Source organism: Anabrus simplex, chromosome X (genome assembly GCF_040414725.1).
Source record: "Anabrus simplex isolate iqAnaSimp1 chromosome X, ASM4041472v1, whole genome shotgun sequence".
Lineage (NCBI taxonomy): Eukaryota > Metazoa > Arthropoda > Insecta > Orthoptera > Tettigoniidae > Anabrus > Anabrus simplex.
Window position 1 is genome coordinate 72,219,145 of NC_090279.1, and position 72,089 is coordinate 72,291,233.

Below are 72,089 nucleotides of genomic sequence, written 5' to 3' on the forward strand. Positions count from 1 at the left end.
CAATTATTCTCTCTTCAGAATATCGCAGTTGTTTCTGGGGTCGCTAGAGATCCCAAGGAAAGTTTTGCTTTTGGCCGGAGATTTACGGTCGGATGCCCTTCCAGACTCCACGTGCATTTCGAGATTAAAATATCAACCGAGAGTACACCGGGATTCGAACTTCACCTTTCGGGAACCCTCGTGGATGTGGGCCGTAGAATGATTGAATAGGCAGGGAAGAAGTTGAACTTGATCCTGGTGCTGGGCAAAGCAAGATCATCTCCGTGTCTTCCAGTACGAGGCGTGTCAAGACCTACAATATTCTAGACGATCCCGCTAGGAAACAGCTGGGTAGCACGCGGCCATGCTGTATTCCACTGAGAGTAACAAGAGTCCTTGGTTTCTAAGAGACTAATGGTTCACGGATATTTCTCACAAGCTTTTGAACCCAGGACCTCATAGTTAATATTTTGTTTAATTGTAAGTATTCCTGTGTGTGTAACTATTCCCATCCATCTCCATGATCCCGATATGACCGATCTGTCATCTGTAGTGCACATGTTATAGCCGATAATAAGATACCGTTATGTTCTCGCGACTACTGTAAGCACAAAACAGCGAAACATGAGCGAGCAAGAGGCCATGAGCATCCCAGTTGTGATGAAGGCGGAGCGCTAATATCACCACCTGTGTTAGACAGTGATGTGATGTGTCACCAACACACAGCCGTGTCGTCTTTGCTGGGAATGCTGAAAACGGCAGACTCGGACAAAATCGGATATTCCAGTAGGTACAGTGAAGAAACTGAGAAGGCAACAGAGTGAGATTCGCGACGTGACTGTAAATAAATTAGAAACTGCTTCCGAAAACAATGATGAGAAGGTGATGTCTTTCAGATAGAAGTCACTGCCTTCGGACAGAAGTTAAAGTGAAATATCCGTCAGATACCGAGTTTAGTAGCTTTTTAAACCTCTGTCCGAAATGTGTCTCTGATCACAGTTCCCCGCAAAACAACCCTAAAGCTCTACATTGGAATCTGCTCAAGGGAAACCATTGTGGTGGTGGTGGTGGTGGAGGTGGTGGTGGTGGTGGTTATAATTTAACCACCCTATATTAACACTAAACAGAGGTTAAAATGATAACGTCGAAAAATGAAGGCATCAGCCAAAGAAAGACACGGGCCACGAAGACCTTGAAAATGAAAGACCCCCAGGGCAAGTTACCTAATACCTAAGGGGTCAGAAACGAAGTAGTGTTGGCCAAGGAAGGTCGGGTAAGACAGATGAAAAAGAGGAGCGTTCCTCAAGTAAGTTGAAGCTAAGTGTGCAGTGGTCGTCAAATAGCGATCCCAAATCAAGAACCTCTAGGGCTCCTTTTAGTCGCCTCTTGCGAAAGGTAGGAATAATTTGGTTGTTATCAATCGCCTCCACCCACAGTGGGTGTGACCCAACCAGGCCGTTAATTCTGCCATTTGACTATTGCTATGCCAATAAAAATTTAAGCGTGTCCTTTTAGTGTCAGACGTACATTGCCCCGCAGAAGCTCAAGAGGCTGTAGGAAAGCTGCAGAGTGGAAGTCTGTCAGCTTAATGATAGAGAACCATCCTAAACCCAGCAATGTTCAATGTCAAAAAGACGGTACAAAATTCCTCTAACGAGAACATTACGAGAGTTCAGTCAGCGGAACTGTGAATCTCAGCACCTGTTTACTCAAGCCTAACACGATCAATCCAAAGAGGAAACATAATTATCCCGCATGACCACTGTCTACCTGAAGGTCAAGGAAAGGCTTCTTCCGGTTCCTCAAGGCTCCATGGAACCAACTGAGTCAGTAAGTGGCAGGAAAACGGAACAAGACCAACAGTTCTAACTTCGTTTTAAGTAGAAAAGTAGAATTATTTCATCTCTTTCATCATTGAACAGCACCAGCCTTCACTTTGGGAGTCCTGCAGATTTCAGTGATGCATGCAAATGATTAGGCAATTTGCTGAATTTAGGTTGTGCTACTTTTGACTTGAAACCTGAAGTACGTAAGTCTTCTTGGATCCCCCGTAGTTACACTGGAGTACCTTCCAGTTGCGTTCCTTCCCTAGCTCTTCAATGTAACGCAAACTCAGATAACATCACCATAGCAAATGGATGGCGATAACAAAGACAGTCCGAAGTGCCGAAACACTGCCTACCTCATGGGAAAACTGGCCGTAATTTTCCAAACGCCAAGTGACTGCGGGTCTGTTGAAAACCACGCTGGGAATTGCGACTGCGGCAGAACAAACAAGTGTGTCCTCCTCCGGCATCTCTCGCAATTAGTCAGATGACCAAACATATAGTACTTAAACACCTACGGCCTAAAGGATTCGAGATGGCAGGTATAGTATGTGTCTTCCGTGACGGCCCATACTCCATCATCGCAAGTGTGGGCAGAACTCCCGCGTATCGTCGGAATACACAATTCACCTACTCATCTCCACCTCCCGTCACTTTCGGCAGGTATGTTCAGTTTTGGCCATAAAGCGCGAGGTTGTGGCACACCATCTCAGGCGCCCTTCATGGAGGTGGACTTGAGGGGTGCAGCAAAGCGTCTCCTGGGCCGTACAAAATCCTTAACCATTTGAGTGACTGATCAACAGCATATGGCGTAAGGGCACTGGAATTCCAGTTCCCAAGCCAGGTAAAGATTATGCCTCTGAAAGCTGCCTGTAGGGATGGATAATGGAAGACTTTTGCGGGCCTTCGATGAGCGAGGTTTCTTGACGTGTGTGACGGTCTGCCGTGGATCACAATTCAGGAGGCTGCTCCTCGGCAGTAGCACTTAGTCGCCGTGTTTTATTTTTACCTGGGAATGTCTTAGAACGGTACCTGGTGGTATTTTCACCATAAAACAGGGGGGATTGCGGGGACTTCATGTCCCTCATGCGTTTTCCGGTTCGTGTATTACGTTCAAAATCATGTAGATCTTTACTGAATGCCGCTCTGTTCGCAGTCGTTCCATCGCTGTGCGTAGACTATCAGCTCTACATTTGAGCTCCAGAATGATGACGGTCCCTGAGTAAAGTGTCGAACGAGTCGAGAGACAGTAGAGAAAACCACAGTTGCACACTTCTATCAACAATAGCGTGAAACCTCAATGCCCACTACATATGTCAGATGGCCTTGTATTTTATAAAAGAAGGTAACCCATTACATGTCTCATAGCTTTGTTGTTTTTAAGGGAAAGCTGAACTTTACGTGTCTGATGACCTTGCTGATTTTAAGGGAACGTAGAACATTACGTCATGTCCTATAACTTTGTCGTTTTTAAGGGAAGGCTGAACTTTACGTGTCTATGACCTTGCTGATTTTCAGGGAAGGTAGAACATTACATGTCCCATAACTTTGTAGTTTTTAAGGGAAGGCTGAACTTTACTTGCCTGATGACCTTGCTGATTTTCAGGGAAGGTAGAACATTACATGTCTCATAACTTTGTCGTTTTTAAGGGAAGGCTGAAAATTACGTGTCTAGTGACCTTGTTGTTTTAAAGGAAGGAAGAACATTATGTGTGTGATGACCTTGTTGTTTTTAAGGGACGTAGATAATTGCATGCCTGATGACATTGTTGTATTTAAGGGATAGTAGAACATTAGATGTCCATGACCTTGTTGTTTCTAACAGAATATAGAATGTCACATGTCTGATGACCTTGTTGTTTTAGGGAATGTAGAACATTACATGTCTGATGGCCTTTTTGTTTTTAAGGGAAGGTAGAACACAACATGTCTCATGACATTGTTGTTTCTGAGGGAAGGTAGAACATTATATGTCTGATGACTTCGTTACTTTTGACAGAAGGTAGAATATTACATACCCGGTGACCTTGTTGTTTTTAAAGGAAGGCAGAATATTACATGTCTGATGACCTTGCTGTTTTAAAGGAATGTAGAACATTATATATCTGTTGACCTTGATGTTTTGGGGGGAAGGTAGAATATTATATATCTGATGACCTTGTTGTTTCTGAGGGAGGGTTGAACATTACATGACTGGTGACCTTGTTTTTTAAAGGAATGTAGAACATTACATGTCCGATGACCATGTTGTTTTTGAGGGAAGGTAAAACATTACATGTCTGATGAAGTTGTTGTTTTTAAAGGAAGGTAAAACATTACATGTCTGATGACCTTGTTGTTTCTAACGGAACATAAAACATGACATGTCTGAGGACCTTGTTGTTTTAAAAGTAGGTAGAACATTATATGTCTGCTGACCTTGTTACTTTTGAGGGAATGTAGAACATTACATGTCCGATGACCTTGATGTTTTAAGGAAAGGTAGAATATTGGATGTCTGATTACCTTGTTGTTTTTAAGGGAACGTAGAACATACACGACTGATGACCTCGCTGTTCTGAAAAGTTTCCCTGTAGTTAGTGTTGAAACAGGAGAAAGAACGCCACGACTTATTTACAAGTACCTTTATTATATATCAACACTGTACATGAGATCTGTTCACAGCGGGATCTCGCAGATGAAGAAAAAGCGATCTGCACAATCGAAGTTCACCAGCAGACCTCTCCCGTCAGCAAAGGCGCACTTCCTACCAGCACTGTTATCCGGTTCACCAAGATACCACCAACTGCTGAGAGCAGGCTCACCTGAAACACAGGACATAAGTGTCGTACACTCGATCCATAACACTTTATCATTCTTCAGATTATCCCAGTTATTTCCGATGTTACTGGAACACCCCAGGCTCATTTTGGTTTTCGCCTCAGATTTACGGCCACAAGGACTTCCTGAAAATACGCGCATTTCTGGATGAAAATATCAACCCAGTATAGAGCGGGATTCGAACCTCAGCCTTCAGGACCCCCAGTGGATTTGGGAGTTAGAAGAGCATCCACGGTATCCCCTGTTTGTCGTAAGAAGACACTAAAAGGTCAACCACTGGATCTCACTTGAGACCGTGGTTTGACGACCACGGGTCCTCTAGCTGAGCCTGGCATTTTCCCCACTAAATTCTTGTCAGGCTCCTCTCTCTTATCTTTCTTGTGCGACCTCTCTGGGTCAACACTTGTTCTAGTCCGACACCGACAGCCTTGGGAGTCTTTCATAATCACGACCGTCGTGGGGATTCTCTATCTTTCCGGCACCTTCAATTTTTAGAAGTGCCGGACCGCTTCTGATTGGTGTTAATAGAGGATGGTCTCCCAGTGGTATTCCTATTAAAACAATATTCTCTTATGTTCTACTTGACTGCACTGTTAAGCCACCAGTAATCTTATTCTAATAATAATTTCTATTGATGGCAACAACTTACCACGTGAGTGGTTCGTCAAACTGGTATTACATATTGCTATCATGAAGTCAACCAGGTCCGTGTAAATGAGATCGGAATATGTTCACAGATCCACGAATTGGAGCGATGTCAATTTTATCTACGCTTTTCACAGGCAGCTGAAGCACTTTGTGGAAATTTATAAAGAAGTCTTGGATGTTATCTCGTGCTCCAGTTTTCAATCCGATAACTTTGATGTTACGAAGCTGGTACTTCATGTCGATACGCCGTGTGCTGCCAGTCAACTTCTTCCTGCACCTGTACTCTATTACGTGCATTTCCACATTCTGTTCCACTCTTCCATATTGAATTGTATTCCCTATCATTACGCACCGCGGAATTTCTATTCTGATTTCATGTACTTATTCTTACAATTCTATTAATAAATAGTCTGTCCCTTAAAAGACACAGTCATCGCTTTCGGTATATTTTCAACATTTTCAAGTTTCGTAATTCTTATCCGTGTGTTTTGAGGTTGCGACAACATTGTTGTTTTATTTTCCCGATAAGTACGACCCCGTGGGTAGGGACCATAGAATACATCCATGGTATTCCCTGCCAATCGTAAGAGGATAACAAAATGCGCCCCAGGAGCTCTTCATTTTGAAGCGTGACTTAGTGACCGTGGGGAAGTTAGCTGAGTCCTGGCATTACTTCCACATAATTTTGTCAGGCTCCTCACTTTCATCTATCCTTGGTTAACTCTCGTTCTTGTCCGACCACGGCGATATTACATTTTCGATACCTGAGGAGACTTTCATCTCCCCCTTCCCTTTCTTTAGCCGACACCTTCATCTCTCGAAGTGTCGACCCTTTTCATTCTTTTGCTCCATTAGTGGATGGCTGCCCAATTTTAGTTCCTCATAAAATACAAATACCACCATACCACCACCCGATAATTGAAAATAGTAATAAGTAACAAACGTCATAAAATATTGACCGAGCTGCCTCAGAGACGATGAAGTCTTGTCGCTATAACGTACCACAGTGGTTCGAGTGATTGAATAGGCCAGAGAAGAAGTTGAAGTACATGCTGATGCTCCTCAAACCAAGATCAAATCCACTATGCCTGGAGCACTGTCGTCTGAAGAAATTGTGGCAGTGCCTTATTATACATCTGTTCACCTAAAATGTCCACTTAGTAAGAATCGCGCCGTGCTGTCCGAAACTCACAACAATATATACGACTAGTGCTGTACGACAAGTAATTGGAAATAAGAACCACACTTGTTAATGAAACAAAAGACAGATAGTCGTTATCCCTGGATGTTCTGAACGCTGAAAGGCATAACAGTCTATAATGATAATGTATGTATGTATGTTAATAGTCTTTAATACATACTATGGAGATAACATGGTTTGCATAGTGCAAATGATCCATTCACTGAGAGATAGTATTTAACACTTAACAGTTCGAGATCTTGTAATGTGTAACTGGTGCTAATGATTCCCGTTTCCTCAGTAACTTTGTGTAAGGCAACAGAAGTGCCGTTGTAGCTATGTACATCATCACACGAGGTAATCACTTCGCAGAAATGAGCGTCTGTCTATAACTGTGGAAACATTCTCATTATTTCAATATCGTCCTGAATGACAAACAAAATAGGGATTTAATACATGAAAGATGTGGTCAAGGTTCCTCACAGCCACCGATCTCTAGCACTCGGCGTGCTGGTAGCACCTGCATATCGTAACGTGCCATCCTGTGTTCCACTGAGTAACATCAGAGATAAACAAGACTTCTTCAGGCGATGGTTTTCTAAAAGGTTCCTTCCCATCTGTAATTTTTCTTCTTTCATTGAGCACGCCCACTGACGAAACTATGCCCATCCCGATCTGTCACCCGTAGTGCACATTTTATAACAGACACAACGATATCTAAAGTCAATACAAACCAGTGAACCACCCAAAAGTCAGCCAAAGTGAAGCGATGAGAATCATAATTGCGATGAACGAAATACACAAAGGCACAGTGCAAATATCACCCCCAGTGGAGTGATAGTGTCAGACTGTACTTGTTGGGAATACAGTGATGCGAAACGTGCAAGTCGCAGACTCAAAGAGAAGCGGAAATTGTAGTAGCTGCAATAAGGAAGCTGAAAAGAGAGCACAGTGAGATTCACAACAAATTCGAGCACTTTCTTTTATTATAAGTGAGAAGAAACGGGAAGGAGATATCTTCAAATATCACAATAAATATGAAAATTCAAGCGCACCAGAAAGTAGAAACTGCTTCGGGAGTCGATGATGTGAAGGTGAAGAGAGCAAGCACATATGTATCGATTAGTTAACCTGAGGTCAAGTGAAGACACCGCGGTTCACGTCTAGACGTCATCTGTTCAGAAGAAAACATTTCCGGGATCAAATCACAGAGACTATTAGAACAGCGAAGTTGGCTTTGGTCGTCTAACTATCGACGATGTCACTACTTGGTCTGAGGTTCAGGAGGTTCCGTAGTCGTTACCAGGGATATGGATGATATTGCCACACAACTTTCATTCTATGTCTCTGAAGTGTTAGCATCTCAATTTGTAAATTACTGTTCACGTTCGAGTACAGAGAGACACCATTGAGTTCTTGGCGATTACAACGAAGTGAGGAACACTACGTATCTATTATACTTTCACGACGAGACATGTGGGCACTTTTAATTAATTAATTAGTAAGAGCATACAAATGCACATAGGGAAGTGTGGATGTTTATTCTCTGGTATAATGTAGTAGTGTTCTCTTGCGATTCTTGCAACAGGAGGAGTTTTATTTGTCACACAAACTACACGAAGAGTCCTTGTTGGGTTCATGGTACTTCGTATTCTTGCATATTCTGTGGTGGTATCCACGTATCGCCAGGCTTGTCAGTGCAGAACGCACGTCGTGGTTTCCTTTTGTCTATCCTCTATCAATCATGGCATCTGTAGAGTAGAAATTCTCTTCTACATTCGTCCGCTTGTCTCGTCGGAGGGTCAATAATTATTTTCTTGGCTGGTTAAGTGACATCTCAAGTCCTCATTAATGGAGGTTTATTTGGCAGGTTCATACGCAAGCCTTGAGGGCGCTTTTTTGCAATTCCGAGGGCTCATTTTAGGAAGCGGACTTTTACTTTTTCTATTGTCTCTAGAAATTCCCAGATCAGTTCCAAGTCGTACGTGATAATTGGTACTATTTTAGCGCTGAACAGAGTCATAGCTCTTATCGCTCTTTCCCTGATGTGGATCCTGTATGACGTTCCTGATGTCTCTAGAGTTAGTCCTAAGTACTTGTTCCTAGTAACATCTTGTCTTCGGTCGGTAACCTGCCCCTCTTCGGAAAACCATATGTATACTTTTTTCTGGTTTATGACGAATTTGTTGTTTTCAGCTCAAATGTTCAGTTTGTTTAAGGCTTCTTTAAGGTCATTATCGGTCTGCGAACCTAGGACATTGTCATGAGGATACATATAGAGCGACACCGATTTCATATTTTCAATGGATTTTCTGCGTCAGATGTGGCAATATTAAACAGGAGGGGCTAACAGGGTCACCTTGAATTACTCAATTTGTTTGAAGGATTTCTTTTGATATACTTATCCCGTCATTTATCGCTACATTGCTTTGTGATAGGAGTTTCCTATGAGTTTTACAATTGCCGTGTCTTCTGTCATGGGGTCCATAATGTTCCTGTCCAACATGTCGAATGTGAAGACTTTACAGTATTTGCCTTTTGGGTGTCTTAAGCCGCCCAGATGTGAAGGTGATCGTTTCCTTCTTAATCTGAATTGATACTCCTATATTTGATGGCCAGTGAAGTTCGTTTGTCCTTCTGATATTATACTCCAGAGCAATCCCTCGTTATGAGATTAGTTTGTCGGCTTGTCCTTTCCTTTATATCATGTCTTTATTCTAAATTTCCTCCAGTCCTCTGAGATTTTTCCGCTTTGTAGACATATGCTGAACAAAAAGATCCATATATTTGCAAGGTGTTGTGCACTTCTTGAGACCGAGGAATCCTAATTCCGATGGTCCTAAGATATGAATGCCTTATTTAAAACAGTAATTTAAAAAACTCAAGTACAAAACACACCAAGGAGTTTCTCAGCGGAGGTTTACGAACACTTGGTCTTTGTCCACTGTGAGATGCATTCGGTACTTCTCAAAATCTGGTTTCCGTTTTGTCCTCACAAGAAAGTTTTCAGCTCACACAATAGAGAACACCTCTCCCACATCAGGGAGGCCATCCGGCTGTAAAATTGTGTGGCCCCACCAGAGAGTAGAGATGACCTCCTATGTGTCTCAGGAGGATGTGATGACCAAACAAGTGCTGTTTCATCCCCACCGGAATTGTTCATCGTCTCTGAGCGCAAACGGTAAAGACAAGGCCACACATTCTACCAATCAGAAATGAGAAAATCTGCGACAAAACACGGAACTGCGTTTCTGCATTTGAGACTGAGGTAAATCAGCATCTTGGAGGAATATAAAGTTCTGGCTATGATGTAAATGAGATCTGGTAATCTGGAAATCTGAAAGTTGTAGCTTGCTTCTTGTGAGAACTGTAAAAGTCTACGAGGGCTCCTCAAACATGTTCACGTGTCAAAGTAGTGACATTCCTGCTCTGGCTCTGCTCAGTAATATCAATCACGGTGATAACGGTGATACGCGTATCCTTCTAGGTAATTCACGGCGATATATCCTGAAACAGAGACAGCATTTACGTACGGTCTCCATCATCCAAAACCGTTCGTTATAATTATATAAAAATATTGTCTTCGAGATCATCTGAGCGAGTACCGAAAAGTACATTCTAGCCGTGAAAATGGAAATATGGACATTCTAAGCAAGTTTCTGGGCCCTGCCTCACGAATTACTTCAAGTGATTCAGAGAAAATAAGGAAATGTTTAGTAAGAAATCGGTAAAACACAACGTCAACTATAAATAGAGATCGGAGTAACAGACAGCTGCTGGTGATTGGTAGTGTGTATGAAAAAGAGAATAATAAAATATGACGACAGGCGGTACATTTAAACAGGAAGCGACACATTCTTATTCACTCGGGCTGTTTGTCTACGAGCTTTACCTGTAATACTTATCGTCGCACATGAGTGTGTTGATGATCAAGAAACACCCTGTACCTGCTAGTTGGTAGTAACATTTCTCACAACGAGAACTCCATGACGAGGAATTTTTATTAAATAGGATGTGCATCACTAAATGCAATTCACTTCTTCTGCGCGATGCAGGAGCATTCGCACCCGTTTCCCAGGTGATAGACCGTCTGATGGTGAGAGATATTTCGAAGGCGTTTTTGACGGCTGCTTCGTTGTTGAACCTCTTTCGTGTCCAACATGAGCCCAGAGTACTGTTGTCGTGTGAGTGACTGCAGTCACGTCCGAGTACTTGAAATATGGGCAACGACTGAGGGGACGAGTAAGTGGTACTGAGAGTCGGGAGTAGTATTGGGCACCTCGGACATATTCTGAGTCATGGCCCTACTTGAGTCGGGAGTAGTATTGGGCACTTCGGACATATTCTGAGTCATGGCCCTCCTTGAGTCGGGAGTAGTATTGGGGACCTCGGACATATTCTGAGTCATGGCCCTCCTTGAGCCGGGAGTAGTATTGGGCACCTCGGACATATTCTGAGTCATGGCCCTCCTTGAGTCGGGAGTAGTATTGGGCACCTCGGACATATTCTGAGTCATGGCCCTACTTGAGTCGGGAGTAGTATTGGGCACCTCGGACATATTCTGAGTCATGGCCCTCCTTGAGTCGGGAGTATTACTGGGTACCTCGGACATATTCTGAGTGATGGCCCTCCTTGAGTCGGGAGTAGTATTGAGCACCTCGGACATATTCTGAGTCATGGCCCTCCTTGAGTCGGGAGTAGTATTGGGCACCTCGGACATATTCTGTGTCATGGTCCTCCTTGAGTCGGGAGTAGTATTGGGCACCTCGGACATATTCTGAGTCATGGCCCTCCTTGAGTCGGGAGTAGTATTGAGCACCTCGGACATATTCTGAGTCATGGCCCTCCTTGAGTCGGGAGTAGTATTGGGCACCTCGGACATACCCTGAGTCATGGTCCTCCTTGAGTCGGGAGTAGTATTGAGCACCTCGGACATATTCTGAGTCATGGTCCTCCTTGAGTCGGGAGTAGTATTGGGCACCTCGGACATATTCTGAGTCATGGTCCTCCTTGAGTCGGGAGTAGTATTGAGCACCTCGGACATATTCTGAGTCATGGTCCTCCTTGAGTCGGGAGTAGTATTGGGCACCTCGGACATATTCTGAGTCATGGTCCTCCTTGAGTTGGGAGTAGTATTGGGCACCTCAGACATATTCTGAGTCATGGCCCTCCTTGTGCTCAAGAGGCGAGGACTATACAATCAACCGTAGGTCGCTAACTTGTCAGAGGAGAGACTCTCACTTGGACTATGTGTAAGTAGATGAACAGCCTGCTTCACATAATTTACCGAGCCGAGATTATTTTAATCAAGCCTCCGGGATTAAAGGATTTCCAATTAGTTTTGACAGTGCAGGATTCTTTGGAAGCAAAGAGGTGAAGGAAATGGTATTCGATATTAATCTATCAACCCACAGTAATGGGGAAAACATAACAAATAAAGTAGAAATGGGCGAGTTAGGAAGAGTTAGGAAATAATGATATTTCGGCAAGCGGTGATAACGATTAAGGGACAGGAGGAAATCAAATGCATTTAACAAGTGTTGAAAAAGGATGGGCAGTTTGTGATGTACGGAGGGAAAAAGGAAAAAAAATATATTTTGGATTAATCTGGTAAACTCATAGTACTTCCGAACAGATAATGGTACAGGTGGATGGAATATAAGAGGAAATATTCATCTTGACGTCGCGAACCACCAAGCCGACAGAGTAATAAAATGAGCCTGGAAAGTTAGTAAAGGTCCTTCTGATTTGACGAAAGCAGTAATTGTACCTATTTATAAGCAAGACGACTGCTAGAACCATCAAGGTATTTCAACGACACTGATGATGGTGATTCCTTCGTGCACCGGGCAAGGTATTCACTAGTATTTTTGGAGGGAGAAACCAATTAATGTCTTATACTGTGTTGGATGAGAGCAGTGTGGTTTCAGACCTCAGAGGGGTTTTCATGGTCAGGTCTTCAGTATTCGTCACATAAGTAAAAAGTGCTATGATATGAATAGCAAGTTTTGTTTTTGTTTCGTAGATCTAGAGAAGGCATATGACAGAGTACTTCAGGGAAGGATGTCAGCCACACTGGGAGAATATGGGATTAAGCCTAGATTATTGGGAGCAATAAAACTCACTTATGTTGACATTGAAATTTGATGGTAGAACGAGTTCTTGATTCAAGGTACTTACAGGGGTGGGATATGGCTGCAATCTTCAATGTTGTTGTTCATAGTTTACAAGGATCATCTACTGGAAGGTATAAAGCGCCAGGGATGCGGAAATGTCGTAAGCATTTTGGTGTTAATGGCAGACAGAGCTGAAATCCTGCAGTCTAATTTCTTGGAAAATAAAAGAGGTGCAGTGAGTCCGACATTAATATTGGCATTACCAAGAATAAAGGGGCTCCCTGGCCGAGGCGGTAAAGGCGTACTCGGTTCACCCGGAAGGACGTGGGTTCGAATCCACGTCAGAAAGTCGTAAAATTTAGGAAATTAGATTTCCACTTCCGGAGGTGCATATGGCCCTGAGGTTCACTCATCCTACATCAAAAATGAGTACCAGGTTAATTATTGTGGTCAAAGGCGGCCGGGCGTAGAGCTAACAACTCTACCCCATCAAGTGCCGATTTTACGAATAGTGGAAGTCTTCACCTGCCACCACTCCCAGGGCCTTCGTGGCCTGTACGGAGATGTCTTTGCTTTTTTTTATTGCCAAGAATAAAGTCATGTCTGTTAGTTAGGAAAGTTCCGAGAACTGAATGTCAGGTCGGAGATACAAAACTGGAACTTCTGCCAGGAAGCAAGGTGCAGCAAAATTAATGCAGTGAGCTCTGGGATGGAACGGTCTGTTTTCGGGAAAACTTCGCTGTGTGGGAGTGCAAGCTGGGAGGACTCTGGATATATCGTCCATACGTTAGTTGTAATATACATTGCAATAACGAGAATGAAGTCTAGAAAGAACGGGTGGGAACAACGACAGGAAGGTACCCAGAATGAGAAGATAAATGCTTATTGATGCATAAGCTCCATTGATGAAGCGGTACTCCGGTGTTGGGGTCGCGTGAGGTGAATGGAGGATGATGGGTTACCTGCGAGAATAACGTAGTCAGCCATCGAGGGTAAGAGCAGTAGAGGAGATCAGGACTCAGTTTCTAATTATTTAAAGACAAGAGGTGTGGAACTAAACGAGGGTACAGCAGTCTATAATGATGAAGTCCCTACCACGACCCCAGTGTGTCCTACTCTCTTGTTGACGTCCGTGATAAACCTGCACGCCTTGATGCAGCACATAGCCTATTCCTGTCAAAGAGCACCGAGTGGTCTGCTCAAGGATTAACGTCCCCATCCGACAGATGAATGCCCTCATACGCTCACTTTACGACTCTTTACCTTCATTTAGAAATAAGTAATATTATTCACTTTATGTTCCAGTAACTACATTCGTATGGTTTGGGAGACGCCAACGTGCCGGAATTTTATCCATCAGGTTTTATTTTATGTGCCAGTAAATCTACCGTCACAAGACTGACATACCACCGAACTGAGCGAGGATCGAACCTGCCAAGTTGGGCTCAGAACGCCAACGGCCTACCGCTTGGGCTACTGAGGGCAAGACTTCTTCATTCCTCCCCTGATTATAGGCAATACGGTGTGGTCATCAGCCAGTGACATCGCTAACTACAGCTAAATGTCGGCTTCTGTTGTTTAATATGACAAATGTCTTCCGTGCGACATTCGGTAATTCATGAGGAGAAGAGAGCTAGAGAGAACTCACCTTTCACAGAGACCCAACGACCTTCACCTTCGGGCTTGTAAACTCCCATCCAGGGGTCCCAGAACTCACTCTCGTACATTGTAGGGAACACCTCGCTTCTCTCCCGTTCACTTTCCAATACCATGAGATCGCCTCCGTCTCTCTTGCACTGCTCCCTGGCGTTACTCCATATCTTATAGTCACGGTATCCCTTATAACAGTTGAAACCTTCAAACAGTCGGTAACCTGTGGGCAGATAGAACATCACATTTAAATAGTTAGTTCACACTTTTAGATTTTAGACCATCCTACGGGTGAAAATGACGATCCTTCATTATTTGTCCTACTCTTTGTTGCATGACATGATCAGGAGACACCATAGCGTAGAGAAGAGGAGATAATGAGATGAAGTGAAGGACGTGAGGTACGATAGCGGAAAAGGAGAAGGTGAAACGCGGTACCGACATGCAGCCTACTTCGGTCATAAAGCAGCAAGCGATTTGCTCATGGCTCAACGTCGCCACCCGTCATAAATGCGACCTATGCCCTCACTCTAAATGAGCAATGTGGTGAGGTTTGTAATGAATCCAGGCTTTTGTACGCAATCTACCAGCACCTCTCCCACCCGGCTGGCCAACATTGTGATGGTGAAAATTGTTTCGACCAACGGGACGCCTTAAGCATCTTGCCCAGCAGGCGGACCAGTGCTTCTATCTACGTGATAAACTGATTTGTGCAGCTTATTTCCGGAGCTGGAGCGTTCGGAGTATTTTCGAGATGATTTAGCTGTCTTGGAAACAGCCAGCTCTCTTCGTATTCCGGAGATGTGAAAAATGAATAATCAACAAGATCACCGTCGTATTTCCTGTACTTCGTCATGGATACTTAAATATGTGTGGCGCGTCTGAAAGTGCCCAGTTTTCAGCTGAGTAACTTGGATTGGAAATTGGGCATATTAGATTCTATATGTTGCCGGATATTCCTAACGATATCCATAACGTTTTATTCTACTGGCTACCATGTGACTTGAAACCAATGATTCCTACACACGCCTGCTCTAATTGTATGATGATATGAATTAGAATGTTTGCAATTATATCACCAGGGGTGACGTTCATTCCAGGATGCATTGCTTTGGGCACTTTCAGACGCGCCACACATATTTAAGTATTCATGACCAAGTACAGAAAATACGACGGTGATGTTCTTGATTATTCATATTTCACATCTCCGGAATACGAAGAGAGATGGCTGTTTCCAAGACAGCTAAATCATCTCGAAAATACTCCAAACGATCCAGCTGCTGAAATGATTCAGAGTTAAACATACTTCCTTCTGTAACCTTTAGCTCGTGTAATATCAACGTCCATGCTCCTTCTTCCACTCAAACATTGCACTATGGCAGCAGTAGCACGATCATTTAAGGCCCTTCACTCAAATGAGAGGCAAAGTGGCGGTAAGTCGTGATGATTAAGCGGTGCCGAAAACCACTGGGAGATTTGGTTTAAAAAGAAGAGAATCCGAGGCAATGCATTCCATTCTTAACTTTCAGTTGATATTTGTTTAACATTGTATAGAATATAATTATTTCCTATTCTTGTTGATTTATGTTCAGATTCGGGATTTTCATAGTGACATCTGTCCGCGTGAATTGCCCCTTCTCTGGAGAGTTACGTTTCCTAACTGTCCTCGGGAGAAATTTCATCGATCTCCGTAAATTACTTTACGTTTATCAAGAAGTAATGCTAAAAATTGATATCACACAGAAAAACAAATTATGAGTCGGATTTGTGTCCGTTCCTCGGACAGCCTTTTCCCACTGCTCTAAATGGCTACCTGAAGATGATCGGTTATGTGTACGAAACATGCGGCACTGTCTTCAAGCGCAGTAAGACATAACGCAAGACGCACTATGTATTAATGACTTCCTCTTGAATTTACTTGCATTTCCCCTGTTTTGTTGCCACCTCCATTTGCTCACTATTAATAACTCTGGAGCAGCCTAAATCTACATTAATCACTCATTAGAGGGGGCTTTTATCCAACTGCAAAGTTTCTACTATGTACAGTATTTCCAATAGTTGCGAGCAATAGAACCACTAGAATGTGGTCCACATTGGATTTCTTAAAAGTGAACGACGTATTACTAACTTCATCATTTGTAAAACTTTTGGTTAAATTACATGAGACATTATTTTGCAATATTTTAAAAGTTAAATCTCAGCGGTGGCAACACTGCATTTATGAGTATTTCTACCTCATTACGCCTTGATTAGTCACAAAATGCAGCTGTTTTGTGTTGGCCTGCGAGGCCCATGTTATACATTAGTGTAGAATAAACGAGCACTTACACAAAACAGGAGCACACATGACAGTCAGTAAAACTGAGAACATCAGCACTGATCAACGGCATCCACACTTGGGAAGAACCGTCGTTCTCAGACCGAATTACAATAATACTGTGATAGAAAACAAAGGCCAGGTCATGTCGTCTTCGAATGCCCTAAACCCGCACATATTGTGCCACTCATCGGAAAGGCATCTGCAGTTGTACCAAGTAAAGTAATGAGAGTTACCGAGCGGAAGAGATAAATGGAGAACTTCTGCTTGACCACTGTCTGCCTCAAGGTCTATAAAGTGCTCCCACATGTTCTCCACGTGCCCAGGGAACCGCGAGTGAAGAATGGAATAACTGGCAGAGGGATGACCTATAATTCAAACATCAGCAAGTTTTATAAATAAAAAAATTCACATGATTCACGTGTCTCTTGATTTAATATTTCAGAAAAATGTCTTGATAATTATTCTTTTCATACGTAATATTGATCATCTTTATGTTTGTGTCCTTCAGATTGGAAGATGGTGGGACATACTTCACTGGTGTGTAACCATTCAGGGTTCTGTGAGAGGGTACATGTGACTTTAGGGTCTTCAAAAGGACTAATTCTCTTTAGGGAGACATAAACAGTTATCCGCGTTAAAGTTATGTCCACTGAAAAGTATGATGAAAGAGAAGTTGTAGCAATTACAGGTTTCGATCGAATCGTTCACATACGACTTAAGTCAGAAAATGATGATCTCAGAAAAACAAGATCAAAGTTTTAGAATCTCTGCCAAACGAACACGCATATATACCGGCTATCATTTCGAAGTTATATGACTAATATAATTCTTTCCTAGGGTTAGTATGTATTTAATTTAACTCGAAATATTGTTTATTTAGTACATATGTTTAATCACGAAAGCAATCAATAAAGTAACTCTTATGGCACCTCGCCCAATTACTCTGTCATTTTGATGAAGAGTTTTTCTTAATGTTATTATTATTTAGTCAGCGAATCTACCAAAAGGGCCCTTTGCTACCTCCTGCCTTTGGTGTATTTATCAATGTTAAACTTTTTCTCTAATTAACTGCTGTTGGCATTTTACCAGTTTTTCTCTCTCGTTATAACGAAGGCTGTGCCTCCAACTAAAATTATCAAATGTAAAATTTATGCAGTGCAGGTTTTGACAAATTGCAAGTCATTAAATTAATCTTAACCTGGCAACGTTTCATGTAAAAATATTATCCTCTGTTTTTTGTCAGACGTATAAGACGACTTGTTTTCAGATGGTGTTGTAAGGCTTTCGACTTATTTGCTATTCAATTATTCATGTGAAAAATATCAATTATAAAACAGTTTTTGTAAACTAAGTGATAATGTTAAATCTGTGGTTCTGACATCCATTCTCTCCAGTGGATCCCCCAGGGGTTTTGTTTCCTATTTCCCCTACAAGTGGAATTCTCCATTCGAGGAACGGTTACAATCCTAATGTGTACTGTTCGCAGCTCTCAAGAGCGCCCCGAACAAGTTGAGGAGGGAGACGAGCCTTTCTCTGAGAGTCCTGCGGAGTTCAGCAAGAACTGATAAGGATGGTTGCTAAATTTTGTACGTATTGCAATTCACCTGGAAACAAAAGGTAAGTATGGATTCCTGGTAGTTTTATTGAAGTAGTTTCCAGTTGCTTTCCTGCCCAAAATCATGAATCAATCTTAGATAATAATATTATGACTGCGTGCCGTAGGAAAGAGCCATAAACGGGAAGGTGCCTTACTAAATGTGCACATCCAGATATTTGTCTCATGCAAAACTGAGAAGCCACGGAATCACCTTGAGGGATGTCGAACCCACAACCTCTACAATGGTTTGCACGTGATAGTATCATCGGCTCGCGTGTGGGGCCGCTGTGCCGTGCGCTGCGATATGTGGAACACTCACCGGGTCCCGCCTTCACTTCGGACCCAAGACGCTCTCATTTCTCCTCCTACAACAAGTTTATCATATTCTCTCTACTCGTGCACTCGTTCTGCAGACTGCTGCTCCAAGCAAACACCTACACAGTAACTGCAGGGTGAGTACTTTATCTGTGGAACGTGGAATACAACGATTAAGAGCTTTACTTTTCTATCTGAACAAACTAGATCCAAATCTCCAAGAAACACATGCACGTTCGTCTCTCGTACACCACTCATAGATAATCTGATTAAATTCTTGAGAGTTTATCACTCACCTGAATGAGGACAGGACCTTGGTTTCGTAGTAGTAGTACTAGCTGGTGTAGTAGTAGTTGGAGCAGTGGTAATAGTAGTAGTCGGTGGAGTAGTAGCAGTCGGTGCAGTAGTGTAAGCTGGTGTAGTAGTTGCAGGTGTGACTGGCTTCATATATTGAGACGTCGAAGTAACTGGAACAAAAATACGCATGAAATATGCAATTTCTGATAAATAATAATCCTGAAAATCTATCGCAAACTGTGCAAATAAAATCCGTATGGAATCATTTTACGGTCTGCGACAAGGCCTACTTCAGATTATGGTTATGTTCAAGAAATCGCCTGTACCAAGATTATTAAAATAGTGCGTGTGTCTCTTACTTGTAATGATTCTATTTTGTCCAGTTGAAACACTACTCATCATGATAATGCCGCTCCAGAAAGGTGTATATGGTTTGTTGTATCATTCATAAAAGTGAAGAAAGGTTAGATTCCTTACTTAGGTCCTTTTGAACACAATCACGAGTTTAAGAAGGAGGAGGTTAATTTTGATTTTATGGCAAATAAAGATAAGTTGTTTACACTTTATATTACTACTGTATTTTCAAAGCAGATTCATATAGCAACGGACTTGATATAATTTAGATCTCCTACACACATCGCATTCATTCCAGAAGAAAACTCAGTTTGACAGCCAGATCTAAATTGCCTAGTGATGCCACGCTCCCCACCTCGCTGATTACCTAGTGAAATATTTCCGCGTCTGCATCAATTCATCCGTATCTGTACACCGCAAAGAGATGAGCCCTATACCTAGAACTTAATGTTTCTCATCTTTAACTTTTCCATACCATAAACATACTTCTTCCGCCGGTATAAATACTCCCCCAGCTATCGATTTGATCCCATCTCTACAAAAACACTCCAGTTTTGGAAGACATCCATTACGTCACTTCTCAACCATGAAACAATTCCTTATACAATATCTAGTAAATATGTATCTTATAACCACCATATCCACGTACTTTCACTTCCGCTGCCTAGTCCGCCACGTATCCTTTCTAAACAACACACGCACTCCCAGTCCCCCCCACATAAATACCCCTTAGTTTCATTTATATTACCCTCTCATAGAAAGTGTCCCACTGATAATAACCTCCTCTCCATTCAACTTCATAACAGATCCCACACTATGTCGTACGTTGTTCGTACCAACATAGAAAACTACCACACCCTCTCCCCATCGTCTGTCTTAACGTAATTCCTCTACCTTGGTTCCCTTTCCTCCGTGCACTTTCTCCCCGAGCCTAACTATGGAGTCCTCGATGACCAGAGTCTCGACCTCACTTATTTCATTATATCCGCTTCCCTAATAGTTTCAACAGTCTTCCCTGATGTTTGCAGACCATACCTTCTCCTCCTCCATGTTCCACCCCCTCTGCCCCTCCACCTACTGTACCTTTTCTCTTACCCCCACATTCCTGAAACAAGTTCATTTCCCCCTATATCCCTCTGTGTTTACCAGCGGTTACTCACGGATACCCTACTGATAACTGCCCTTGACTTTATCCCGTTGCCCTCAGTTTCCTCCCCCTTAAACTATTAGCATATCTGTCTTTCAGAACTTCTCCTCCCACCGCACCCTGTACATTGTTCCTGTTCTCCGTCAGCAGCGTAAACACTTTTTCATACTTATCCCATATCTCCCTCCCGTCACCTGCTCTTTATTTGGGCTATGATCGTCCAATCTCACCTTAAACCCCGTAGAGTAACGGTAAACACAATTACTTGCAAAGCTCGTGGTCTACGCTTTTTCCCACTACTTTGAGAAATGTAATGTTGGCAGGACTGCAGGTAGGTAGTTAAATATGATCACCTCGATTAGGAGTGCTGCTGGAAAGAACTGCATAACCTCGGAAAAGGACACGAGTTCCCATTATTACCAAAAGAATTCTTCTGTAACACCACATTTCAAAGGCCTCTACTCTATTTCTCTACTTAGCATGACTCTAACGTTACAGACAAATACTTCGGCAAACGACGGCCTGAATTTTATATTTATGGTGAGTAGAATGTTTCATTTACAAGATGGCTTCCTTTAGCAAATATTCTTCTTCGGTAATGAACGGATAGTTTCTCCTTTCATTCGTTATGTTACTTCCTAGCCACCCAAATTCCTCCACTTCCTTTATGAGTACATTTCCTAGTCTTATATCACGTGCTTCACCTGACCTTATCTATTACATTCAACTGCCCTTGACATCCTCCAACAATGACGTTCCTCCATATCCAATACTGCCTGCTCTATACACATTTAACTGAAGGAGAGGCAGACCACGCACCTGCCTCGCTCGCTGATCACTGCAGTTTGTGGTACTCTTCGTTACCTGTAATTCCAATCCTCTCAAGCATTTCAGAACGCCTAGTCCCATCCACAATATCGAATAGGGAGGAGACTGACGCAGGCACGTTCCCTAGCTGATTGCCCCTGAACACGGAGTAGATACCGCCCACAAACACTGCAGTCCTACTTCTTTGGGGTAAGGAACACCGAGTGTGAATGAGAGTTCTATGACAACGATCAGGTCTTACCGTATACTGGTGGATGTACAGAAGTCACCGAAACAAGCTGCTCAACTTCACTGCTATCACATGATCTTCTTTCTTGGTGGACATTCACAGCTAATTCCCATTGGTTCTCCGTCGATGTCAATCGCCGCGTATCAACCTGTAAAGAATATTGAACTCTTAAGATATAGAAAATTATAGCCCACATTCAGTTCACAATCCACTATAATTCCAAGGTGAGTATGAAGCACCCATTTGAAACAACCCTTCCTACTCACATTCCTGTTTCCTTCCTCGCACGTCACATGAGATGCCATTATGCCCAACTACCACACCACACAACCACAATTGGTGTTTTACTCGGAGTTTCGCCGCACCATATAGTGGCAATCGGAGCCGTAACTTACGGAAAACCTATAACGTACTCCCAGAGATGCTGTTTGTTCGTTATTCTTAGATATTACTAAAACATCCCAGTTTCATTTAATTCGGTACAATTGATCGTGTGTCTTAGAACTGAATGTTTAAAGCACGGAATTTCGGTATTTCTTGACATCATTCTCCAGCTGTAAAAAGAGACAATATGTCCAAAAAGAAATTTATTTTTCAAACGAGACTTCCGATGTCTCCAAGCTCGGCTTCAGTGACCATAGTTTCGAGATAAAGGAAGTGGAGTGGACGAAATCACAATCACATATCAGAGTGAATATAACGGAGAGATTCAGGGATCGGTCCGGGAATACGGTACCGAAGACGTAGATACGTTTCCAGACAGTGCAGCAGTAGATATGACCTGGCTCGACTACTTCTTACGGCTCCAGGCAGTGTAGCAGTAGATATGACCTGGCTCGACTACTTCTTACGGCTCCAGGCAGTGTAGCAGTAGATATGACCTGGCTCGACTACTTCTTACGGCTCCAGGCAGTGTAGCAGTAGATATGACCTGGCTCGACTACTTCTTACGGCTCCAGGCAGTGTAGCAGAAGATATGACCTGGCTCGACTACTTCTTACGGCTCCAGGCAGTGTAGCAGTAGATATGACCTGGCTCGACTACTTCCTACGGCTCCAGGCAGTGTAGCGGTAGATATGAACTGGCTCGACTACTTCTTACGGTTCCAGGCATTGTAGCAGTAGATATGACCTGGCTCGACTACTTCCTATGGCTCCAGGCAGTGTAGCAGTAGATATGACCTGGCTGGACTACTTCTTACGGCTCCAGGCAGTGTAGCAGTAGATATGACCTGGCTCGACTACTTCTTACGGCTCCAGGCAGTGTAGCAGTAGATATGACGTGGCTCGACTACTTCTTACGGCTCCAGGCAGTGTAGCGGTAGATATTACCTGGCTCGACTACTTCTTACGGCTCCAGACAGTGTAGCAGTAGATATGACCTGGCTCGACTACTTCTTACGCCTCCAGGCAGTGTAGCAGTAGATATGACCTGACTGGACTACTTCTTACGGCTCCAGGCAGTGTAGCAGTAGATATGACCTGGCTCGACTACTTCTTACGGCTCCAGGCAGTGTAGCAGTAGATATGACCTGGCTGGACTACTTCCTATGGCTCCAGGCATTGTAGCAGTAGATATGACCTGGCTGGACTACTTCTTACTGCTCCAGGCAGTGTAGCAGTATATGACCTGGCTCGACTACTTCTTACGGCTCCAGGCAGTGTAGCAGTAGATATGACCAGGCTCGACTACTTATTACGGCTCCAGGCAGTGTAGCAGTAGATATGACCTGGCTCGACTACTTCTTACGGCTCCAAGCAGTGTAGCAGTAGATATGACCTGGCTCGACTACTTCTTACGGCTCGAGGCAGTGTAGCAGTAGATATGACCTGGCTGGACTACTTCTTACGGCTCCAGGCAGTGTAGCAGTAGATATGACCTGGCTGGACTACTTCCTATGGCTCCAGGCAGTGTAGCAGTAGATATGACCTGGCTGGACTACTTCCTATGGCTCCAGGCAGTGTAGCAGTAGATATGACCTGGCTGGACTACTTCCTATGGCTCGAGGCAGTGTAGCAGTAGATATGACCTGGCTGGACTACTTCGTATGGCTCCAGGCGTTGTAGCAGTAGACATGATTTGGCTGGACTACTTCCTATGGCTCCAGGCATTGTAGCAGTAGACATGACCTGGCTGGGCTACTTCCTATGGCTCCAGGCAGTGTAGCAGTAGACATGACCTGGCTGGACTACTTTCTATGGCTCCAGGCAGTGTAGCAGTAGATATGACCTGGCTTGACTACTTCCTATGGCTCCAGGCAATGTAGCAGTAGATATGACCTGGCTGGACTACTTCGTATGGCTCCAGGCATTGTAGCAGTAGATATGACCTGGCTGGACTACTTCCTATGGCTCCAGGCAGTGTAGCAGTAGATATGACCTGGCTGGACTACTTCCCATGGCTCCAGGCATTGTAGCAGTAGATATGACCTGGCTGGACTACTTTCTATGGCTCCAGGCAGTGAAGCAGTAGACATGACCTGGTTGGACTACTTCGTACGGCTCCAGGCAGTGTAGCAGTACAGATGACCTGGCTGGACTACTTCCTATGGCTCCAGGCAGTGTAGCAGTAGATATGACCTGGCTGGACTACTTCGTACGGCTCCAGGCAGTGTAGCAGTAGATATGACCTGGCTGGACTACTTCCTATGGCTCCAGGCATTGTAGCAGTAGATATGACCTGGCTGGACTACTTCTTACGGCTCCAGGCAGTGTAGCAGTATATGACCTGGCTCGACTACTTCTTACGGCTCCAGGCAGTGTAGCAGTAGATATGACCAGGCTCGACTACTTATTACGGCTCCAGGCAGTGCAGCAGTAGATATGACCTGGCTCGACTACTTCTTACGGCTCCAGGCAGTGTAGCAGTAGATATGACCTGGCTGGACTACTTCTTACGGCTCCAGGCAGTGTAGCAGTAGATATGACCTGGCTCGACTACTTCTTACGGCTCCAGGCAGAGTAGCAGTAGATATGACCTGGCTGGACTACTTCCTATGGCTCCAGGCAGTGTAGCAGTAGATATGACCTGGCTGGACTACTTCCTATGGCTCCAGGCAGTGTAGCAGTAGATATGACCTGGCTCGACTACTTCTTACGGCTCGAGGCAGTGTAGCAGTAGATATGACCTGGCTGGACTACTTCTTACGGCTCCAGGCAGTGTAGCAGTAGATATGACCTGACTGGACTACTTCTTACGGCTCCAGGCAGTGTAGCAGTAGATATGACCTGGCTGGACTACTTCTTACGGCTCCAGGCAGTGTAGCAGTAGATATGACCTGGCTCGACTACTTCTTACGGCTCCAGGCAGTGTAGCAGTAGATATGACCTGACTGGACTACTTCTTACGGCTCCAGGCAGTGTAGCAGTAGAGATGACCTGGCTGGACTACTTCGTATGGCTCCAGGCGTTGTAGCAGTAGACATGATTTGGCTGGTCTACTTCCTATGGCTCCAGGCATTGTAGCAGTAGACATGACCTGGCTGGACTACTTCCTATGGCTCCAGGCAGTGTAGCAGTAGACACGGCCCGGCTGGACTACTTTCTATGGCTCCAGGCAGTGTAGCAGTAGATATGACCTGGCTTGACTACTTCCTATGGCTCCAGGCAATGTAGCAGTAGATATGACCTGGCTGGACTACTTCGTATGGCTCCAGGCATTGTAGCAGTAGATATGACCTGGCTGGACTACTTCCTATGGCTCCAGGCAGTGTAGCAGTAGATATGACCTGGCTGGACTACTTCCCATGGCTCCAGGCATTGTAGCAGTAGATATGACCTGGCTGGACTACTTCGTACGACTCCAGGCAGTGTAGCAGTAGATATGACCTGGCTCGACTACTTTTTACGGCTCCAGGCAGTGTAGCAGTAGATATGACCTGGCTGGACTACTTCGTACGGCTCCAGCCAGTGTAGCAGTAGATATGACCTGGCTCGTCTACTTTTTACGGCTCCAGGCAGTGTAGCAGTATATGACCTGGCTGGGCTTATTCTTACTGCTCAAGGCAATATTGCACTAGATATCGATTGGCAGGACTTCTTCATTAAACCCAAGACTGCGGCAGTCTCCACATCCACGGAGCTCTTTTTTTTTCCTCAGGGTCTCCATCTGGGCCGGACAAACCTTTCAGACTTCATCGTAAATCAGGGGGCACCATTACGAGATATTTCCAGCCAGATCGATGTTCCTGGAATGATTTCTTAAAGGAAAGTTCTAGTTTCTACTTTATTTATTTTCCATAAACCCACAACCTGTGTGTTACCGTTATTATATTATTTAACAAGTTCAGTGCGGGATTATCATAGGCTGTTGTCACAAAGACAAACTGTGTGAAATGTCTGTGAAATATAAATTCAGTTAACTACTAAGTTCTAGCGTTTCCTGTGACGATCTCTCGAACTAGCTGGCTGCTTGTCTTGGGTCAAGCGTATTAGCAACATGCAGATATTATTTTAAACACGGGACTTTTTTCCCAGCAATAACAACACAATCGTGAGTAATTACGTCTGCTACGAGTTACTCCACTTTCTTAAGCCGTTAGTGGTTAGCACATGCAAAGCAGGTTAGTGTTTGATGCACTATGATATCAAGGACATATTAGATTACTTCCGCAAACTGTACTGTGGTTTGAAATTTGGTTGAAATTTGAATGATGCATGCAAATATTTATTATACACAGCAATAAGTTACGTGTATTAATCACATACAATATTATCCATCCAACACGGAAACACAACTCTGAATTTGATAATTCACGGTACCGTTATTATCCAGTGTCCACTGGCGTTCCTGCGGCTATGCACAGACAGGTCCAACTTCGAGCCCACAGACGATGCACAGTGGTCTGTGCTCGCCAGTGAAACTGCTAGCGTCAGGGGCAAGAGAACCTGGAACAAGTACAGAGTTCAACAGTTAACTGTGACTAAAATTACAGCCTAAAGGAGGTTATGACATAAAATATGGCACTTCAATGCAGAGTACTAATTTCAGCTTCATTCGCTATCCATCCTCAGTCAAACAAATACATTACCTTAGATCGTCAGCCCCGCTTGAAAACTTTGATGGTCAGTTAAGAAAACAGCCCGCAATATTTTACTGTGTAAATTAATCGTCCGCTTCCCTTTACAATTTTAAGTATTCTGACAGGATTTATTAACATGTTCCTAAGTATTTGTTAATTATTGTGACGAGAGCTTCATGAACTTGGTTCTAAGTACATGCTAAATGATCTGACATTCCACAGCCCTTGATACATTTTCCTCTGTCGTGGCCAATATTCCTATAACGGAGCCTTGAAAACTACAGCCCCGACTAGTCCAAGTAACGAGTGCCTTGTGCAGAGACTCACTGTAGTTAGGGACAATGGCTGGAACGTGAACCATGAGCCACACCCTCCCCATCTATCACTTCATAAATCAGCGATTCAAGCAATAACTTAGTGAAATATTCACGGGGAACAATATTTGAGGCCCGGATCGTGTCGACTGGGCAAGGCGCATACATAACCCTGAGCTGGAAACCCCCCCTTGTAATCAGGCAACAAGGGCAAGACTACATCTAATTGAAATAAAAGAAGAAATGGTTTAAACCAGGGGATTTATTAAATAAATATGAGAGAAAAATTAAAGCAAGAAAAGAAAATCACACAAAATAAATAGGGAAATTCATCGTAATACTGATGGACATACCTTATTCTTTCTCACATAGTTGAAACATGGCGTGAAAACTCACTAATACTCTAAAAAAAAATGATACGTAATTTAAAATGCTCACTGCTCCTCGACACATCGCTATTACAATACCAGCAGCTTCCTTTCATCATAAACTATTCAACTAGGTCGCCCGTTTTACCAAGATTCAAATATCCAAGGCACTGCATCATGTATTCATTAGGCAACTAACAATGCGAAAAGTTCGCATAACAATAAGCCGTGCCGGGGAACAAAAGGCAGATAAGAATAACGACAGATGAGACTGGGCACAGCCTCCATGGACCAATCAAAGCCAAGACAAGACCCAAAGAATACAATAGGTACGCCCATGCGCAAATATGAAACCAACATGGCGGGTACTCAAGCTGAGCATCAGCCATGGATAATAAATAAATATAGCTCTGCGCTGAAAACCAAACAAGGCGCAGAATTTGAAAGACAAATACGACAGGTCAACCGGCATATCAACCTTTCCTCTCCCACACATTCGAACTCACATGCATACCACATTCACGCACACACAATGAGGGTATCGGGAAAATAAAACACGAACGGCCGTTCAGATTTCGTGGTCAAATACAAACCATAAATTATGACTCCACGGTCATTATCAGTGGGTCTCAATTACTCAAATGTTTGCGTGCGGCGTGCAATTACACATAAGGTCAGAATTGGACATTACTTTATTCACATCACTGGCATGTTGCGCCTTGTACAACCTGGATTGGTCTCTCCTGCGGTCGAGACAAGGGGCACATCATGAGGATCACGCAGTATTAAAGCACGCAGCGCACCAAATCATAACCACAGAGACCCTTTTTCAATCATAACAACAAGACCACAAATACATTCATTCAAAGCAAATCGGATGACGGAGCGGAAGGATGTATGCCATCGACCGTAACATACGGGAATAAATCGTCACCAAATTTAAATATAAACCAACTATCACGTACCTGTGATTATCAATGGTAAAATCAAATAGCAGTTAGCGTGAAAGGTCCAGGCTTGAACACATTAAATGAATATTTGAGGCATAAAAATGCCACACCAAACATAGCGGCAGCCATTGTTAGTATCTGCCCCACATAGAACAGCAAAAGAACTCCACAGAGTAAAAATTATCGCTCAGCAAAACGAACGACCTCACAGATAAAAACATAGCGTGTGCTGCTCCCTACTGGACGTCATTAGACTGACACACAAAACTGAAGGAAGCTATTTACATAATTAAATGTCAAATCGTGGAACATGCGATAAGCATGGTTCAAATATCCAGCGGCACCGCCTTTTAAAATGCTCCGAAACTCGTTGATCAGACGAGTGGACGCATTTTAAAAGAGGTCCATAACTTAAAACTACGAGCGCGCGCCCACTTAACCTAGGTACTTATGAACTACTTATATCTACAATTATTTACAGACACATGAAATTTACAAGAACAGTCACCACATTATACATTTTAAATGAGAAAGTCTGCCTCATGGGAGGTCTGTATTAGCTTGTCACGTGCAACGCTGATTTACATCAGTCCATTATTACACTGTTTCATTCGCGCACTCAGGTTGAAATCTAGGCATTCAAAAGTCAAGGCGGTTGGGTATAATATTTCCATGCACTCAGGGATCTGGATGTGAATTCAGTTCAACTCCAGCAATTCGAACCACTTCCCTTTTTTTTCTATTTCCTTTCTTTCCTTTCTTTCATTTCCGTTCTCATTCATGAAACACGAATTTTTACCTGAAAGAAAAGGCATGTTAGAAAACTGGGAATTCATTAAGGACAAGGTTAATATACACCACTACAGATACGTAAGATATGGAAATATACGAGGTTTACTGGCTTCTTTGATGGTAAGCCTTTACCATCGAGACGTGAGCTTTGCTCACCCTCTTACTTACTACGTCTTCCAGTTCTACTGTCACAGGTCCCAGGAATCTGGTTACCTTTTTAGGCTGAGACCATTTATAACATAATTTGGCCGTGACTTGATTTGCCGTTGAGCTCAATGGAAAAACTTTCACTACGACCAAGTCTCCAACTTCAAGCTTTACTCTCTTTCTGTTCCGATTGTACCTCTCAGCCACACGGTCTCGAGCCCTGGTTAACTGAGTCACTGCTTCCTTCCATTTGGCCTCTACGTCCATCGTCCTGGACGGTTTGGACAGATACCCGATATTCCACTTCAACTGCAGTGGGTCGACAAGATCCCTGCCTAGAAATAGAGCAGCCGGGGCTTGCCGGTGCGACTCATGTACACTGCTGTTGAATGCTAAAACAAAGAAATCAAGATTACAGTCCCAGCTGCGCTGGTCAGCGTTGTGAAATGCCGTCAAGCAAGCTTTGAGATTTCGATGGAACCTTTCAACGTGCGAGGGTTTGGGATAGTGAGGGCTTAAAAACACATGCTTTATTCCCCACCCAAAGCATAAGTGTCGGAGCTTACGACAGTTAAAGGTGGACGCATTGTCGGTCACTATCGTCTTAGGGGGTCCGTAAATTCCAAAAATGTGCCGGGATAAGAAATACACAACGTTGTTCGAATTTATCTTGCGCACGGGAAATAGCCAAACAAATTTTGAAAATGCATCAACGACGGACAAGATCCCAACGTTGCCACTCTTGGACTTGGTGAGGGGGCCAAAATAGTCAATGAATAACCTTTCTCCGGGGCATGTCGCTATGTCAGCAGAATGGGGTCCAACGAGAGAAGACTGCGCGGGTTTAGCCCTCTGGCAAACATCGCAACTTCTTACATACTCCAAAACATCACTTTTCAAGTTAGGCCAGAAGTAGTCGCGAGAGATTCGATTTAAAGTTTTATATTGACCTAAATGAGCGCCCAGATAAGAGTCGTGATAAAACTGAAGTAGCATGGGCCTCAATTTCAAGGGTACGTAAATTCTGTCACTACCACTTTTCCGACATCGACGGGACAACAATCCACTCTTAACACTATACGACTCGTCTTCAAGAGAGCCATCCGCGATTCGTTTCAACAACTCGCGACACTCGGAGTCGTCCTTCTGGTGTTCGGAGATATCCGTGAAGGACCATGGGAAATTTTGCAAAATACTAATGGTGTTATCTTCTTCGGTTGGGACACGGTCTTCCTCAGGTTCGACCGCACTCTCCTTCACTCCCTCGAACATGCGCGACAAGCAGTCGGCTACAACATTGTCCTTTCTACGGACATGTACGACAGTAAATTTGTACGCAGATAATCGGAGAATCCATCTGGCGGTTCGACCAAGTCTTTTCACACTAGCGCTCATCCACGAGAGAGCTTGATTGTCCGTGTGGATGTAAAAATGGCGGTGCTAAAGATACGAGCGAAACTTTTCGACACCCAAAACTACTGCTAGGCATTCTTTTTCGTAAATGGAATACCTCAGTTCAGCTCCATGTAGTAGTTTACTGAAGTACGCGACGGGGACTAGCTTACCCTGCTCATCGGCTTGATTGAGCACCGCGGACACAGCGAGCTCGCTGGAGTCGCATTGCAAGATGAAATCGCGGGAAAAATCCGGACTATGTAATACAGGGGCTTCACAGAGTGCCTGTTTCAATCGTTCGAAGGCCTGGGTTTGATCATGGCTCCAGACAAAGCGACAACCTTTCCTTTTCAGCAGGTTTAAAGGGGCCGAAATCTGAGAGAAATTTTTGATGAACCGGCTGTAAAATCCTACCATACCAAGAAATCTTCGCACACCGCGAACGTTTTTGGGCGGGGGAAAATCTTTGATGCACTTAACCCGATCAGGGTTTACAGCGATTCCAGAGTCAGATACAACGTGGCCTAGAAAATTTAGCCGTTTGGTACAAAGAGAGACCTTCTTTGGGTTGATCGTGAAGCCGTGCTTGCGCAACCGACTGAGAACTTCGCGAAGATGGGCCAGGTGCTCGTCAAAGCTGTGCGAAAAGATCAGAAGATCGTCCAAAAAATTAAATACACAGGAAAATTTGAGGTCACCGAAAATTGAGTCCATCACGCGGCTAAGCGCTTGTCCTCCCACAGAAATGCCCATCGGGACTTTATTGAATTCGAACAATCCAAACGGAGTGGCGAAGGCAGTACAGGGGCGACTTTTAAGGTCCAAGGGGATCTGATAATATGCGGAATTGAAGTCAAATACAGTGAAGTACTTGGCGCCATGAAAATGCTGGAAGGCACTTTCGATGGTGGGTAATGGGAAGCTGTCGAAGACAATGTTCTTGTTGACCTTTATGTAGTCTATCACGAATCTCAGTTTGCCGTCCTTTTTAGGGATTAGGAAGGCGGGACTACTAAAAGGGGACTTGGAGTGACTGATGACCTTCTTATCTAGCAGGTCGTTGACATATTCCCTCATAGCGGACAACTTCGGGGGCGAACAACTGAACGGAGGGGACCTCACAGGAGTGTCATCTTTGAGTTCGATGCAGTATGAAAAATTCTTAGCACACCCAAGCTTATCGGTCAAGACGTCGGAAAACTCCTCTAACAGGCAGTTCAACATGAGATTTTGGTTTTCGCTGAGCTCACATGAGGCATTGATAAGAGGAGGTTCCGTCAGAGCGAACACAGTGGGACGCTGAAATGGTGTCTCAAAGGGGTAACTGACATCAGATTTAAAGCGAAAGGCAAAGGATCGATTAATGAAATCGAGGGACAAGCCGGTAGCCAACATAAAATCGGTGCCTAGTATGATCGGCGCGGACAGGTTGGGCACAACATGAAACGTCCAATCCCACGACAAACCATGTATCTTGATATGGCACTTGGTTCTACCAACGGGACACACCTCACGACCATCGACAGACACGTACTTTCTCGGGTTCTCACTTTCAGGAAGATACTCTAATTTCATAGAAAGCACTAGGGATTTGTCTACAAGAGAAATACATGAGCCGGTATCCAACAAGCCATACAATACACGAGACCCAATATAAACTTTGGCCCATGGGGTAGATGACGGAAGGCCCCAGATCCTTTTATTGAGACCGACCTTAGGCGCCAACGGCGGGCCATCACGCCGGCGCGCCTCTAGTTTCCCTGCTGAGGGTTACAACGAGGACATACGCGCGCTGTGACACCAACAAGACCACACTGAGAACACTTTGCAGGAGGCCTGGACCAACAGTTCTTTGAGACGTGGCCTAATTTACCACAATTCCAACATGACTTGACTCTACCACCCTTTACAGGAGCTGTGTTGGATGGTTGGGTTGCATTGACATAAAGCGGGGGCGGAGTTTGAGGGCTGGGCCTGCGTTCGGGGCTACGGACGAGACGAGACGGAGGAGGGGAGGTACCAAAACTAACAGATTTGATGGGCGTACGACAAGCGACGTCAGGAAAAGAGCACTCGGATGGGATGGGAGGCGGACGGTATTGTTTGTTTTGGCTGACTACCCCCTCGAATTCGCGACCCAGGTTGATGACGTCGTCGACGGTCTGAACTAGAGACCGTTTAATGTGTAGCTTGTAGTCGGGGGCAAGATTTCTATAGAATTGGTCGAAAATCTCGTCTTCGGGCACCTTAACATTCATGCGGTTAAATAACGTCAAAATCCCAGTGGCATAGTCGTCGATGCTTTCACCTACTCCTTGCGTTCTACGGAAGATTTCCTGCTTCAGACAGTAGTCCATATCAGATACCCCGAATCGCTCCTTTATGCGGCTGGCGAATTCACTCCACGTTATGATACTCCCTTTAATAAGCCTATACCATTTTAGAGCCGGCCCTTCAAGCATTCCCGGGATGACGGGCACAAACAAATCGAGAGGTAACGAGCTACACTCAGCTATGTCCTCAACTCGCTCCAAAAATTCAATTACACTGGATGTTTTCCCTTCACCAGAGAAATTTAACCTCCATTTTCTCACAATTTCAAACACGGGGTTCACTTCAGCATGCCGGTCGGAACTGGGCCTAGGAGATGGGGAAGTTAATCGCTTACGATTTTCGTCAGGAATACGATTACGAAAGGTAATGACATTGTTATCGTCAGGGCATGAATTACAGCGGTTGCTTCCCGCGGACGAAACATGGACTTCATTCGTCCCTTGCTCCATTTCGCTTTCCGGGTTAGGCATGTCGCTAGTAATACTATCGTTACGATTATTTATTTCTACAGCCTTCTGATTATCCATATCGCAACCCAAGTTTCAAAGGTTTGAACACGAGACACATACACAATATAACAACAATGGATTTGAATTCAACAATGGACATAAATTATAGATCACACTTAAAATTAGGGACAGAGACTAACTGAATCATGAGATTAAATTAAAGCGACCAGAACTGACTTCGAATGGGTTTCCAGCTCTACCTCGTCCGCTTTCCTTTCAGAGGAGGTATCCCAGTCGAGCACGCTCTGCTACCATTTACTGAGCCACACCCTCCCCATCTATCACTTCATAAATCAGCGATTCAAGCAATAACTTAGTGAAATATTCACGGGGAACAATATTTGAGGCCCGGATCGTGTCGACTGGGCAAGGCGCATACATAACCCTGAGCTGAAAACCCCCCCTTGTAATCAGGCAACAAGGGCAAGACTACATCTAATTGAAATAAAAGAAGAAATGGTTTAAACCAGGGGATTTATTAAATAAATATGAGAGAAAAATTAAAGCAAGAAAAGAAAATCACACAAAATAAATAGGGAAATTCATCGTAATACTGATGGACATACCTTATTCTTTCTCACATAGTTGAAACATGGCGTGAAAACTCACTAATACTCTAAAAAAAAATGATACGTAATTTAAAATGCTCACTGCTCCTCGACACATCGCTATTACAATACCAGCAGCTTCCTTTCATCATAAACTATTCAACTAGGTCGCCCGTTTTACCAAGATTCAAATATCCAAGGCACTGCATCATGTATTCATTAGGCAACTAACAATGCGAAAAGTTCGCATAACAATAAGCCGTGCCGGGGAACAAAAGGCAGATAAGAATAACGACAGATGAGACTGGGCACAGCCTCCATGGACCAATCAAAGCCAAGACAAGACCCAAAGAATACAATAGGTACGCCCATGCGCAAATATGAAACCAACATGGCGGGTACTCAAGCTGAGCATCAGCCATGGATAATAAATAAATATAGCTCTGCGCTGAAAACCAAACAAGGCGCAGAATTTGAAAGACAAATACGACAGGTCAACCGGCATATCAACCTTTCCTCTCCCACACATTCGAACTCACATGCATACCACATTCACGCACACACAATGAGGGTATCGGGAAAATAAAACACGAACGGCCGTTCAGATTTCGTGGTCAAATACAAACCATAAATTATGACTCCACGGTCATTATCAGTGGGTCTCAATTACTCAAATGTTTGCGTGCGGCGTGCAATTACACATAAGGTCAGAATTGGACATTACTTTATTCACATCACTGGCATGTTGCGCCTTGTACAACCTGGATTGGTCTCTCCTGCGGTCGAGACAAGGGGCACATCATGAGGATCACGCAGTATTAAAGCACGCAGCGCACCAAATCATAACCACAGAGACCCTTTTTCAATCATAACAACAAGACCACAAATACATTCATTCAAAGCAAATCGGATGACGGAGCGGAAGGATGTATGCCATCGACCGTAACATACGGGAATAAATCGTCACCAAATTTAAATATAAACCAACTATCACGTACCTGTGATTATCAATGGTAAAATCAAATAGCAGTTAGCGTGAAAGGTCCAGGCTTGAACACATTAAATGAATATTTGAGGCATAAAAATGCCACACCAAACATAGCGGCAGCCATTGTTAGTATCTGCCCCACATAGAACAGCAAAAGAACTCCACAGAGTAAAAATTATCGCTCAGCAAAACGAACGACCTCACAGATAAAAACATAGCGTGTGCTGCTCCCTACTGGACGTCATTAGACTGACACACAAAACTGAAGGAAGCTATTTACATAATTAAATGTCAAATCGTGGAACATGCGATAAGCATGGTTCAACCATCAAGTTGAAATGTAGAATGAGGAGCTCGAAATCTCTGATACTTTACAACATATCTGCGTCTATCACAGTCTGATGACCCGCAGGCTTGCCTTTACAAATTGGAAAGACATAATTCACAAAAAGAAGCCGTAGCTTCCAAAGCACATTACCTAGGTCGGGTCTCGAATCGAGAAGTTCACTTAACATTTGGGTTTAAAAAAGGTACTCAGAATCGGTAGGAGCAGTTGCTCCTAGTTTTACATTAGACGGGGCTTGAACCTCCAATTTTAGTTCACAATGATTTTACAATACGCCCGTTGTCGGGGCTGTAAAGTACGTTACACAGACCCTTAAAGCAGAAGGGGTGTATTACATAATTAGTTATACCTGGTTATCCTCTCGGTATTAGTGGAACCAAACAACAGAGGATGGGACCTTCATGAATTTTAGGGAAATGCGGACACACTAACTGTTACAAGCTTACTAAAATTTCTAAATCCTCCCGAGTTTCACACGCATAATTTTCACATAATTACATTTCTGCAATACCTTGTTAAATACCTGCTCCCCCGTCTCCTCTCCCTTATTACACACACAAGTCAATCAGTACCAGACACATTTAAATATAGTATTAGCCGATGTTTCCTGAAGGATTTACTTTCATACATTTTGAGTGAATAATCAATTTAATATTATATAATTTGATGGGCTGATTGAATTTGTTACGGAGATTTCCGTGGTAGTTAGAGGTGAAAGAAAGTGCTGGGATGAATAGGTCTCAACTTACGAAATTAAAGTTAATTTAAATTTAACAAGGTTATATTTTCTTTTCAAGATCAAGAAATAACAAGTATAACAGGTATTCAGTAGCATATCTACCAATTAAGAATGTACAATTACAGTTTGCTACAGGATTTGGGCTTCGAGCCCCAGGCTCACAATTCTTGAGCAATTAGCCCAACTTTACCCAAATACAAGGTTTGACAAAGGGGCGGAAAACCCCAATCATGCCCAGGAGCACTTGCTCCCAATTACCCAGTAAAGCCTGCTCGAGGCACACAGAAACCAAATTTAAGAAAGAGCAACCCGCTCTCAAAGTTCAAGCCCATCAACGGCCACACCAAACTCCACCTTCAAGCTGTCCTCCGGACACATAAAAACAGGGGTAAAAATACCCAACCTACTGAGGCCTATTCAGTAAAGAAACAGGACAATGACATGGCCCCAAAATACCAACTTGAGTGGAGGCGTACTCAGCACTCCTAATACACTTTATTAAAACCTAATTTGGCCCTAGGCCGCTTATGCAAGGGCTAATCCCATACTACGGAGGTGACACGAAATAAAACTTTATTTCATTACGAAGAGCTGGGAAACTGTTATAAAAATGTAGTCACCTCAAAACAATATGAGTGGGAGCTCGAGAGGGTTAGGCACTCTCTATCCCAATTTGTAGTTAAAGAGACAGAATTTATATCAAGTGTCTTTTACATTTTAAAGGAAGGTTACATGATAAAAGTTTCGAACCTGCCCCGAGGGTTAAACTGCTGAGCTAGCAAGAAAAGAAGTTATTAAAAGGCCATTACCTTATGGATGAACGGCTACCCGAAGAAAGAGGCGCTTCCCGCCCCCTGCTACATAATCACACTAGGATAGATGTTACTGAAGTGGCAACGAGACCAGAAAATCAGCAGTTTATATATCCTCGTGGAAGATTCGAGACGTTTCATGAATGATTACAACCCGCCCACAAAGTTGTATTGGTTACCGAACACAGTTACAGAGCAGGTTGGGAAAGAAAGCCCCGATTGGTCGAAAATTAATTTAAGAAATTCGGGATTGGCTAATTTCAAAACCGGCGGAACGAACGGATTAACATTGCCAACACAAACAATGACAGAAAGAAATTTAACAAAGAACAAACTTATGACTACAAAATTTCTTCAAAAGAAAAGTTCCTTCACTTCGCACTAGGGTGCACAATTGTAGTTCTTAAGTGGTGCCATCTAGAAGAGAATGTTCACACTTCTTGCTACAGAGAAAACAAAAACGAATCGAAACTGACCTAGTTCAGAACACTTCTAAATTTACAGTAGGGACATCTTCTGAGAAATCTTAGAATTAATGTGGTTGTTAAAGTTCAGGCTTCCTCCAGTAGAGGAGTTTCAACTGGCGCAATGTTTGAATTAGCGGCGTGGAGGTGTACCGCCCGGTACAGAATTGATCACAGTTTTGATAACTTCTGAATGATTAAAAGAATAACTTACTGCCGATAGGTTACTCAACTTCAAAATACGACTTCTCTCCCAGGCTGATAAAGTGCTTTTAACGCCAGGGAGCAGTCCAAAATCGATGCTAGGGACATATTGTCACGGAAGTCAAACTACTAGAATATCTGACGGTTTAAGGCACTTCACACAGGTAACAGCATAGTCAACTTCACGAGGCCGCAATATCGAAGCAGTGAACGTAAATGCCGGCAATGCCTACAAGTTTTCCTGTAGGATTCCACCATACACCTCTCTAAATGTGTCATAATTGGGCATAACTACTTATTTACCTTGGAGCACCTCCCCATTTACTGTACTTCACTGTTTGCGTGAAGGAGCTATACGAAATTAGCTCAGAGTTTCTATAGTATACCCAGTTTACAAGTGACTAAGTGACAAACATATAAAGGGGATAGTTATAGTCCAGATAGCTTGACATGTGATGCACGTAAGATAAGGAAAGCATTCCTTCTTGTTACATTGCACACAATGTTTCAAACTGCTCTGATAGAAGGAAATTTGTGTTTAGGAAAAGTCATTCCACTAAGGAAGGGTTCAAGCAAGATATGGCAGATATTTTATACTCAGGAGGCCAAATGGACTGCATCGGTATTGACCTAATCAAAGTCTATCGAGAGAGCAGAACAAGGAAGAGACGGCCTTTGGACCGGACAAGGTGTAACTGAATATGTGGCGACATTTCCAGAAAGCAAACTCAATGTCTTAGAATAGGTGGAACGCTGTCGGGTTATACTCTGATTAAGAGTGGATCCCGCAAGGCAATGTTACTGTTTTCTTGCATGTTAATTACTGCCTCGATGCTGTGAAAGCAGCACATGGGGATCACTGCAAGTACCTAGGTGATCTTTACAGATCTCTTCATATGGTTATGGGTGTATTTAGGAGTTGTAGTAAGAATGTAAGACAGAGGCGTATAAGTCACTGGCAAGACCCGTTCAGCGTACGAGAGACTCGACAGATTATTTGACTCAAGAACAACATGAAAAGATCCAGATGAGAACAGCGCAATTTGCTCTGGGTGGCGTCCGACAAAGAGCAGTGTTACGTTGGAAACTTCGTGCTGGGAAGACTTGTGAGTAAGGAGACGAACATTTTCAACATTATTTTGATTAGCAATACATCACCACACTTAACTCTATACAAGGAAATTGTCAGGGATAGAGTTTCATGTGTTTTGCCTGAATGACCTAAGCGTCATCTTAGACACTTTATACGCATATTCTTTGAGGAAAGAATGCTGTGGAAACAGACTGATGACTTGCATCAGATCTTCGTGAAAGTTGTGGAGACATGTGAAAACCTTGGTCTACACCTGAACTTAAAGAAGACCCAATACATTATTGTGAGCAAGGCCCTGTGGGTCAACGGAGCTCCGATACTGAGAATATCGCCGTCAACGAGCGCCGCAGTTTCGTCTTAGGATAGCGCGGGGCTGTGTGTATGGAGTAGAGTCCTGGACTATGATGAAAGATTAGGAGCAATTGAAATGTGGGTCTACTGTATTGACCAGGAGGTGTAAAACTGCGCTGGGCTGCTAAGGTCATGAAGCTGGTCATATCATGAGGCGCCCTACTCCAAATAAATATACAAGGGAACATCGAGAGAAGAGGGGTCCTGGGAGAGCCCGCACGTCTTGACTGGGGAACCTGCGACTGTGGTTCAGCCAACAACAAAACTAAAATCGCCAACGTTCGATGACGGATACGGCACTAGGACTCTATCCAGTGTGATGCTATTTATTCCGGTAGACTGAGCGTCCAAAGGGACGGGAGGATGAAAGTAGAATTGACAATTTCTGCAAGCACAGAATTATGTACTCTTAATAACAAATTGTCCCTCTATTGCTCATGTGAAGAGACCGCACTTTACTGTATAGCTTGGTGCCTGCTGAGAGCATCTCTTTGCTCTCCTCCGACTTATCTCCACCACTGACAGCGCACTCTTGTGTTATATCACTTTCCCTTTGAACATTCAACAACCATAAAATATCCCACCGAAATTCTATGAAAATTCCATTAATCTATAGAGATATTCCATACTTAAATTACCCAGCTCCGTGGCGAAATGATTTGGTACAACGGGTATCGGGTTTGATTAGCTGCCCTATCCAGATTTAAACCTTATTTTCTTAATCGGGGGCCGTGTATTTGTCATGCCTTCTGAAGAAGGAGCCGCATCCCCAGAGACATGCAGGTCGCCTATAAGACCTGCACCATGCGTGTTCGGAGGTTATTCGCCATTATTATTATTATTATTATTATTATTATTATTATTATTATTATTATTATTATTATTATTATTATTATTTTTTCGAATGGGCCACCAGAGGACCACGTGCCAATTTCAATTCCTTCTTCTTTGTTCTTTCCTTTTCTTCCAGTACGCTTTCATCTGTTCACTATGTTTCTTCTTTCTGTCTTCAGACCACTTTGAACCAGTCTTTTTTACTTTCCTACCTTGGAATCCTTCTATTTTCAATACTTTTTCCCGAAAGCCTTCTCTATTATTTATTTCTTCCGTTGTTATATTGTTTTTTTCTAAATCCATTCTTACTTCATTGACCCAGCTTGTCGATGATTCCTTACCCCACAAATATCTGAATATCTTACTGGTTAATCTACTATCCTGCATTCGATATAAATGTCAAAAAACATAAGTCTCCTTTTCCTCATTACATCTGATATATTTTCTATTTTTTTAATATATTTCAGCATTACTTCGTAATTTCCAACCTTCTGCTGTGTTTTGTGGGCCTAATATTTTCCTTATGATTCGCCTTTCTAGTATTTCTAGTTTATCTAAATTCTAGTTTAATGCCAGACATTCGCTTGCATATAGGCATTCTGGCTTCACTACAGTGTTGTAATGCCTTATTTTGGCATTTTTGGATAGGCATCTTTTATTGTAGATATCTTTTGTGACACCATAAGCTCTCTCCATTTTATGTACCCTCTCCTCTACTGCAGATTTTTCTAAACCATTTTCATGGATTATTTCCCCTAGATATTAGAATTTTTTACCCTCTCTATTTGGCCAATATGTGTTTTCAGAAATTTTGGTGCATCCCAAATATTTGTTAAAAATTTTGTTTTTTCTGCAGAAATTCTTAAGCCAGTTCTGCTGGCGATTCTTTCCAAGACATTTACTTGGATTATTATTATTATTATTATTATTATTATTATTATTATTATTATTATTTGTCCAACACTTGTCCCGTTTCACTACGAGGTCGGGTATGAGGTGAGATGAACCTGTCGTGGCGGGTTCTTTTTTCTTTTGACCGGATATCCTCTGACGTCAAACTTATCAGAGACGTTAATGAGATGAAATGAATTACCTGACATATGATAGTAAGAAAGGAGAGGGTGGAACCTGGTGCCGGCACATAGCCTTCTCCTGTTAAATAGCACCAAGGTGGCTGCTTATGGTCGAAACAAAGGCAACAGCGTCATATGGCCTCACTCCGTATGAGCACTGCGGAGACGTTTACAATTTAATCCAGGCATTGAACATGTAATCTAGTGATTAGAAATTGCATCCCGCCAACACCTCTACCCTGCCAGCCAACATTCGAGCAATGGGACTCGAACCGAATAACCGCGGTGTCACAGCGTTTATACCTCAAAGCCTTAACGATCAAGACTAAGAGGCGGGTTGTTATTATTATTAGTAGTAGTATTAAATTTCCAATCCAAGACTGAAATCACTTCTCCCTTGACACCTTGTTATCAGCTACAGAGAAATAAACAAACACTCACCAAGAGAAGCGACATCCTTACGAGTTCTGGTAGTGGTATCTTTAGCTCTGGCTTGCTATTTATTTCATTGACTTGAGTGTTAAGAAAGCCCCGCATGCTCAATGCTGCCAGCTCGCTGGCCGACTGGATGACCTCTGAGAATCTTCGACGTCATATTCTGATAACCGAGCGGAGGTTTACCACGCAAAAAAACTCAATGTGCGAGCCTGTAACAAGAAACTATGAATAAAGAGCAGATTTTAACAAAACTCTTTCATTTTGTGACTAGAAAAGTTACATTTATTCCATACTAAGGTAATAATTAGTTTAACATTAGTTAAACTGTGTAGGCCTCCCGTGAGCTGAACACACAGTGTCGGCATTCTTCCCTAAATTTACAACTTTGTGGCTTTTGTTAACGAGTTCTCGAGCGTCTTTCTCTGTGAAGTTTGATTTATTGACAGGAAGAGGTGCAAGTGTAATTTAGTAGCGAATATTCCACGAAAAACCTTTGATTACCGCTGCCATTTTTACCACGTATATTTACCTCAAAACCAACTGAACAAATCGTGCGAGTCTTAAGATATGTCCTATCGTTCTGCTTCTTCTTCTTCTTATCAAAATTTGACAAATCGCCCTCCTCTCAGCAATCCGATTCAGTATCCTTTCATTCTTGATTCAATCTATCCAACTCATCTTCTATAGCACCACATTTCGAAACCTTCTATTCTTTTTCTTGTTTCACTGTCATACAATAATTCCTATATTATTGTTAGAAGTCTGCTATTTACTAACTCCTTTCCTAATCTAATGTTCCCTGCATATCATGCTTGCGCTCCATTCTCATCTCGTACTCCTCCAAGACTCTGTTCATTCTATTCAGCAATTTCTCCAGATTTCTCCAGCTTCAGATAAAATATCATCGGCAAACCTTGAGTTTCGATTTCCTCTACTTGGATAGCGATTTATTTCCCGAATTCCTCTTCTGTTTCCTTCATTGCCTGTTATATGTAAACATTGGCCAGGATAGGGGACAAACTGACACTTTTCTGGACTGCTGCTTATGTTATTCACAGCCTACGATTCCTATCAGTACAGACTGCTTTTTCTACAGATCGTAGAATCTTTCTTGGTATCTCAACGCGATCAGCTTCAGAATATCGAGTAGCTTGGTCCAATCGACATTATCGTTTTCTTTTTCTAGATCTGCTAATGATTTGTACGTGGAATTGTCTTCCTTAATTCGGTCCTGTAAGATCAGACTTAAAGTCTGGATTGCTTCAGGTGTTCCTACATCTCTTTTGAAGCCAAACTGATCTTCTGCCAACTCAGGTTCAACTTGTCTTTCCATTCTTCTGAAAATAATACGTTTTAAAATTTTGCAGGCGTGGCATACTGAACTAATGTTGCGGTAGTTTTAACACTTGTAAGCACCTGGTATAACATTATTCTGTATAAAATCGGGTGGCACTTCCCCTGTATCATACATCTCCACCTTCTCCTATGACAGAGGATGTCATCAGTTCCAGGTGCCTTATTCCTATTTACATCTCGCAGAGTTCTGTCCAGTTCTGACCTAAAAACTGGGTCTCCCATTTCACCAGCATCAACAGTTTCTTCTTCTGCTTGATACAGTTATTGAATTCCCGCATCTTTGTGCCCTGTCCTATTTCCCCAGAAGTGGTTACGAGTTGAGCTCATTCTTCCTTAGCTGTCCTGCACTTCATATCTTCTTCGTTCTTTAATCGCTTGCATTCTTTTCTTCCCTCCTCAGTTTTTGTGTTCTTGTTCATCAATCAGGTCGAATATCTCTGATTCTTATTTGATCCTAACTTTCTTCCTAAATTATTTTAAGCTGACCTACTGATCTTCTCCTTCACGATTGTCCATTCTTCCTCTTCAGCCTTGTTATGAACGAAATCTGACTGAATCTGAGCGTTATTAGACGCGATGCTCATTGTGTTACTCGTATCCTTAATTTTCTAGATACGTCAACCAAACTTCATATTTAGCATCTACCTATCCAAGGTATGTTTCGAGGTTCATGGCATTTCAAATTCCCGGAATGGACTGGGGGTTTATTTGGGACATAAATAGTGAATTAACTCTCCCACATTGTATACAAGACTAACCTTACTGGTAAACGACCAATGAGGAAAAAAGGTTTAGAAATTTATTTCCATTAAGGCAGGCAGATTTCAATTAAGTTTGGTTGTGTATATTTTGTGGGAGTGGAAAATCATGGTCTCGATTTCGTATAAACCCGCAGTGAATTCAGTGATTTAGAAACAATATGTTTGGTTCTATAACATTTTCTCCTACCTCCCACATTTATGGTTGAAATTGAGTCCGAAAATTTGAATAGGGTGAAATTTGGGTAAATTTTTACGCTTTACATTTTTTGTATACTGATGTATAAGCTAGAAACATGAAATTTGGTTCACACGTGGCCTTCAATCGTGCCAATGTGCGCACCAAACTTGATGACACTATATTTCTTATAAGTGTGTCAAACAGTGAAATATATTGCAAAAATAACCGTATTCACGAACAATCCAAAAATACAGCCAAATCTAATGTATAAGGGAGAGGGATACGAAAACAGATCATAGGGCCAAAGTTGTAGATCACTCCAAATTGAGCAGAGTTCGTGCCATCCGTTTTGGATACGACTTATCGTTCAGCTAACAAATAGCTCAAAAGTAATATCTGCACAGTCATTAAAATTGGGTCCATACTTCGATATTTTGGGGGATAAAACGTGAACAATTAGAACATCTTGGAATTTTGCCGTCGGTTACAGGCCAGAAGCTATAATTTTGTCAAATTTCAATTTTCTAGCTCGTCTGGCAGATAGTGCCGACATCTTGATTTGCGGGAAGGGGGATACAATTTAGGAAATCCATGAAATTGTTGTTAGCCCACGAAACCTATAGGATGTCGCTTCGGATAAATTATACGAGTGCGTTCTTATGATGATCCCAATATTTGAAGCCCGAGCGTGCCCTCTTCGGGGAATTTTATGGATTTTAGAGTTTTCTATGGGTCCTCGGGTAATCAGCTTTTTCGGTACCAAGTTCAAATTTCTGAGTTTTCTGGAAGTGCTTCATTAATTCGCGTCTAATTTTATTTTTTGTTCCTTTACATATAGATCGCTCCAGACCGACTTGCTTTTATTTATATATATAGATGACAGATAAGCATGAGCAAGTTTAAAAGTGCAGATGTCCACTTCGAGGTTCACCACTCCTAAACGGTACATCATATTAACAAACGGTTCGCGGCTTCAGACGCCCCTTTTACCCTTCTACATGTTTGGTTCTAAAACATTTTCTCGTATCTCCAATATTTATGGGTTAAATGGAGTTCGAAAATTTGAATTGGGTGAAATATGGGTACATTTTTAACACTCTATATTAATTTTGGCCTACTTATATATAAGCTAGTATCATGAAATTTGGTCCACATATGGCTTTCAATTGTGCCAATGTGTGCACCAAACTTGATGATTACGAACAATCCGGAAATACAGTCCATTCTAACGTATAAGTAACGTAAAAGTCTCAGGACCAAAGTTGCTGATCACTGAAAATTGAGCCGGAACTGTGCCATCCGTTTTGTGATACGACTTAACGTTTAGCCACCAAATAGCTCAAAAGAATGTCTGAACAGTCATTAAAGTTGCGTCCATATTTCGATATTTTGGGTGGTAAAACGTGAAAAATATGAACATCTTGGATTTTTTACATCGGTTACAGGCTCAGAGCTATAATTTCACCAAATTTCAATTTTCTAGCTCGTCTGGCATATGGTGCCGCCACCTTGATTTGGAGGGAAGGGGAAATTTAGGAAATCCAAAAATTTTTTTAAGACGACGAAACCTATAGGTTGTCGCTTTAGATAAGTTATACGACTGCGTTCTTCGCTAAGCCCAAAATTTGAAGGCCTCCAGCGTGCTCCCTTCGGGGAATTTTGAGAATTTTCGATTTTTCTAGGGGTCCTGGGGTCGCCAGCTTCTCCGGTACAAAGTTTCTCATTTCTGAGATTTCTGGAAGTGCCTCATAAATTCGCGGCAATTTACATATAGATCGCTCCAGACCGACCTGCTTATATATATACATAGATAGATAGATAGATAGATAGATAGATAGATAGATAGATAGATACAGATAGATATAGATGACTTAGATGACTATGGGCCGTATTTTTGGTGAAATATATCTGTTGATTTCGGTGTCAAAACTGACCTATTTCTGTGGGTATTTCTTGAAATAAGTTGTCATAGTGATCTGTGTTCCTTGTGGTACCTTCCTTCCTTGTAGTATGGGGTAAAACTAACTGATTTTGTGATTAGGAGTTTTAGAGTGAACTCTTGTAATGTATTAAATTGTGATTAAGTCTTAGAACTAAATATACAAAATGTTATAGAAATAAATACTGGTATATAAACCACTGATACCTCGAAATGAAATTATATGAATTTATACATAGCCTACATATTTTTCCATTTTGAGTTACTCGTCTACAAAGCACAAGCTAACGCTATCAGGATGCAGAGATGTGCGACAATCAGAAAGTATCTTTGTGTAAGCAGAGAAGCTTGACCACATTAGACGACGAAAACCATGCTTGCGAACACATGGATGCGGATTCACTGTGGCCTTCTATCAAACCCAACCCGAACCCCATAGCACTACAGACCGTGAACGGCCTTGGCCTACCAAGCGACCGCTGCTCAGCCCGAAGGCCTGCAGATTACGAGGTGTCGTGTGGTCAACACGACGAATCCTCTCGGCCGTTATCCTTGAGTTTCTAGACCGGGGCCGCTATCTCACCGTCAGATAGCTCCTCAATTCTAATCACGTAGGCTGAGTGGACCATAAACCGTCCCTCAGGTCTAGGTAAAAATCCCTGACCTGGCCGGGAATCGAACCCGGGTCCTCCGGGTAAGAAGCAAGCACGGTACCCATACACCACGGGGTCGGCCGTGGTCTTCTCTCAAAGCTCCTAAAACTTCACTAATAATGTCTTTAGATGTGCTTTCACTGCCATATAGCCCTGGAAGATGTTCGTGGATAGGCTGGTGCTACCCGACCAGACGGTTAAGGCGCTCTTCAGTCCGGTGGTATTTGAAGGTGCTCAAATACGTCAGCCCCGTCTAATACGGGACAACATTTCGGCATCTCGGCGCCTCCGAGGACAAAAACAATAACATTATTACTACTAATACCATCGTATTTTACGAGTACTTCTACCGGAATGCTGCCTGTCACTTTTCAACTTCCTTGCGATGTGTAAAATATCGTCGAATATTTTTGTCGCTTATTTGCTTCATTCGTCTTTTTTGTGTGTTTCTTATTCTCTGCGGTGTTATCGCACGTGTCTTTTCGTTTCCACATAATGCGAACATTACAGGACTTACACATTGGAATCTTTCTTGCAGCACCAAACACATAGAACGCCTCACTGTTGTATTCCTCGGCCCTCGGAAAAACTGTTGTGACTTCAGTTTTCGGTATTTTTATACTTAAATGATGGACATTTGCCAGTAGCGAACTCTCGACCTCAACGCTGAACCATGCTTATCGCATGTTCCACGATTTGACATTTAATTATGTAAATAGCTTCCTTCAGTTTTGTGTGTCAGTCTAATGACGTCCAGTAGGGAGCAGCACACGCTATGTTTTTATCTGTGAGGTCGTTCGTTTTGCTGAGCGATAATTTTTACTCTGTGGAGTTCTTCTGCTGTTCTATGTGGGGCAGATACTAACAATGGCTGCCGCTATGTTTGGTGTGGCCTTTTTATGCTTTAAATATTCATTTAATGTGTTCAAGCCTGGACCTTTCACGCTAACTGCTATTCGATTTTACCATTGATAATCACAGGTACGTGATAGTTGGTTTATATTTAAATTTGGTGACGATTTATTCCCGTATGTTACGGTCGATGGCATACATCTTTCCGCTCCGTCATACGATGTGCTTTGAATGAATGTATTTGTGGTCTTGTTGTTATAATTGAAAAAGGGTCTCTGTGGTTATGATTTGGTGCACTGCGTGCTTTAATACTGCGTGATCCTCGTGATGTGCCCCTTGTCTCGACCGCAGGAGATACCAATCCAGGTTGTACAAGGCGCAACATGCCAGTGATGTGAATAAAGTAATGTCCAATTCTGACCTTATGTGTAATTGCACGCCGCACGCAAATATTTGACTACGAAATCTGAACGGCCGTTCGTGTTTTATTTTCCCGATACCCTCATTGTGTGTGCGTGAATGTGGTATGCATGTAAGTTCGAATGTGTGGGAGAGGAAAGGTTGATATGCCGATTGACCTGTTGTATTTGTCTTTCAAATTCTGCGCCTTGTTTGGTTTTCAGCGCAGAGTTATATTTATTTATTATTCATAGCTGATGCTCAGCTTGAGTACCCGCCATGTTGGTTTCATATTTGCGCATGGGCGTACCTATTGTATTCTTTGGGTCTTGTCTTGGCTTTGATTGGTCCATGGAGGCTGTGCTCAGTCTCATCTGTCGTTATTCTTATCTGCCTTTTGTTCTCCGGCACGGCTTATTGTTGTGCGAACGTTTTCGCATTGTTAGCTGCCTGATGTGATATATGGTGCAGTACCTTGGATACTTGAATCTTGGTAAAACGGGCGACCTGGTTGAATAGTTTATGATGAAAGGAAGCTGCTGGTATTGTAATAGCGATGTGTCGAGGAGCAGTGAGCATTTTAAATTACGTATCAATATTTTTGAAGAGTATTAGTGAGTTTTCACGCCATGTTTCAACTATGTGAAAAAGAACAAGGTGTGTCCATCAGCATTACGATTAATTTCCCTATTTATTTTGTGTGATTTTCTTTTCTTGGTTTAATCTTTTTCTCTCATATTTATTTAATAAATCCCCTGGTTTAAACCATTTCTTCTTTTATTTCAAATAGATGTAGTCTTGCCCTTGTTGCCTGATTACAAGGGGGGGTTTTCAGCTCAGGGTTATGTATGTGCCTTGCCCAGTCGACACGATCCGGGCCTCAAATATTGTTCCCCATGAATATTTCACTAAGGTATTGCTTGGATCGCTGATTTATGTAGTGATAGATGGGGAGGGTGTGGCTCAGTAAATGGTAGCAGAAGCGTGCTCGACTGGGATACCTCCTCTGAAAGGAAAACGGACGAGGTAGAGCTGGAAAACCATTCGAAGTCAGTTCTGGTCACTTTAATTTAATCTCATGATTCAGTTAGTCTCTGGCCCTAATTTTAAGTGTGATCTATAATTTATGTGCATTGTTGAATTCAAATCCATTGTTGTTATATTGTGTATGTGTCTCGTGTTCAAACCTTTGAAACGTGGGTTGCGATATGGATAATCAAAAGGCTGTAGAAATAAATAATCGTAACGATAGTGTTACTAGCGACATGCCTAACCCGGAAAGCGAAATGGAGCAAGGGACGAATGAACTCCATGTTTCGTCCGCGGGAAGCAACCGCTGTAATTCATGCCCTGACGATAACAATGTCATTACCTTTCGTAATCGTATTCCTGACGAAAATCGTAAGCGATTAACTTCCCCATCTCCTAGGCCCAGTTCTGACCGGCATGCTGAAGTGAACCCCGTGTTTGAAACTGTGAGAAAATGGAGGTTAAATTTCTCTGGTGAAGGGAAAACCTCTAGTGTAATTGAATTTTTGGAGCGAGTTGAGGACATAGCTGAGTGTAGCTCGTTACCTCTCGATTTGTTTGTGCCCGTCACCCCGGGAATGCTAGAAGGGCCGGCTCTAAAATGGTATAGGCTTATTAAAGGGAGTATCATAACGTGGAGTGAATTCTCCAGCCGCATAAAGGAGCGATTCGGGGTATCTGATATGGACTACTGTCTGAAGCAGGAAATCTTCCGTAGAACGCAAGGAGTAGGTGAAAACATCGACGACTATGCCACTGGGATTTTGACGTTATTTAACCGCATGAATGTTAAGGTGGCCGAAGACGAGATTTTCGACCAATTCTATAGAAATCTTGCCCCCGACTACAAGCTACACATTAAACGGTCTCTAGTTCAGAGCGTCGACGACATCATCAACCTGGGTCGCGAATTCGAGGGCGTAGTTAGCCAAAACAAACAATACCGTCCGCCTCCCATCCCATCCGAGTGCTCTTTTCCTGACGTCGCTTGTCGTACGCCCATCAAATCTGTTAGTTTTGGTACCTCCCCTCCTCCGTCTCGTCTAGTCCGTAGCCCCGAACGCAGGCCCAGCCCTCAAACTCCGCCCCCGCTTTATGTCAATGCAACCCAACCATCCAACATAGCTCCTGTAAAGGGTGGTAGAGTCAAGTCATGTTGGAATTGTGGTAAATTAGGCCACGTCTCAAAGAACTGTTGGTCCAGGCCCCCTGCAAAGTGTTCTCAGTGTGGTCTTGTTGGTGTCACAGCGCGCGTATGTCCTCGTTGTAACCCTCAGCAGGGAAACTAGAGGCGCGCCGGCGTGATGGCCCGCCGTTGGCGCCTAAGGTCGCGCTCAATAAAAGGATCTGGGGCCTTCCGTCATCTACCCCATGGGCCAAAGTTTATATTGGGTCTCGTGTATTGTATGGCTTGTTGGATACCGGCTCATGTATTTCTCTTGTAGACAAATCCCTAGTGCTTTCTATGAAATTAGAGTATCTTCCTGAAAGTGAGAACCCGAGAAAGTACGTGTCTGTCGATGGTCGTGAGGTGTGTCCCGTTGGTAGAACCAAGTGCCATATCAAGATACATGGTTTGTCGTGGGATTGGACGTTTCATGTTGTGCCCAACCTGTCCGCGCCGATCATACTAGGCACCGATTTTATGTTGGCTACCGGCTTGTCCCTTGATTTCATTAATCGATCCTTTGCCTTTCGCTTTAAATCTGATGTCAGTTACCCCTTTGAGACACCATTTCAGCGTCCCACTGTGTCCGCTCTGACGGAACCTCCTCTTATCAATGCCTCATGTGAGCTCAGCGAAAACCAAAATCTCATGTTGAACTGCCTGTTAGAGGAGTTTTCCGACGTCTTGACCGATAAGCTTGGGTGTGCTAAGAATTTTTCATACTGCATCGAACTAAAAGATGACACTCCTGTGAGGTCCCCTCCGTTCAGTTGTTCGCCCCCGAAGTTGTCCGCTATGAGGGAATATGTCAACGACCTGCTAGATAAGAAGGTCATCAGTCACTCCAAGTCCCCTTTTAGTAGTCCCGCCTTCCTAATCCCTAAAAAGGACGGCAAACTGAGATTCGTGATAGACTACAGAAAGGTCAACAAGAACATTGTCTTCGACAGCTTCCCATTACCCACCATCGAAAGTGCCTTCCAGCATTTTCATGGCGCCAAGTACTTCACTGTATTTGACTTCAATTCCGCATATTATCAGATCCCCTTGGACCTTAAAAGTCGCCCCTGTACTGCCTTCGCCACTCCGTTTGGATTGTTCGAATTCAATAAAGTCCCGATGGGCATTTCTGTGGGAGGACAAGCGCGTAGCCGCGTGATGGACTCAATTTTCGGTGACCTCAAATTTTCCTGTGTATTTAATATTTTGGACGATCTTCTGATCTTTTCGCCCAGCTTTGACGAGCACCTGGCCCATCTGCGCGAAGTTCTCAGTCGGTTGCGCAAGCACGGCTTCACGATCAACCCAAAGAAGGTCTCTCTTTGTACCAAACGGCTAAATTTTCTAGGCCACGTTGTATCTGACTCTGGAATCGCTGTAAACCCTGATCGGGTTAAGTGCATCAAAGATTTTCCCCCGCCCAAAAACGTTCGCGGTGTGCGAAGATTTCTTGGTATGGTAGGATTTTACAGCCGGTTCATCAAAAATTTCTCTCAGATTTCGGCCCCTTTAAACCTGCTGAAAAGAAAAGGTTGTCGCTTTGTCTGGAGCCATGATCAAACCCAGGCCTTCGAACAATTGAAACAGGCACTCTGTGAAGCCCCTGTATTGCATAGTCCGGATTTTTCCCGCGATTTCATCTTGCAATGCGACTCCAGCGAGTTCGCTGTGTCCGCGGTGCTCAATCAAGCCGATGAGCAGGGTAAGCTAGTCCCCGTCGCGTACTTCAGTAAACTACTACATGGAGCTGAACTGAGGTATTCCATTTACGAAAAAGAATGCCTAGCAGTAGTTTTGGGTGTCGAAAAGTTTCGCTCGTATCTTGAGCACCGCCATTTTTACATCCACACGGACAATCAAGCTCTCTCGTGGATGAGCGCTAATGTGAAAAGACTTGGTCGAACCGCCAGATGGATTCTCCGATTATCTGCGTACAAATTTACTGTCGTACATGTCCGTGGAAAGGACAATGTTGTAGCCGACTGCTTGTCGCGCATGTTCGAGGGAGTGAAGGAGAGTGCGGTCGAACCTGAGGAAGACCGTGTCCCAACCGAAGAAGATAACACCGTTAGTATTTTGCAAAATTTCCCATAGTCCTTCAAGGATATCTCCGAACACCAGAAGGACGACTCCGAGTGTCGCGAGTTGTTGAAACGAATCGCGGATGGCTCTCTTGAAGACGAGTCGTATAGTGTTAAGAGAGGATTGTTGTCCCGTCGATGTCGGAAAAATGGTAGTGACAGAATTTACGTACCCTTGAAATTGAGGCCCATGCTACTTCAGTTTTATCACGACTCCTATCTGGGCGCTCATTTAGGTCAATATAAAACTTTAAATCGAATCTCTCGCGACTACTTCTGGCCTAACTTGAAAAGAGATGTTTTGGAGTATGTAAGAAGTTGCGATGTTTGCCAGAGGGCTAAACCCGCGCAGTCTTCTCTCGTTGGACCCCATTCTGCTGACATAGCGACATGCCCCGGGGAAAGGTTATTCATTGACTATTTTGGCCCCCTCACCAAGTCCAAGAGTGGCAACGTTGGGATCTTGTCCGTCGACGATGCATTTTCAAAATTTGTTTGGCTATTTCCCGTGCGCAAGATAAATTCGAACAACGTTGTGCATTTCCTATCCCGGCACATTTTTGGAATTTACGGACCCCCTAAGACGATAGTGACCGACAATGCGTCCACTTTTAACTGTCGTAAGCTCCGACACTTATGCTTTGGGTGGGGAATCAAGCATGTGTTTTTAAGCCCTCACTATCCCAAACCCTCGCACGTTGAAAGGTTCCATCGAAATCTCAAAGCTTGTTTGACGGCCTTTCACAACGCTGACCAGCGCAGCTGGGACTGTAATCTTGATTTCTTTGTTTTAGCATTCAACAGCAGTGTACATGAGTCGCACCGGCAAGCCCCGGCTGCTCTATTTCTAGGCAGGGATCTTGTCGACCCACTGCAGTTGAAGTGGAATATTGGGTATCTGTCCAAACCGTCCAGGACGATGGACGTAGAGGCCAAATGGAAGGAAGCAGTGACACCGTTAACCAGGGCTCGAGACCGTGTGGCTGAGAGGTACAATCGGAACAGAAAGAGAGTAAAGCTTGAAGTTGGAGACTTGGTCGTAGTGAAAGTTTTCCATTGAGCTCAACGGCTAATCAAGTCACGGCTAAGTTATGTTATAAATGGTCTCAGCCTAAAAAGGTAACCAGATTCCTAGGACCTGTGACAGTAGAACTGGAAGATGTAGTAAGTAAGAAGGTGAGCAAGGCTCACGTCTCGATGCTAAAGGCTTACCATCAAAGAAGCCAGTAAACCTCGTATATTTCCATATCTTACGTATCTGTAGTGGTGTATATTAACCTTGTCCTTAATGAATTCCCAGTTTTCTAACATGCCTTTTCTTTCAGGTAAAAATCGTGTTTCATGAATGAGAACGGAAATGAAAGAAAGGAAAGAAAGGTAATAGAAAAAAAAGGGAAGTGGTTCGAATTGCTGGAGTTGAACTGAATTCACATCCAGATCCCTGAGTGCATGGAAATATTATACCCAACCGCCTTGACCTTTGAATGCCTAGATTTCAACCTGAATGCGCGAATGAAACAGTGTAATAATGGACTGATGTAAATCAGCGTTGCACGTGACAAGCTAATACAGACCTCCCATGAGGCAGACTTTCTCATTTAAAATGTATAATGTGGTGACTGTTCTTGTAAATTTCATGTGTCCGTATATAATTGTAGATATAAGTAGTTCATAAGTACCTAGGTTAAGTGGGCACGCGCTCGTAGTTTTAAGTTATGGACCTCTTTTAAAATGCGTCCACTCGTCTGATCAACGAGTTTCGGAGCATTTTAAAAGGCGGTGCCGCTGGATATTTGAACCATGCTTATCGCATGTTCCACGATTTGACATTTAATTATGTAAATAGCTTCCTTCAGTTTTGTGTGTCAGTCTAATGACGTCCAGTAGGGAGCAGCACACGCTATGTTTTTATCTGTGAGGTCGTTCGTTTTGCTGAGCGATAATTTTTACTCTGTGGAGTTCTTCTGCTGTACTATGTGGGGCAGATGCTAACAATGGCTGCCGCTATGTTTGGTGTGTTCTTTTTATGCTTTAAATATTCATTTAATGTGTTCAAGCCTGGACCTTTCACGCTAACTGCTATTCGATTTTACCATTGATAATCACAGGTACGTGATAGTTGGCTTATATTTAAATTTGGTGACGATTTATTCCCGTATGTTACGGTCGATGGCATACATCTTTCCGCTCCGTCATACGATGTGCTTTGAATGAATGTATTTGTGGTCTTGTTGTTATAATTGAAAAAGGGTCTCTGTGGTTATGATTTGGTGCACTGCGTGCTTTAATACTGCGTGATCCTCATGATGTGCCCCTTGTCTCGTCCGCAGGAGATACCAATCCAGGTTGTACAAGGCGCAACATGCCAGTGATGTGAATAAAGTAATGTCCAATTCTGACCTTATGTGTAATTGCACGCCGCACGCAAATATTTGACTACGAAATCTGAACGGCCGTTCGTGTTTTATTTTCCCGATACCCTCATTGTGTGTGCGTAAATGTGGTATGCATGTGAGTTCGAATGTATGGGAGAGGAAAGGTTGATATGCCGATTGACCTGTTGTATTTGTCTTTCAAATTCTGCGCCTTGTTTGGTTTTCAGCGCAGAGTTATATTTATTTATTATTCATGGCTGATGCTCAGCTTGAGTACCCGCCATGTTGGTTTCATATTTGCGCATGGGCGTACCTATTGTATTCTTTGGGTCTTGTCTTGGCTTTGATTGGTCCATGGAGGCTGTGCTCAGTCTCATCTGTCGTTATTCTTATCTGCCTTTTGTTCTCCGGCACGGCTTATTGTTGTGCGAACGTTTTCGCATTGTTAGCTGCCTGATGTGATATATGGTGCAGTACCTTGGATACTTGAATCTTGGTAAAACGGGCGACCTGGTTGAATAGTTTATGATGAAAGGAAGCTGCTGGTATTGTAATAGCGATGTGTCGAGGAGCAGTGAGCATTTTAAATTACGTATCAATATTTTTGAAGAGTATTAGTGAGTTTTCACGCCATGTTTCAACTATGTGAAAAAGAACAAGGTATGTCCATCAGCATTACGATTAATTTCCCTATTTATTTTGTGTGATTTTCTTTTCTTGGTTTAATCTTTTTCTCTCATATTTATTTAATAAATCCCCTGGTTTAAACCATTTCTTCTTTTATTTCAAATAGATGTAGTCTTGCCCTTGTTGCCTGATTACAAGGGGGGGTTTTCAGCTCAGGGTTATGTATGTGCCTTGCCCAGTCGACACGATCCGGGCCTCAAATATTGTTCCCCATGAATATTTCACTAAGGTATTGCTTGGATCGCTGATTTATGTAGTGATAGATGGGGAGGGTGTGGCTCAACGCTATTTGCCGTAATCGATAATATATACCGATTTTTATTGATTGCCTTAGAGACCGCGGAACTGAATACACAGTCCTCATCGCTTTGTGTGGAGAATATACAGCCTATCAAGCAAAAGACAGGAAACTAAAATATTCAAGTTGTCAGAAGCGTTTCAACATTTATCGGAGAGCTTTTCTGGAACTATTTAGCACTTTTCGTATCAAGTGGGGTATATTTCGTGATTATTTGCGTAATTCGCGCAATAAATCATATTTTGCGAGCTCATTTTGCTGAAATACGGTACCTGAAGTACCTATAAAGTCACATATAGGTAAGAAAGAATATATGAAAAAATTCGTGCGTATCGCTATTACCAAAAACAGAACACGTGAAGTACAGAAATCCCTTTAGTAATATTCACACGATGAAATATAACGTCAAATATTCATGTCGAGAAGGGCAACTTGCATGAAAACCATGCCGGGAAGGGTTTTTCGGGAAGGGCAGCTTGCCTTAAACTATATTCCTCAGGCCCTCCCCAAGATGGTGTCATGTCGAGAAGGGCAGCTTGTCTTAATCCACTGTGGTTAGACCCCTGGCTTTAGGATCGTTAAGAATCCGCGGCGTGGCTAAGTCCCGCGCTTCCTACACGATTAAGATTGTAGCAGTGAGGTTTGGCGGTGTTAAGATGCCTACAGTGAGGTTAGCCACGTTCATTTGCTTAAATTCCGCGTCCACGTGCTCAAAGGACCTAAAAGCTGTCAAAAAGCATGTGGATTTTAAATTACGCGACTCACGTACGTGGTTAAGCTGGCAAGAGTGAGGTTTTCGCTGTTAAGATGGCAGCATTGAGGTTATCCTTGTTCAGTTGGTCAAAATCCGCGCCCACGCGCTCAAAGGACCCGTCATCTTGACAGCTGTCAAAAAGCATGTGAATTTTAAATTCCGCGACCCCCTGCGTGTTTAAGGTTGCAGTAATGAGGTTAGGCCCTATCAAGATGTCAGCAGTGAGGTTATATGCGTTCACTTCTTCAACAAGTGCACATGGATAGGACCTGTCAAGATGACAGCTGTAAAAGAGCACGTGGATTTTAAATTCCGCGCCTCTACATGCTTAAGGAGGCAACAGTGAGGTTAGGCCCAGTCAAGATAAGAGCATTGTGGTTAGCTATGTTCACTTGTCCCCAAGAGTGAGCTTAGGGTCCGTCAAGGTGACAGCTCTAATCTTTGACAGCTGTCAAAATCCACATCATGGTCACGTGGTCATGACGTCATGTGACCAATGACCTCGGGGTCAATGACCTTATGTGCTGACGCAGCAGAAAAAATGCTGAAGAGGTGGTCCGCAATTCCCATAGACCTAATACTGTCTGCTACAGGTTTAGGAATGTGGTGATGACTGTACTCTTCGCCAGTAATTTGAGCCCTGTTATATTTGCAGCGTGATTTTTCACCTTTTGGACAAAAATAATGTACTGGTTCACTGCCGGTAGAAAGCCTATGGAAAAAAATGTTGCCCAAACTGCTGCGTCATCCTTTCCAAGCTGTCTGTATTGCTTCTTATAGCCTGCTCATAAACCTGTCAGTTTCTTTCTGAGAGAGCCTACCTTGTCTTGTTAGAGGTTTGTTGTCCTCGAGACGCTTACCTTTATTGCTTTTCCTCAGTTTTCTGAGGCGTGTGCCCATGCGTTTCTGGACGCGGCCGATACATTCCGGTTTTGATATTTCTGTGTCTCCATATGGTTTACTTTCCAAAACTCTCTCATATGCCTTGCTATCACCTAACACAATACTTTTCAAGAGAGCGTTCAAAAATGTATACAACACCTTCTGTTTCCATTCCACTACTCACTCCCATATAATTTATTGCACAGTCATTATTAACCTCATGTTCTCTTCGTCACTTTTCAGGTTTTCACATGATTGGCAATATTTTGTTAGAATATGCACATCTAAAATCCTCCCTGTGTCTCCACTCGTACAGGTAACTACACCGTTTAGCCTGGTATGTCCTCGCTTATGCCACGTTCCGTCTACACAACGGCAATATCACTACAACCCTCATTCCATTCCACATTAAGGCGTGTGACAGGAAAATGTCACTTCACTGATACATTAAACAGGAATACTCCGCAATCATGGAAGCTAAAGACTTTAAATTTGGAAAGCATTTTCTCTTTCCGATTACAGATTTCCTAGGAACACGTATTTTGGAAATCGACCCCCAACGGTTACGGGGCAGGGTTAAATATCTAAATCTAGGAAAGACTGCGGAGTGGTGGTATGAAATGAAGGAATTTAATTGGTACATTGAAACATAAGCTTGGAACTTGAGCAGAATGCAGAAATGGTAGGGGGGTTAGCGTGACAGGGTGCCTGAAGGGGCTGTTGAAAATGGTAACTTAGAAAAGACGGCAGAGTGGGGATATGAAATGGAGGAAAGAGCAAAATTTATAAATTAAACATTAATTTGAAATATGAGCGGAATAGTGGCTGGGGGCAGTTACTGAGACAGGGGGGCTGAGTTTGGGGGGTTAGAGATGAAAAATCGAGACTCAGGAAATAGGCCGAGTGGGAGATTACACGAAAGAGATTCAATGATTAATTCGTACATTACAAAATTAAGTTGGAACATTGGTAGAAAGTGATTGGACACATTTAATTACAAAATATATGATAATCCATAATAATATTATAAAGAGAGAGCGCGAATATTTTGTGTTTGCTCTCATATGGAGGGTACTAGTGATCCGCTTATAAAATTATTTCACTGCGACGGTCAAATGTGCCAACATTTATGTCCCTGAGGAAATACCACTGATAATGTCCACTTAGATACACGACACCAGTTTGGTTTACCAATCTGCCTATCTATATTAATATAGAAAAGAAAGAGTGCGAATTTTGTGAGTTTGTATATATATTACCACAAATCACAAAACTATTTCATCAATGTACTCATACACATCATTATTAATTAATATATATCATTACGAGTTCGGCGCATTATTACCACGGGCGAAGCTGTGATGGTTGTGCTCGTAAAATATCAGTCAACATTTCAAAAAAGGAATTCTGTAAAAATTCACTTCACACATAACTACCTGGTAATACAAATCTTAAAGGTAAACATACAAAAAATATCCGGGCAACGCCGGGTACAGCAGCGAGTTTTTAGTACAATGACAGCATGTAGATGGCGATACTCGACACGTTTACTTTGTATTCGGGTTCAGTTTCACACATGTGTGACTGATACTGTATTTGTGTTGTGTCTATTTAGAAGTTATTACTACCGTATATTTACTGCTTCCCAGTTGTTCAGCTACAGACTCTCCCGTGTGTCGAGAGAATTTCCTTAAATGGAGGAATATGGTAATGGACCGTAAATGTTCTGAGCTTGTTGTTCTAGCCCCATCTTCCAACAGAAGTCGTCGAATAACATTTCCAACTTCCCATTTCCCGTATCGCAGTTGTCATATGTCGGAGGATTGGGTATGAATATCTATTTCTTTTATTTTCCCCCAGTTCAGCGGATAATTACAGTGTAGTCCGCTTTATGTGTGTTGTTTGTAAATATTGTTTCTCGTTTTATTAGACACTTTTGTGTAATTACTAACTAGTTTGACAGAAGACAGTTCGGGTCGAGGAAAGGTCAACTCGTAGGATTCCAGCAAGATACAGGAGATATTTTAGATTGGGGAGGTCAAATGGACTGTATCGCTATTGACCTATCCAAGGATTATAATAGAGCAGATTACGGGAGATAACTAACGAAAATGTGGACTATTGGACTTGATAAATATATGGTTGAAAGGATGGCTACGTTTATGTAAATAGTACTCAGATAATTAGAGAGGTCAGGTGTTATCTCATCCCGTAATGATTGAGTGTGGGGTGCCGTAAGGCAGTATTATTGGACTTTTACGTTTTATTGTTTGTATAAACGATCAGAGTAAAGAAATGGAATCACAGATACGGCTACTTACGGATAATGTTTTACTGTTTAGAGCAGTAAATGAGTTGCAGGTTGAGAGCGACTGCAGAGGGAGATGGACGGAATGAGAAGTCCAGTTGTTAGTTTCAAAAGTGCTCTCAGTTTCAATTATCGTGCTGATGGGGCGATAGCACCTCTTGGGGAACGCTATTAAGTACCTACATGTAAATGTAAGGAATGATCTTCATTGAGTAAAACATAAGAACAAGGTTGTTACAAAACCTACAGATCTCTGCACCTGGTTATGAGAGTACTTAGGGGTTGTAGTAAGGATGTAAAAGAGATGGCGTTTAAGTCTCTGGTAAGACCGCCAGTCTACGAGACACTCGTCACGACTACTTGATACCAGAACGGTGAAAATCAAAGGAAAGCATTTCCGACAACGGAGTAGTGTTACACAAATGCTGGGAAGACTTGGGAGTAAGGAGACGAGATGCTCGACTACGTGGTATGTTCCGAGCTGTCAGTGGAGAGTTGTTGTGGAATGACACAAGTAGACTAATCAGCTTGAGTGGAGCTTTTAAATGTAGGAAGGATCATAATATGAAGATGAAGTTGGAATTCAAGAGGACAAATGTTAATTTATATGACGAGGACTGAGGGACTGGAATAAATTATCAAGGGAAATGTTCGATACATTTTCCAAGTTCTGGGAAAATGTTTAAGAAAAAGCTGGGAAAACAATTGACAGGGATTCTGCCACCTGTGTAGGTTGATTGATTGATTTATTGATTGATTGACTGATTGATTGATTGTTTGATTGACTGATTGATTGATTGATTGATTGACTGATTGATTGTTTGTTTGATTGATTGATTGATTGATTGATTGATTGATTGATTGATTGATTGATTGATTGATTGATTGATTGATTGATTGATTGATTGATTGATTGATTGATCTGCACTGGTCGATGTTAGCACGTCACTTAGTACTGGTAGATTTGATTGCACTAGACGCCAACTACGTGCTCCAAGTAGAATTCGGAGCTCATTACATCAAGTACAATACCTGGACAGCTCTGTACAGAACAGCAGAGAGAAACATTTAGTGGTACACGTTGTGGAGCAAATGCAACGGTTCTGAGAACAACAGCTCTTCCCCTTGTGAGGTTCTGCAGTACTATATGGCTCAGTAGAGCACACACAAGACAGAGTGGACAGCACCTTGCACCATCAAATCCGTACCCTAGAACGGCATTCCGGTTTTGTCCAACATCCATCCTCCTCGTCTTCGAAGGCAAACAGAAATGTTGTGAAATCTATGTCTCTCTACACACCAAGACTGTGCGCAACACTACCAATGGGGATTGAATTCCGTCATGAAGCGAGGTGAGAGGCTGCTTGAGTCCCTGTTTAGCACGAATCAAGCTTGTCGCGAAGAACCCGGATCAATTCTGACCAACTAGGTTCCCCCTGGTTTCAACCAACCACGAAAGATTGGTCATCAATGAAGCGAGTGCAGGTTCTGGACCATATTTTGACTATGGTGACACCTGTTATGTGGGGTGCAGCATTACTATTTGTTATGTTGGCTATGCTGGTGGCGGGCTCAGCACCTGGCCATAACAAACAAACTATCCACACGCCACCTTCCAAGTTGTGTAATATCTCTGTTGGCATAGTCGTTTTAGATTGTACAGCCAGTTCATTGTGGAAGCTTTGTTTGCCTTGCCATGTCTTCCGAAAAGGAGAATGCTTGAAGATTCATGTAGCGATTCTGGTTTTCAGAAGACAGGTGATTGTGAACTTAGTGAGAATTTGGCTAAAAGTGAGCAATAGAATGAATGAGCTTGAAACGACTTCATCTCCAGTTATGTTTACTCTTCCTCCTTCAAACCCGGTTGCAACAGGAGTGACGGAAGTTATGGTTGGAAAGCGGCAGAAAAATTAAGTGGTTACGAAATATTAGAATGAACGATAACGTACGCACCAGGTCACAGAATATCATAACGCATTTACCAGGTACCTGATTGCAAGCTAAAGTTGCTAAAACGCCACACGATTGTTTCAGTGTACTCATGAACGATGTTATAATCAGAGCAATCACTCAATGTACAAATATACCTATGTATTGAAAAATTTACTTGTAGTTACGTAACAAACCAGAGTGTTGTCCCAAAATAAATGAAATGGAAATTGGATCATTCTTGGGACTACTGATCATAGGAGTAGGAATATTCAACACTACCATGTCGCTGACAAGATTTCTATTTCTTTTGAGATGTGTAACGTTTGACGATGTTAATGATCGTGCATAGCGTAGAGAACTGAATAAATAAGCTTCGATCAAAGAACTGTTTACAGTGTTTACTGAGAACTGTCAAAATTTTTACTGCCTTACAGAACACACGGGTATTTATGAACAGTTGTACTGTTTAAGGAGAAATGTCCTTTCCGGCAATACCTACCGATTAAACCACCCGAATATGGCATCAAGATTCAAACACTTTGTGATGCGAGAACTTGGTATACACCATTCACGGAAATTTATTGCTGAAAACAACCCGATGGTCATTTCAGAGTCTCTAATTCAGAGAAAGATGTCGTCCTCAGACTTCCATAGCATACCTATGGTACAGGAAGGAATATCACGGGTGATAACTGGCTTGCCAGCATACCGCTAGCAGAAGAACTACTAAAGAAAAGGCTAACGCTTGTGGTCACCATGCAAAAATAAACCTCAATTGCCAAAGGCACTGACTGATATCAAGGAGAGAGATATTTACAGCACTAAATTTGCACACTGTGACGATGTCATATGCTTATCGTACGTTCGCAAGAATATTCATCAGACATTCACCCCTCTACCGGAAACAAGAAGAAGCCAGTATTAATCATTTTTACAACATCGCAAAGGGTGGAGTAGAAACGGTGGATAAGATGTCGGCTACTTACACTACAAAAAGGATAACGAAGAGATGGCCATCGGCTGTATTTTTCCGGATGAAAGTCCTAGCGTGCACCAATGCGCAAGTGACTTTTATGGCTAATTATCCTGATTCTACCACCGAAAGGTGATATTTCCTTCGCCAGTTAGGCCAAGAACATCTAAAACCTCACGTTGCGAAGAGAGGACAGTCATCCTCAGTTCTTGACTTAATTCGGCTGAAGGCAAACAATGTGTCTGATATAAGCGTAGTACCACCAGCTCCCGAAGATGATAACCGTAGAAAAAGAAGGTGCACTGTTTGTCCCTGGAAGTCAGACAAGGAACCCATACACTTCAGCTACATGTGCGTGAATCATACGGAGAGCGTGTGCCACACGTACTGCTATGATCCTTCCTCTGATGACGCTGATGGCTCTTAACATTTCAGTAATGAAAATACAATACAATCCTTACATTAGCGAATGACTTTTACATTAACTTTGGTACTAAATACAGAAAATACCAATTTGGATGAAAGATTTTCAGTCTCCTTCTTTTTCCAAATTTCTCTTGGTAAAACCGATTATCTTTAAAATTGTGTTGTTTTAAGTTTAGGTTAGTAAAACACAAAACCGAAGTTTCTTAAGAAATTAACCAACGCAAAATGCTTAAAATAGCAACGTGTAGAAGCAGGCAGCTAAAAACATAAGTATACCTTCTAGAGGTTTTAAATTATTTGTTAATTCATTTATTGTTTTAGGTTATGAAAACGGGTTAAAAATATGTGACTAGTATCCAAAATAAGTAAGAAATTTGCTGAAAAAGTTTAGTCCGAGATATCCCAGCACAATTTTGGGGTGATCTCAGCACCCCATCTAATCACTTACGTAACTTTTAACCAACCAGAAATTTTAAGTTATATAGTCAAGCCGCCAGCTGGTTTAGATCCCTGGACGTTCAGCTCTGATTGTTGGCACTCACTCACCACTGTAATACCCACCAGAAACATTAAAACCTCTTAATAACACTTTGTATTTTCCCTGTAATACTTTTAACAAATTATGTAAGAGATTGTTTGTATGCTTAGTGATTGTGCGTTTAGTACTTCCAATCGTCATTGTTGTAACCCATAGTGGGTGACATGGTACCTGAGCTGCAAGAAAACGTTTAAGTTTTTATTCTGGATGAATAGAACTATTGGACGGCAATCTCTGTTTTCTATACATCAAGAAATTGTAATTTTATTTTGTTTTCTCGGTGAAAATTTATTTCAAATGTAGCCTGTGTTAATTTTTCACGGCCAAAAGGATGCATAAAATGTGAACGTCGAAGTAATAATAATAGTAAAAGATAATTATCACCATTATCCCGATACCAGCAATACGGTATTAACGGTATCACGCAAGTTATCAAAACACAACGGAAGCAAGGATAAGGTTGGCTACACACTTTAAACATAAAATCGTAAATAACATAAAAGATGCGGATTAGGATAATTAGGATACTTAAAACTTAAGGTTCTAAATGACAACTACATACAGGAATAGTGTGGAAAGCGGACTTGGAACCTATGAGGCTGTAAGATCGTAAGTTTTTGTAAGGAAAAGAACGTACTCGCCCATACCCTTCGTATATAATATAATTAGAGAAACCAAGAAAAGAACAGAAACGTATAGAAAACAGATCGTGAAAAAGGAACAGAAATACAACTGCAACTTGAATCTTGAACCATAAACCAGATAGGATATAACAGACAATCATCTGGATGGTCCATCATAGGACGACTACAAACATTTCTCGTAATTTCTTTATACAGAGCTACTGGAGGCAACCTGACGGAAAATTAACACATTACAACATTAAGGTTAAAAGAAATTTTAAAACAGGAAAACCAAACAAAAGGTGGCCTCGTGTGACACAGAGGCATAAATGAAGTTGCCCAAACTAAGATCCGAGGTGATTTCCTGGCAGGATAAGAACATTTACATTTCGCGAAATTTAAGAAGAAAGGCCGAAATACACGAAAGTTAAATTTAGAAAGAGGAAAAAACAAAATCACATGTTACAAAATAATAAGATAATTAAATGTGCTTACCTTAGGGCAGGTTGGCCCCGTAGACTCGGACCACGCGCACCGCGCGTCCGACCCCTTCAACGATCGAAAACGAAAAGCGACAAGAAAACGGAAACACACGCGTACCTCACATCATACCGGAAATCGTTCGATATCAAACCGCCAATCGGACAACACCTCCATGTTAAACCAATTACAAAAACCCTGACCTTATATGGCCATCAAGCAAAGGACAAGCCATGAAGAAATTGCTGACGCAACAATTGAACCATCAATTTCTTACACGTGCCGGTATAGGGAGTTCATTTTAAAACTGGACCAAAATTTTAAAACATGAAATCAGCAAGACCAAATTATACAATCTTCAAGTTTTCTAGACATCACTGGAATAATTGAAACAATCAAATGTCTTAAATCTCTTGAGGCATTTTTTTAGAAGTTCTTTAACAGTCTTATCCAATAATCTTTTTCTTGGGATACACAAAACATAATAACACAATTTTTCTTCATACGTCCAAACTGTTTGTTTCAAAATCATTTTCGGATAATCTTTGCCTAGACAAAAAACATTTCTCGAGATACACAAAACATTTTCACACAACCTTCTTCATTGAAACACCACGTGGCTACATTTTTTAAATATAATTTTCAAATAAATTTTCACCGAGAAAACAAAATAAAATTACAATTTCTTGATGTATAGAAAACAGAGATTGCCGTCCAATAGTTCTATTCATCCAGAATACAAACTTAAACGTTTTCTTGCAGCTCAGGTACCATGTCACCCACTACGGGTTACAATTGTAATGTAATATAATTATGTGAAGTAAAGAAATCAACATCTGTAGTCCTAAGTGGAATTCATCACAACAAATAGTACGAAGAGTTATAAGAATGTGGATAAAAAGGAAGGCAACCGCTGTCGTTCTAAAAGGACTTTTTTCATAACTAATAACGATTTTAATAACGTGGACACAAAGGAAGGCGCCCTCTCTAGTCGTAACTTGATTTGTTCACAACTAACAGTATTAATTGTTGTTGTATCAATGCTGTTATCAGTCCTGGGCCAAAGATACTGAGACGTAGTAACAGCTAGAGAGGGTTGCTTTATCGTACTGAAGACGTAAAGTCTTCACAATCCGTTTGGAACGCTCACTTTACACCATGTACACGACGTTTTTATATTTTTTAGACATGTGAAAGCCCAACAAATGTACAGGGACTCTAGGACTCTTATAGGTTAACCTAGAACTCCCCTGGTGTTTACAGCATAACAGGAAATTACTAGAAGGATTTTAGTTCCGTCCCCGTCTGTGAGGTGCATCTGGCAGCATTCTGACCTCGGAACATGCAGCTCACAAGAAGGGGATATCGCATGGTAGTGCAACAGTTCACACAGTTTGTGGATGTATTTAGATTTCAAGAAGTGAGAATGGTGCTGTCGGATTAATTGTTGGACTTGCTTCTTTAGACCACGTTTTCCTTGAGCAGTTGACCGGGTACATCGTAGCATTTCATGCACAACGATTTATTTCCAGGAGCTGTGGAAAGTCCCTTCACTAATTGTCCTGTACACTCCTCTCCTCTATCCTGGTTTGGCGCTCTTGCTCTTGTAGAATTTCCGGAGAAGGAACCAAAGTCTAGAAACCTGGTAGCATGGAACATTTTGCAGTTTTGTCGTTAAAGATTCTTTTTGAGGAGAAGATTCCACCTGGAAATGGAGAAAGGACAGTGTTGTCGTACCAATCACACAATGTCCAGTTGATATTTAACTACTAGTGGCAAGTCTTACCTAGAGGAGCCAACGGGAGTTCAAGTGAGGGGATTATTTATATGTCCTATGTCACTTTTAGATATACATTCTGAGGATAGTGTTGGAATTAGTGGAAGCTAAATTTTGAAACGGATATTACCGATTACTTCTTTTGCTTTACAACAAACAAAATTTCTTGCACAGTCATGCAAGTTAAAGCCTAATCGAGACATGATAATGTAATTAGAAATAAAGAGATTTGAAGATACCACTGAAATTTAGTGTCATAAATGAGGCCTTTAGAACAGTCATTGTAATTCACAGAAGAAGAGCATTTTCCAGACGAAATCCTTGCACAAATCAGTCAAGGAGCCTTGGATCGAACTTCTCTCACCAGTCATCAAAACGACAAGTTAACTTCTGTACGGAACATTTCCCGAGTCTACGACTAGAGCTGGGAGCAGAGCGAGTAATACCGGTGAGTAACCCAGATGTAGCGGTAGAGTCTCGCACCGATCCCCTGCAAGTAGCGCACGACTAGAGCTGGGAGCAGAGCGAGTAATACCGGTGAGTAACCCAGATGTAGCGGTAGAGTCTCGCACCGATCCCCTGCAAGTAGCGCACGACTAGAGCTGGGAGCAGAGCGAGTAATACCGGTGAGTAATCCGGTTGTAGCGGTAGAGTGTCCCACCGATCCCCTGCAAGTAGCACACGGCCAGAGCTGGGAGCAGAGCGAGTAATACCGGTGAGTAACCCAGATGTAGCGGTAGAGTCTCGCACCGATCCCCTGCAAGTTGCGCACGACTAGAGCTGGGAGCAGAGCGAGTAATACCGATGAGTAACCCAGATGTAGCGGTAGAGTCTCGCACCGATCCCCTGCAAGTAGCACACGGCCAGAGCTGGGAGCAGAGCGAGTAATACCGGTGAGTAACCCAGATGTAGCGGTAGAGTGTCCCACCGATCCCCTGCAAGTAGCACACGGCCAGAGCTGGGAGCAGAGCGAGTAATACCGGTGAGTAATCCAGATGTAGCGGTAGAGTCTCGCACCGATCCCCTGCAAGTAGCACACGGCCAGAGCTGGGAGCAGAGCGAGTAATACCGGTGAGTAATCCAGATGTAGCGGTAGAGTCTCGCACCGATCCCCTGCAAGTAGCACACGACTAGAGCTGGGAGCAGAGCGAGTAATACCGGTGAGTAACCCAGATGTAGCGGTAGAGTGTCCCACCGATCCCCTGCAAGTAGCGCACGACTAGAGCTGGGAGCAGAGCGAGTAATACCGGTGAGTAATCCGGTTGTGGCGGTAGAGTGTCCCACCGATCCCCTGCAAGTAGCGCACGACTAGAGCTGGGAGCAGAGCGAGTAATACCAGTGAGTAATCCGGTTATAGCGGTAGAGTGTCCCACCGATCCCCTGCAAGTAGCACACGGCCAGAGCTGGGAGCAGAGCGAGTAATACCGGTGAGTAACCCAGATGTAGCGGTAGAGTCTCGCACCGATCTCCTGCAAGTAGCACACGGCCAGAGCTGGGAGCAGAGCGAGTAATACCGGTGAGTAACCCAGATGTAGCGGTAGAGTCTCGCACCGATCTCCTGCAAGTAGCACACGGCCAGAGCTGGGAGCAGAGCGAGTAATACCGGTGAGTAACCCAGATGTAGCGGTAGAGTGTCCCACCGATCCCCTGCAAGTAGCACACGGCCAGAGCTGGGAGCAGAGCGAGTAATACCGGTGAGTAACCCAGATGTAGCGGTAGAGTGTCCCACCGATCCCCTGCAAGTAGCACACGGCCAGAGCTGGGAGCAGAGCGAGTAATACCGGTGAGTAACCCAGATGTAGCGGTAGAGTCTCGCACCGATCCCCTGCAAGTAGCACACGGCCAGAGCTGGGAGCAGAGCGAGTAATACCGGTGAGTAACCCAGATGTAGCGGTAGAGTGTCCCATCGATCCCCTGCAAGTAGCACACGGCCAGAGCTGGGAGCAGAGCGAGTAATACCGGTGAGTAACCCAGATGTAGCGGTAGAGTCTCGCACCGATCCCCTGCAAGTAGCACACGGCCAGAGCTGGGAGCAGAGCGAGTAATACCGGTGAGTAATCCAGATGTAGCGGTAGAGTGTCCCATCGATCCCCTGCAAGTAGCGCACGGCCAGAGCTGGGAGCAGAGCGAGTAATACCGGTGAGTAACCCAGATGTAGCGGTAGAGTCTCGCACCGATCCCCTGCAAGTAGCGCACGACTAGAGCTGGGAGCAGAGCGAGTAATACCGGTGAGTAACCCAGATGTAGCGGTAGAGTGTCCCACCGATCCCCTGCAAGTAGCACACGGCCAGAGCTGGGAGCAGAGCGAGTAATACCGGTGAGTAACCCAGATGTAGCGGTAGAGTCTCGCATCGATCCCCTGCAAGTAGCGCACGACTAGAGCTGGGAGCAGAGCGAGTAATACCGGTGAGTAATCCGGTTGTGGCGGTAGAGTGTCCCACCGATCCCCTGCAAGTAGCACACGACCTACTCTATGTTTAAAATGACTTTGTGCTTATTTCCTCCGTTTGGTGTGTTTTGCAGGTAATGCAAAGTGTGTTAGATAATAATTGTGGTATTTGCTTGATATGTAATCCTATTGTTAGATAGCATTTATGCTTTAGAACAATTAAAGGAACTTAAGAGATGTTTACAGAGAGTTTAACCACAAGTGCCGAGGAAAACCGACTGATGCATGGCAGTTCTTTGAAACTACTGATGGTGAACATCAAGTTACAAGTGGTTCACTGGGCAGGTCGGCTTCTCCAGCAGATAACAACAAAACAGTTATGTTGTGAGAAGTGAGTGAAACCCCTTGTCATACCAATAACGTGTACATGGCGTCACGACTATCGTACTGACTCTGTTCCCCGTTGAGGTTTGTGTTTGCCTCATTTACCCCTTTAATAAAACATGAAACATGTTGGATGATATTGAGGAATCTCGTCCGACTCTCGTCTACCGTTCTTTGTTCCCTCAGACGTGGACTGTGCTTAGTACAGCAGGACAATCTATCTCCTCTTTCTCCAATTCACATGTCATACTTTATATTATTTTATCGCTTCCATGGAGCAGTCAATATCGCGCTGAACATTGCCTTCTTCAAAATATTTACTTGAGGAACAGAAGAAGTTAAATTCCTTCTGAAGTAAATCGTATTTCACCTAATGCCTTTTTTTGGTGTCAGTTTTTCTAGATTTAAATCAATTACTGAACTGAAGAATGAGAGTGACGTAAGTACATTACTTCCCATACAACATGTGAAATACATGGAATCGTGGACGTCCTCCACTGGTAATACTCGTTTTAAAAGTCCGCAATAGGTTTGAATTTATTCTAATGCATTAAGTTCAGTATGATTTAAGACCGTAATGATAAACACAATCATTTTTAATTCTGTAATACTGAACGTCCTCTCCTGCGTCTCCCTTTTATCTTAATTAACTTACTCGTTCAGTCCCTCCAGAATCATTAATTCTTATGTCAAATTACAGTCTTCTTTGAGTGGATAATGTTCGATTCGGAATTTTCAAATTAGCTTAATACTTAGTCAAATACTCAACAAGAACATGTAATTTTACTGACGCCGAGATATCAGCTAACATTCTTACAGAAGTCGTGACCGGCAGAGTGCCAGGGTCTCTCTCTGATATTGTTCTGGCTCACATTGATTGAACCAAGAAATTTTAAATACTATCGCGTCGTGACCTGCTAACCTCAGGTCAACTCAGAGCAGATAAGAGGACACATGTCAACTTCTTTAATAATCGTTCAGAAGAAGATTTCACGGACTTTTAACTATACAACGAACTTCAGTGATCTGCCCGTAAGAAGATTCACCATAACCATACCCGTCCCTTACCACTTGTTATGTTCGCATTCATCCTCTTAAGAAACAAGGCGCCCCAATCCAATTTCATTTTTTCAAAACGAAGCTAAATTTCCAAGAAGTTAATAGAGAACGGGTGTCTGCATATAGGTCTGACAGGTCTGTCTGAGCTGAAGGGAACGAGGGTCAATTAAACACTCCTGACCTCTAACTGTTGGTTCTTCCCACGCTGTATAATGTAGCGTTTTCGTTATGTAATAGTATTCTTATTGCTAAAATATGACAAACCTAACTATCGACATATTATCTTTGATATCTGTACTTCGAGAAATGATGCGACAGGGGCTAGGGGAGACAACGTTCTCCATCTATCTGGTATATTATCGATATGTGTCATAGCGGCTGTACATACATGGGTAGCGTCTTCGATTTTATATCCAACAGATATGTCATGACGTTACATTCTTCAAGCCAAGATCTCAATAAGCTGAGAATTTTGAAAATTGTGTTATAGACAACAATTGCCATCGGCGTATAAAATTAGTGACTCTTAGTTGCAATTAATGAAGGGATAGTTCACTATTGCGTAGCATATGGGTGGAAGGAAACTTTCAAATAAGGGCCTGGCATTTCTCTTCTCGGGTAACATAACATTTACCTGTGATTTCTTAGATAATCACAAACTATGGTGGTGTGAGGTTTTTATATGTTTTATAATGTCGTCCTGTAGAATACGAAAAACTACGTGTAACTTATTTATATGGTTGCAGTTCCAGTTTCCCGGGTACTGAAATTTTGAATATTGTGCATTAATGGATTTCAGTTTTCCTGATAATGAGGCAAGGAATATTAATGGGCGATTGCATTAAGAAGGGAAAGCATTCGAGATTATGCTCTAATCATTTTCCAACGGAATGTTTTGATAACGGAGCATTTGATGTGCGAGTTAAACTGAAGCCATTTTAATTTCCCACCCCACATTTTACCAGCAGAATGTTCCTTTCTTCAGAGGTTACCTCCTATTTGCAGGCCTACTTCAAATGTGGCGTGTGCATTAGTTTATAATGGACTTCACCAAGCCTAATTTAGTAGATGGAGTGAAATTTTACCTGTGTTGATTTTCATGCATTCCTTGATTATTATGATTATTATTTTGTTTTTGAATCTTGCGGATTATCAAAGACCCCTGTTTCATTTACAACCGGTTCCAACTGATCTGCAGTTGACCCTAATGTATTGTGAAATTTTCAGACTTACGATAAATGAAGGTTTCTTATTACCTGTTTATATTTTGCTCCTGGGAGTTCATATTTGTTGCCATCTGTTGGCGGTGTATGGTTCACTGAAGTACGCTACTCCATAATTTTCCTCTAGACTGTGTGTTACATTTTGTATCTTCTGCGTGGGCATTGCTTTGATGTAAGCCTATTTCAGTAGAAAGTACACCAAGAACGGTAAATACATAACTTTACACTTCTTTGTAAAAGTTATGAAGGATTTATTTTAGATATCAGTCTCATTAATATTTAAAATTAGGCGGCGGGAAATAACCTAGCACTCTAAAGGAGCCAACATCTTAGGGTGTACGAGCTTCTTTAGGTGGGTAATGGTTCCTCAGTGGAGGAAATGCCACTGTATCCCATTAGGTAGCGGCTGTATCCCATGTTAGGGGCGGCTACCAACAGGATCTGATCCCCAGGTTAGGGGCGGCTGAATATTAACAAGAAAAGGCAACGGGAAACCACTCAGGTATATTTTCCCCAGGATATCATTATGGAGAATGTTAATGAAATAATGACCCCTAGTCCCAGGCAGCGCTTTAGTGGGCAGCGGGTGCGAATAATCTCCTTGCTCAAAGTAATGAAGTCCAACACAAGATTAGCAACATGGAATGTAATAAGTTTGTTCATGGTTGGAAAACTTGATAATATGGTTAAAGAAATGATGAGGTTAAAAATTTCTATCCTTGGGATAAGAGAACTGAGGTGGCCGTGCAAAGGTACATGCCAAGGGGAAGATGGAAGTCTATGCTATTCTGGCAGGTCTGAAACTGATAAAAGTCACAGAAATGGTGTAGCGATATTTTTAAAATCAGAATTCGTGAAATATATCACCAATTTTGTTCCAATATCAGACAGACTCATGCTTTTACAACTACACGGCCAACCCTTCAAGATCAATATAATACAAGTATATGCTCCAACAGCAGATACACAGTCTGACACTGATGTGGAAAGATTCTATGAAAGCTTGCAAAATAATCTGCAATCAACCAAAAATGGTAGCATAACCATAATAATGGGCGATTTCAATGCTAAGATCGGCAAGGGCCGACGAGGAAATTTGATAGGGAATTGGGGACTCGGAGAATTCAATGAAGGCGGGGATAGTTTATACGAATTTTGTGAAGAAAATGAAATGGTTATTACAAACAACTTCCTGATCGTCGATTATATATTTGGGTTCCACCTGGTGACACTGAACATCATGTTCTATTGATTATATCCTCATAAATAAGAGGTTCAGAAGCTTCATTAAAAGGGTTATTACATGCCCAGGAGCAGAGATAGGTTCTGATCATAATCCACTAGCTGCTGATGTACAACTATAATTGAAAGTGTTACAGAAAACATACATTCCAACCGAATTGACCAACGAAAATTGGTAAACAGTGAAATAAAGCCAGAATTTGCAAATGTAATTAATGAAGAGCTAAGACAAGCATCACTGAATAGTCAACAGGTGGAAAACCAGTGGGAGGAAGTGAAAGAAGCTATACAGAATGTA

At 42.7% G+C, this 72,089-nt stretch overlaps 1 protein-coding gene across 1 annotated transcript; it reads right to left on the reverse strand.

The window, feature by feature from the left end:
- Positions 1-4,463: 4,463 nt before the first annotated feature.
- LOC137503289 (hemolymph lipopolysaccharide-binding protein-like) lies at positions 4,464-41,043 on the reverse strand. The gene is made up of 6 exons (XM_068230833.1): positions 41,029-41,043; positions 26,067-26,192; positions 21,319-21,454; positions 18,748-18,918; positions 14,218-14,442; positions 4,464-4,609 (listed from the first exon to the last, which is right to left on the reverse strand). Exons 1-6 carry the CDS (start codon positions 41,041-41,043, stop codon positions 4,464-4,466), a joined length of 819 nt encoding a protein of 272 aa, XP_068086934.1.
- Between the last annotated feature and the right edge of the window lie 31,046 nt (positions 41,044-72,089).

Coding starts and splice junctions, on each gene's coding strand:
- LOC137503289 (XM_068230833.1), bottom strand. Junction 18,919..21,318: donor TGTACATCCACCAGTATACG/GTAAGACCTGAT, acceptor TTTTTGTTCCAG/TTACTTCGACGTCTCAATAT. Junction 14,443..18,747: donor AAGGTCCTGTCCTCATTCAG/GTGAGTGATAAA, acceptor ATCTGCCCACAG/GTTACCGACTGTTTGAAGGT.